The sequence below is a fragment of the Chiloscyllium punctatum genome, chromosome 36, assembly GCF_047496795.1.
Source record: "Chiloscyllium punctatum isolate Juve2018m chromosome 36, sChiPun1.3, whole genome shotgun sequence".
Lineage (NCBI taxonomy): Eukaryota > Metazoa > Chordata > Chondrichthyes > Orectolobiformes > Hemiscylliidae > Chiloscyllium > Chiloscyllium punctatum.
The window spans coordinates 37,683,023-37,755,111 of record NC_092774.1 but is presented as its reverse complement, the minus strand read 5'-3'; the positions used below and the strand labels follow the sequence as shown (position 1 = coordinate 37,755,111).

The 72,089-nt window shown below is 46.3% G+C and overlaps 1 protein-coding gene and 1 long non-coding RNA gene across 6 annotated transcripts; one reads left to right on the top strand and one right to left on the bottom strand.

Moving 5' to 3' along the window:
• The first annotated feature begins 31,737 nt into the window (after nucleotides 1-31,737).
• Nucleotides 31,738-43,998, top strand: LOC140460396 (uncharacterized). Of its 4 annotated transcripts, none has more exons than XM_072554926.1 (4): nucleotides 31,743-31,838; nucleotides 36,283-36,361; nucleotides 37,140-37,294; nucleotides 39,322-43,998. In XM_072554926.1, the coding sequence occupies exon 4, from the start codon at nucleotides 39,663-39,665 to the stop codon at nucleotides 40,557-40,559; it is 897 nt and encodes a 298-aa protein (XP_072411027.1). In that variant the 5' UTR covers nucleotides 31,743-31,838; nucleotides 36,283-36,361; nucleotides 37,140-37,294; nucleotides 39,322-39,662; the 3' UTR covers nucleotides 40,560-43,998. The 4 variants fall into 4 exon arrangements, with proteins under 4 accessions (XP_072411029.1, XP_072411027.1, XP_072411026.1 ...); XM_072554925.1 differs by having other exon boundaries at nucleotides 36,283-36,366; XM_072554927.1 differs by having other exon boundaries at nucleotides 31,750-31,838; nucleotides 36,233-36,366.
• A 269-nt stretch (nucleotides 43,999-44,267) lies between these two features.
• Nucleotides 44,268-62,871, bottom strand: LOC140460405 (uncharacterized). Of its 2 annotated transcripts, XR_011954069.1 has the most exons (4): nucleotides 62,779-62,871; nucleotides 57,248-57,779; nucleotides 50,191-51,146; nucleotides 44,268-47,568 (listed from the first exon to the last, which is right to left on the bottom strand). It is a non-coding gene; the product is annotated as an uncharacterized lncRNA (long non-coding RNA). The 2 variants fall into 2 exon arrangements; XR_011954070.1 differs by lacking the exons at nucleotides 57,248-57,779; nucleotides 62,779-62,871 and adding an exon at nucleotides 51,590-52,316.
• Between the last annotated feature and the right edge of the window lie 9,218 nt (nucleotides 62,872-72,089).

The window sequence follows — 72,089 nt, the reverse complement described above, 5'->3', positions numbered from 1 at the left end:
CTAATTCCATACCCGCACCATGCTCTGCATTAAACAGTTGTTCCTTAAGTCCCTTTTATTTCTTTCCCCTCTCACCGTAAATGTATGCCATTTAGTTCTAGACTCCCTAAATTCAGGGAAAAGACCTTGTCTGTTTATCCTATCAATGCCCCTCACGATTAAAAAACCTCAATAATGTCACCCCATAGCCTCAGATGTTCTAGGGATAACGGCAACATCCTTGTAAATCTTTTCTGAAGCCTTTCATGTTTCACAACCAACTTCTAAGAGGAAAGAGAGCAGAACTGCACATAATATTCCAAAAGTGGCCTAACCAATGTCCTGTACAGCAGCAACATCACCTCCCAACTTTTATACTCGATACTCTGGCCAATAAAGGAAAGCACACCAAATGCCTTCTTGACTATTCTGTCTCCCTGTGACTACTTTCACAGAACTATGAACGTGCGCTCCAAGGTCTCTTTGTTCAGGAACACTCCCTCAGACTTTACCATTAAATAGAGAAGTCCTCCTCTGGTTTGCTTTCCGAAGTGCAGCACCTCATATTTATCTAAATTAAACTCCATCTGCTACTCCTCAGCCCATTGGCCCATCTGATTAAGATCATGTTGTGCTCTAAGCTAAACATCTTCGCTGTCCATTATACCTCCATTTTTTGTGTCATCTGCAGACTTATTTACTATACCTCCTATATTGAAATCCACAGCATTTATATAAATGATAAAAAGTAGTGGACCCAGCACCCATCCTTGATCACAGGCCGCCAGTCTGAAAAGCAAATCTTCACAACCATCCTCTGTTTTCTACCTTTGAGCCGGTTCTATATCCAAATGTCTAGTTCTCCCTCTATTCCATGATATCTAACCTTGCTAACTAATCTTCCTTGGGGAACCTTGTCAAACTCCTTACTGAAGTCCATATGGTACCCTGGGACGTAGGCCATCAGGCCCAGGGGACTTGTCTGCCCTCAATTCTAATAGTGTGCTGTGTACCTTTTCCCTATCGACGTTGATTGTTTAAGTTTTACTGTTTCTGTAGCCTCTGACTTTTCCATTCCAAAAGTAATGGTACTATTGTCCTCCAACTTGAAAACTGAGCAAAAGGTATTGACTTAGCATCTCTGCCATTTCGGTGCTCCCCCTTTAAGTCACCGGTTTCATCTTCCAAGGGAGCAACATTAACCTTAGTGACTCTGTTCCCTTCAGTGTACCAACAGAAGCTTTTGCTACAATTTTTGATATTTTGTGCTGGGTTTCTTTCGTAATTTACTTTAATTCATTTGTGAGCATCCCTTTGTTCATGTTTGAAAGTTTTCCAATGTTTGAGCCTTCCAGAGGTCTGGATAACATCTCGAAAGAGACTTAAAAATTCAAAAATAGTCTTCGTTAAAACTTTTAAAAAACTTACCTTTCAGTTGTCTTGGGGCAAGGAACACGATTTCCCCGCCCAGTGTCTCCGATTGTTGGATGACACATGTAGCCACGCCCGCTACGCGCGTAATGACGTCACTGACTCGAACCCCGCCCCTTGTGAACTGGCGCATGCGCAGTCTCCGTCCTGTCGCAGGACAAAGACAGTGTTACTGAGTGTGGAAGAGGAATGGCACCGGCGGCTGAAGGAACAAGAACAGAAACAGCTGGAAAAGCTGAGCAGGTCCGGCAGCGCGTTTCTGGTCCGGTGATCCATCTTCAGAACAGGAACATGTATCAGAAACATCCCGGGGAGGTCGCCAGACCTGGCTCCTGCCCCCGGGGAGAGGAGACAGTGAGACAGGGTCTGATTGGAAACCGCGGGAGGAGGGAGACTGGGGAGTTTATAAACTCCTAGGGGGAGGCCTGAGGCCTCGGAATAAAACCGCGCAGTCCCAGTGCTTACTTCATTGGGAAGGGACCTCTCGGGTTGCCGTGCAACTGGCCGCCATCTTTGTCAGGGTAAGGTGCTGTCTTGGGGCGAGGAGCGCGGGCGGCCATCTTGGTGAAGGCACCATCAACCGTCATTTCCGGAGGCGAATTCCAACCTTTAGTGAGCGTCCCATTTGACTCCCCCCTCGATATTCAGGATCCAGTGCTTGCTATCTTGAAGCCATGTCCCTGTAAGGAGTCTCAGATCATAATTATTCTCTTCAATGTGTTCAGTCAATTCATTCACTTCTGTTACAATGCAGCTCACATTCAGTTTTTAGTTTCAGTTTCTGTGATCTTCTGAATCCAGTTTTGACTGCTGGTATATTTACTCTCCTTGTCCCTTTCTATCATTCTCTGATGTTCATTTCCACATCACGACATTGCTCACCAGCCTTGATTTGGATTGGCCAGGCTAAATTGCCCAGTGTCCAGGGATGTGCAGGATAGTTGGGTTAGCCATGGGAAATGCAGGGTTATAGGTTCGTAGTAATAGAAGCAGGAGTCAGCCATTTGGCCCGTCCTGCCTGCTCTGCCATTCATTAAGATTATGGCTGGTCTATCCATCATCTCAGCTCCTCCTCCCTGCAGTGTCCCAACTTTACTTAATTCCCCAATTATGCAGAAACCCATCTAATTGTGTCTTGAATATACTTAACGATGCTGCCTTCTCTGCTTCCTTGGGTAGAGACTTCCACAGTTTAACTACTCTCCAGGAAAAGCAGTTCCTCCTCGTCTTTGTCCTAAATCTACTTCCCCTAATCTTGGGGCCTAGTCTCATCTACCAGCAGAAATGACTGGATAGGGTCGGGTTTCATCCCCACAGTGCAATGACTTCCCACTTTCCACCAAATCCCAGATGTATTCACTCACTCACTCAGTTGCTGTCTCACAAATGAAAGATTTCATTGTAACTTCCGCTGCTCTGAGTAAGGGCAAAACATTTTTGAAAGCTGCTCTGAAAGTCCAGTCTTCACAACAACACCTCTGCTTTCACTGAAGATGACTAAAGTCATACAGCATAGAAACAGACCCTTTGGCCCAACTCATCCGTGCCAACTATATATCACAAACTAATCTAGTCCCATTTGCCAGCATTTGACTCATCCCTCTAAATCCTTCCTATTCAAGTTCCCGTCCAGTGGCTTTTAAACGTTGTCATTGTACCAGCCTCCCCACTTCCTCTGGCAGTTCGTTCCATACACGTTCCACCCACTCTCTGAAAATATGTTGCCCCTCAGGTCCCTTTCCCCACTCACCTTAAACTTCTGCCCCTTTAGTTCTGGACTCCCCGACCATGGAGAAAAGACCTTGGGTATTCACCCTATCCACGCCCCTTATAAACTTCTTTAAAGGTTACCACTTAGCCTCTGATGCTCCAAAGAAAATATCTCCCTGGCCTATTCAGCCTCTTCCCGAAGCTCAAACTCTCCAAATCTGGCAACAGCCTTCTAAATATTTTCTGACCCCACTCAAAGTTTCATAACATCTTTCCTACATCAGAGAGACCAGAATTGAATGCAGTATTCCAAAAGTGACCTAACCAATGTCCTGTACAGCTGCAAAATGATCTCCCAGTTCCTATACTGAATACTCTGACCAATAAAGGAAAGCATACCAAACACGTTGTTCACTATACTGTCTATGTAAGACTCCACCCTTCAAGGAACTATGAACCTGCACTCCAAGGTCTCTTTGTTCTGCGACACTCCCCTTAACTGTGTCAGTCCTGCCTGGATTGCTGGACCAAAATTCAACACCTCACATTTCTCTGAATTAAACCCCATCTGCCACTCCTTGACCCATCCGATCAATTTTAATTTATGCTAAACTCTCTTTCCTCTCTTATTCCCTAGAAGCTGAAAATCTCTGTCCCACATACTCTCCCTCCATTCTCTCATTGCTGAACCTAATCACTGCTGTACCTCATCCTGAAGGGTCTGTTTCATGCTGATTAATAGGCCCACACTCAGGGGGATCAAATGGAAACATACAGAATACTGAATGGCCTGGACAGAGTAGACTTTCAGAGGATGTTTCCATTGGTAGGAGAGACTAGGACCTGAGGGCACAGCCTTCGAGTAAAGGGAGGGCGTTTTAGAATGCAGATAAGGAGATACTTCTTCAGTGAAAGAGTGGTGAATCTATGTAATTCATTTCTACAGAAGGTTGTAGAGGCCAGGTCACTGAGGATATTTAAGACTGAGGTAGATAGGTTCCTGAGTATCATGGGGATGAAGAGTTCCAGGGAGAGCCCGGGAGAATGGGGTTGAGAAACCTATCAGCCATGATTGAATGGTATGAACAGACCTGATGGGCTGAATGGCCGAATTTCTGCTCCTATGTCTTATCGTCTCTTGCTGTCCTGGCCACAGTGAGAGAATTGGGAGCAGGAGTTGGCCACTTGGTCTTTTGCGCCTGCACAAGCATTGAACAGATCATAACTGAATATGGATCCAGTTACATCGAAGTGAATAGGCTGGAACGTTTTCACTGGAACATAGGAGGTTGAGAGGTGACCTTATTGAGGTTTATAAAATCACGAGGGGCATAGATGAGGACAATATCAGCTGTTGTTTCAAGATAAGGGAGCAATCATTTTAAGGTGAGAGGAGAAAATTTTTAAAAAGACACAAGGAGCACATATTTCTTTTAAGAGAGTGGAGTGTGTGTCAAATGAATGTCCAGAGGAAGTAGTGAATGCAGCTACAGTAACAACATTTAAAATAAATTTGAATAAGTGCACGAATAGAAAAGTTTCCGAAGGATATGGGCCAAACATTGGCAGGTGGGACTAGTTTAGTTTGTGAATATAGTCAGCATGGACTAGTTGGACTGAAGGGTCTGTTTCTGTGCTGTATGACTCTGTATCTGTTCTATACTGGTCTTAATACCATTTTCTTGCCTTCCCCCAAAACCATCCACTTCTTTGTTCATCAAAGTCAAATGAACTCAGCCTTGAATACATTTAATGACCGGCCTAACTGTAGAAAGACATCCACACTTCTGAACTCAATTCCTCTTGCTAATATATCACTTGCTTTGCTCATTGTTGCTGCACCTGTCTGACAACTGGCAGTAACTGGTTTCGAAGGACGCTGAGGCCCCTTTGTCCATTCACACATCTTTCCTGATGAAGAGTTCGTGCCCGAAACGTCGACTCTCCTCCTCAGTTGCTGCCTTACCTGCTGTGGTTTGCCAGCGCCACACTTTTCAACTCTGATCTCCAGCATCTCACTTTCGCCACATCTCAACATATCACTACATAAACAATGCACCTCTTTTCTGCTTTTTTTACATACATCAAAGGCTATACCTTCACATTGTGGCTCCGCGTTTACAAAGTGAGACACAGACCAGGATCAACTTTTCCAGAGTCTGTCCCCTCCATCGATTCACTCTTTCCTTTCAGTTGCTACAAATCAATAATTGAACCCCCGAATGAAAAGAAATTGGAAAACATGGTGACAAAAACACTATTATACTCACAAATTTTAGACAGAAGAAGGAATTTGTAGTCTGGGGTGAGGTTTAATCTTCATTCACTGACAAAAGATCATCATCAGCGGCTTCACAGCTCATGGTCCAACTTCCGCATTTCGACACCGGCCGACTCTGATTGGATCCTCCAAGGTTCTCCATTGGTCCATGGAAAGGAGCTCGTGCGCCTTTTCTGCGGACACCCAGGAGTATGCGCAGTACTTTGCTGACACCGTCAGACATGCGCAGTTCTTACTGACACCGCGGAGCATTCTCAGTATGCTCTGTCACGATGCTAGTGTTACTGACAAATTTTAGAGTTAAAAATCACAAAATTCCTGTTTGTAGTCCAACAGGCTTATTTGGAAGCAAGGGATTTTGGAGCGCTGCTCCTTCGTCAGGTGGTTGTGGAGAATATCATGGTAACACAGAATTTATGATCTTCTGTCTTATCCTCCACAACCGCCTGATGAAGGAGCAGCGCTCCGAAAGCTAAGTGTTCCTGAACAAGCCGGTTGGACTGTAACCTGGTGTTGTGTGATTTTTAACTTTGTACACCCCAGTCCAACACGGGCACCTCCAGATCATGACAAATTTTAAGTGTCCAAATGCGAACACGAGACAAAAACGCCAACGCCATTTTTTTTTTGCCGAAATGTTTTTTTCCCCTGTGCCTTCACGTTTCATTACTTTTGCAATTTGTCTGGCTTCTCAACGTTCCTGCCTTTACCTCAGGGTAGAGGTATTCCAAAACTAGAGGGTATAGGTTTAGGGTGAGGAGGAAAGATTTGAAGAGATTCAAAAGACTCGGCATAGAACTTTACGCCCTACAGGGCGAAAGTGACGACTGCAGATGCTGGAGATTAGGGTCGAGAGTGTGTGCTGGAAAGCAAAGCAGATCAGGCAGCGTGCGAGGAGCAGGAGAATCGACGTTTCCGGCAAAACCCTTCATCAGGAAATAGCTATGTGAAATTGCAGAGCTGTAGCATAATCGAGTGGGTCTGGATGGGATGCTGTTGGGAAGGTCGGTGTGAATGGCCTGTAGGGATGATATGATTCCACTGCCTTAGCCACGCGTATATTGAGAAATGATTGCCCCAAGTCTGCTGTGGGAGGAGTGGGTTCGTTCGTGGGACATTGATACCAGTTCTGGGGAAGGTAGAATTGTGCTGTCTCTCTCTTCACACTTGGCCCCCATCGTCCATTTTCTCCCCGCCCACTGCCCCCTGCACATTCCCTCTCCTCACATTGCACTCCCATTCTCTCCCCATAACCCTCTGAACCCCAGTCCTTCTCTATCCCCCAACCTCTGTCCCCCTCTTCATTTCACTCCCTTCTCCACCTCCACCAGCGCCCGTCCCCGTCCTTTCTGGTGCCTCAGCCCTCTTTGATCGTGTATCAAGCCCTTTTAAGGAGAGAGAGAGAGAATGGGTGGTGACGATTCTACCTGGGAAACAGGGTGTGCGAGAAATGACTGATTTTTAAAATTGATAATAGCTAAAATCGTATATTCAGAAACGTTGTTAACGTCTGGAAGAATGTTCATTTTAAAAAAAAAGCTGTAGAAATCTTTCTGAAACTTGCATTGATATATGCACAGTGAGGCTACAACCAAGGACAGGCTGTAAGAGTGAATGAGTAAATAAAAGACAAGTCCCACCTCGCCAATGAGGAGAAAGTGAGAACTGCAGTTGCTGGAGATCAGAGTCGAGAGTTTGGTGTTGAAAAAGCACAGCAGGTAAGGCAGCATCCAAGGAGCAGGAGAATCTACGTTTCAGACATAAGCCCTTCACCTTGCCCTCTCCAGTGTGTGTTGTGAAACTGCTTAACTGCTTAATCATTTCTAGTGGCCGAGCAGAGGCTGATAACAAGTTTGGAACACACGAGAATGACCACAGCTGAGACCTTGGATTCATGTCTCACGACAGAAGACCCAGCTACAGAATACACACACAAACTCTCTCTCTCTCTCTCTCTCCCTCTTCCTTTCTCTCTCTCTCTCTCTCTCACACACACACACACACACACACACACACTCACTCAAGTACTCACACAGTCGTGCGGACCCTCTCTGATAGACAGGCTCTCTCTCAGACGCACATGGATACACCCCTCACACTCACATCCATGCCACACGCCAGATGAAAAGCTGAATACTTCTCTGGAAAAACTGCCGAACAATGCAGGAGAGTGGCACAATGGGTGTGTTTTGGGACCGTAACCCAAAAGAGAAACCATTCTCTCCTATTCATTCAAAGTGTTCTTTTGCAGCTTTCCCGGATAACGGCGCTCTGTTTTGCACCTTGCCTTCTCAACCGCTCCCCCAAAAAGCTTCGACATAAATATTTCACAATGATATCCTGGCCCAATGTGCACAGTTGAGGTGACAAGCTCTGAGGGGTCTCCTGTTCTCTGCATTCTACGTTGAGGAGTGCAATGCTTGTCACTGGTCACTCCGGTGTCAGAGAAAACTTTAGAAAGAAAACGGTTTAATTTGCTTGACGTGAGTGACGTGGGCAGAAGAGTGGCGCAGCGGGAGAGTGCTGGCCCCATAACCCAGAGGTTGATGGGTCGAAACCATCCTCTGCTGTTGTTCAGTGCCTCCTTCAGCGACTTTCCTTTGTGATGGCACTCTGTTCAGCATCTTGCCTTTCAAACGACTTCCTGAGTGGTCTGGATCATACTGATACTGTCGAGAAACTCACACCGTTCAAATGGCGTCCTTTTGGAGGTCTGAGTGGTCTTCTCCTGTTCTTTGTCGGCTTCCTTTGAACTGAATCGCAAAACCACTTCTCTGAGATGCCAATGAGCTGATAATATTGAAACGCACACCTTGTGGTTTCGTGCCTTCCCTGCAGTAGTTCGCCAAGTCCGTTCCGACATGCATAACAAGACGATCCGCATGTCAGAAACCGCATCCCGGGGACAGAATTACAAGCAGATGTTCTGGAAACTCTTTGCTGCTTGCAATTCTTGGAGCAAAGTGGAATGTATTTCACACTGACCAAGTTTCAGCTGGCTCAGAGTCTCCAGTGTACATTGCTCTCTTTTCCGCCAGCTCAGAGAGAGAACAATAGGAGGGACAAAGGAGTAAATAACGAACCGTGTGGGAGGGTGAATAACTGTTAATGGAGACCGTTAGTGGCTAACAATAAGTAGTGTGTCGTAGCAGACTATGTGGTAACAAGGGCTCGTATGTGTGTGGTAGGGGTCAAGGACATGGGGGATTTCAGGCCCTAAAGTCATGGAACTCGATCTTGAAGACCGGAGGGCTGTAGGGTTTTGAAGTGGAATATGAGGCGGTGTTCTTCCGTCTGGAGCTGAGCTTTGCTGGAACACTGCTGCAAGCCTGAGACAGAGATGTTGGCCAGGGAACATGGTGGCGTGTTAAAGTGGCAGGAAAGCAGAAGCTCAGGGCCTTTTTTTGCGGGCAGAACCGAGATGTTCTGCGAAGCAGTCATCCAGTTTATACTTCGTGCTCCGTTGGGGAAACGATACTGTGAGCAGCGAATGCAGTAGACTAGGTTGCGGCAAATGTGCAGGTAAAGTGCTGCTTCACCTGGAAGGTATGTTCGAGCCTGGAAGGATATTCAGGAGGGAGCAGGTAAATTGTGCTTCTGAGTGAAATCACGGTTCGTAAAAACAGAATGTGGCAATTTAGACAGAGTTAATATTTGCTCGTCGGCGATATGTCTGCCGGTGCGTGATGGGAGCATAACCCAGAAGGGAAACCATCTTCCCTATTCACTCAATGTCGAGTTTAGCAGCTTTCCCGTATAACGGCGCACTGTTGTGCACCTCGCCTTCTCATCTGCTTCCCAAAAAACGTCGACGTAAATATTTCACATTGATACACAGGCCCAGTATGCAGAGTTGAGATGACACACTCGTGGAGGTCTGCGGGGTCTTCTCCTGTTCTTTGTACCCTATGTTGAGGAGGGCAATACTTGTCACTGGTCACTCTGGAGTCAGAGAAAAGTTGAGAAAGAAAACGGTTTAATTTTCTGCCAGTAGAGAGGGCCCGGCTCCTGGGGAAGGGCAAACGGCAGCAGAGAGACAGAATGAGAAGCAGCTGTTCATACAGTCATAGGGATGTACAGCATGGAAACAGACCCTTCGGTCCAACCCGTCCATGCCGACCAGATATCCCACCCCAATCTAGTCCCAGCTGCCAGCACCTGGCCCATATACCTCCAAACCCTTCCTATTCATATATCCATCCAAACGCCTCTTAAATGTTGCAATTGTACCAATCTCCGCCACTTTCTCTGACAGCTCATTCCATACACGCACCACCCCCTGCGTGAAAAAGTTGCCCCTTAGGTCTCTTTTATATCTTTCCCCTCTCACCCTAAACCCTAAAGCCTTCTAGTTCTTGACTCCCCGACCCCAGGGAAAAGACTTTGCCTATTTATCCTATCCATGCCCCTCATAATTTTGTAAACCTCCATAAAGTCACCCTTCAACCTCCGACATTCCAGAGAAAACAGCCCCAGCCTGTTCAATGTCAACTGGACTTTACTCTGAGCAAGACTCAGCTGGTTCAAGAGGTAGGACGGGGGCAGGGGCGCCAGCGCGCCGATCGTGTGGCTCGTTGGTCCAGGGGTATGATTCTCGCTTTGGGTCTTCGTTGACGCAGATGTGCGAGAAGTCCCGGGTTCAAATCCCGGACGGGCCCGAGTTTCGTGAATCGCGCGAAAGTGCTTGTTTTGTTTTCTCAAAAAGCACCTTCGTAAAACGAGGTTGGGCTCCCTGGAGGACCAATGGGACAGAAAGCAGGGAAGTGAAATGATTGGAGATAGCGTTGAATAAGTTGACGTGAGTGGTGCAGTGTTTGAGGGTGTCAGCGATGAGGGTCGATTGGAAATTTGGGACAGCTCTCTTCGGAGTACAAAAGGTTGAAATGTGGCCCGACTGAAGCTTTTCAAGTCATGCGAAGCCTAGACAGAGAAAGTAATGTCGTCAAAATGTTCCCACGCCTGAAAGGATCGGCAACGATTCGGCAGAGTTTAAAAGTCATGAGGAAAAGAACCAAAAGTGACATTAGGAAGAATGCTTTCCTACCGGGAGTGGTTGGGGTCAGTAAATCCCTAACTGACACTGACAAAGAGGCAGATTCATTAGACACAAACGGGAATTCGATGGTCATGTTTAAAGTAACAATGTGCAGAATTACATGGAGAAGGCAAGTGAATGATACGAATAGAGACTCACGTGTACTTCCTGTTTCGACCCAGCAGAGCGAAGGTGGGCCGCATGGCGTCTATTCAGAGTGAACTCACAAGAGAACTTGGGCAGTTAGAAAAAGTTTATAATTACACAGCCTCCATACGTCTGCGCAACACCATATAAGACGATAGCAGTGGAGATCTTTGACATCAGTCTCGAACGTGCATGCCACGCGCCAGACGAAAGGCTGAAGGGACCTGTGGAGCGACACGCTGTGCGTAGAAGCAGGGTGGCGCCGTGGGAGCGTGCTGGGCCCATAACCCAGAGGTTGATGGGTCGAAACCATCCTCGGCTATTGTTCGGTGCCTCCTTGAGCGACTTTCCTTCGGCATGGTGCTCTTTTCCACAATCCCAAGCGAACCATAATTCCTTAAATTGACCTCAGCGAAAATGCTCGATGAATTTTCTCAAAAGCGGCTTCGTTCAATAAGATCGGACTGCCTGAATTAGGGACGGTGCAGAGCTGCCATTGCAATGAACACGACGAAGGGAAACACGTGTTGAAAGTAAGAACAAGTATTGCAGATTTTTCGCCCGTGCAATCCGAGTCTGAATGAATCCTCCACCTGTATTACGCTCAATTCTGAGGGTGATACCTCAGGAAGCGGGAAGTGAAGTAATTGTTGAACCAGCAGATCTGAGGAAGGCTGCGTAACCTCTAAGTGAAATTGGAGTTGGATCAATCGAACGTAGGAAATATGACAACGGGTATATTCTGCCCAACAGGATACTCCATCACAGCAATGAAGATGTTTTGACATCATTCTCGAAGGTACATGACACAATGCAGATTCAAAACGGAGTATTTCTTTGAATCACTGAGTAATTTGTTTACAGTTATTCAGTTGAGGTTGCGCGTTGGGAGCCACTCCAGTTGATAGGTCGAAGCCATTTTCTCCTCTGTGATAGTCCCACCAGCACTCCAATTTGCTGTGCTTCCAGTCAGTAGATGCAGATTGCTATCCCATACTGATACACGGGCCACGATGACCCAGCTGTGGTGACAAGCTTGTGAAGGGCTGAGTGCTCTTCTCCTGTTCTCTGTCTGGCTGCTATGATCCGAATCATCAAACCTCTCTTCTCCGAGATAGGAATAAACTGGTGAAGGTGAAACACATCAGTTGCGTTGTGTTCCATACGCAGGAGGCCCTGCAGTAATTCCCCACGCTGTTTCACACAGCAGCATCCTCGCGGTGAATTACGCTTGGCAAAAAAATCGATTGAACCAAATCAGTGTCCGCCATTGGATTTTACTGACATCGTTTATAAAATGCAGGCTCACCGTTAATGTGGAGAGGGGCCGTCAGACTGTAGTTTCCGCTCCTTCTGTTGAATAAAGATAATTTTAACTGTGTCCAGTGAGAGGAAAGGATTTGATGTTGGTGGGAAATATTTCTATCTGTACTCGCTGTCACTCTCCTGATAGATTGAAACATAAAGTTGGGAGTCTCTGGATTATGTCGTAAAAATATCGGTATTATGTTATTCACACCGCGCTGTCACCAACTGAACGAAGCGGCTGCCCAGAGTGATGCGGCTGTGTTTAAATCCCGTGATGAACTGGGGGAGCTGAGCATTTCCCCACACAATGGGCACACCACCTCCCTGACACAGTGTTCACAAATCAAACTGACAGCAAAGCTTCACGTGTGTTCGAAAGTTTCCAGAAAGAAGATTTGGCTCAACAGATATCCGGAGTGAACGTGCTCCTTTCTTGATTTGAAATGTAAGAAGCTGACGTCAGTGAGCCTGACGTGATTCGAACACGCAACCTTCTGATCTCGAATTTGAATATTGGGAATTTGAATATTGAATTCGATATTGGGACTGGAGGGATGTATGGTCCCCAAGTGAAATATTCGGTGCTCTTCGTTCTGCTGGTGCTGAGCTTCGCTGGAACCATACAGTAAACCTGAGACAGAGATGTTGGCCAGGGAACAGAGTTGGGTGTGGAATTGGCAGGCAACTGGAAGCTCAGGTTCTTTTTGCGGGCAGAACGTTGATGTTCTGTGCAGCAGTCACCCAGTTTATGCTTCGTTTTCCCCATTGTAGATGAGACCACATTGTGAGCAGCAAATGCAGTAGATTGGGTTGTGGGAAGAGCAGTTAAAGTGCTGCTTCACCGAGAAGGTAAGTTTGGGCCCTTGGATCGTGAGGAGGGAGCAGGTAAATGGGCTGGTGACACACATTCGGCAGTTGCAAGGTAAAGTGCCGTTGGACTATTGGGTTAGGGTTGAGAGGAATGAAGGAATGAATGAAGTTGACCCAAGGTATAACTCCTGCCCATTTACTTATCCGCCAAATAGAGAAATTTGTTAAGTGTGTACAAGGAAATTTTCTAATTCACAATGAGGATGTACATACTGGCGAGGGTGCAAAAACTAAGGGCCACCAACCATAATTCTATTAACATTAGAATAGTGATTGAAAATAATATTTCAGATCTAAAGGTTGAAGTTCTAAATTGGAGGAAGACTCAAGTATGAGGCAAGATCTTTCAAAAGCTGACTGGGGGCAGTTGTTCGCAGGTTAAAGGACTGCTGGAAAATGGGAAGCCTTCACATATGAGATATCAAGAATCCACACAAAGTATATTCCTGTTCGAGTGAAAGGAAAGGCTGGTCGGTGTAGGGCATGCTGAATGACCAGAGAAATTGAGATTTTGGTTAAGATAAAGAAGGATGCATACGTCAGGTATCAACAGAGAGATCGAGTGAATCCTAAGAGTATAAAGGCAGTACGAGCATACTTAAGAGAGAAATCATGAGGGCAAAAAGGGGACATGAGATACCTTTGGCAAATAGAGTTAAGGATAAGCCAAAGGGTTTTTTCGTAAATACGTTAAGGACAAAAAGATAAAAAGGGAGAGAATAGGGCTCCTCAAAGATCAGCAAGGCGGCCTTTCATGTGGAGATCGTGGCGGGGTGGTGGGGCGGGAATACTGAACGGATATTATGCATCAGTGTTTACTGCGGAGAAGGGCATGGAAGATATAGAATCTGAGAAAGTAGATGGTGACATGTTGAAAACATGTCCATATGGCAGATGAGAAATTGCTAGATATCTTGAAATGCATAAAAGTGGATAAATCCCAAGGACCTGATCAGGAGTACCCTAGAACTCTGTGGAAAACTGGGGAAGTGATTGCTGGGCCTCTCACTGAGATATTTGTATCATCAATAGTCACAGGTGAGGTGCTGGAAGGCTAGAGGGTGACTAACGTGGTGCTACTATTTAAGAAAGGTGGTAAGGAAAAGCCAGGGAACTATAGACCAGTGAGCCAGACATCCGTGACGGGCATGTTTTTGGAGAGAATCCTGAGAGATAGGATTTACATGCATTTGGAAAGGCAAGAATTGATTAGGGATAGTCAGCATGGCTTTATGGTTGGGAAATCATGTCTTACGAACATGATTGAGTTTCTTGAAGAAATAAAAAGTGGATTGATGAGGGAAGAGCGATGGATGTGATCTATATGGACTTCAGGAATGCATTCATCAATGTTCCTCATGGGAGACTGGTGAGCAAGGTTTAATCTCATGGCATGCAGGGACAACTAGCCATTTGGATACAGAACTGGCTAGAAGAAAGAAGACAGAGGGTGGTGATGGAAGGTTGCTTTTCAGACTGAAGGCATGTGACCAATGGTGTATCACAAGGATCGATGCTGGGTCCGCTACTTTTTGTCAGTTTTATAAATGATTTTTATGTGAACGGAGGAGGTATCGTTAGTAAGTTTGTAGATCACACCAAAATTGGAGGTGTAGTGGACAGCAAAGAAGGTGAGCTCAGATTACAACGGGACGTTGATCAGATGGGCCAATGGGCTGAGAAGTGGCAGATGGAGGTTAATGTAGATAAATATGAGGTGCTGCATTTTGGAAAAACAAATCAGAGCAGGACTTTTACACTTAATGGTAGGTTCCTTGGAAGTGTTGCTGAGCAAAGAGACCTTGGAGTTCAGGTTGATAGTTCCTTAAAAGTAGAGACGCAGGCAGATTGGGAAGTAAAGAAAGCGTTTGGTGTGCGTTCCTTTGTTGGTCAGAGCATCGAGGATAGTTGTTAGGAGCTCATGTTGCCACTGTACAGAACATTGATCAGGCCACGTTTGGAATATTGCATGTAATTTTGGTCTGCTTCCTATCGGAAAGATGTTGTGAAACTAGAAAAGGTGCAGAAAAGATTTACAAGGATGTTGCCAGGATTGGAGGGTTGTGCTACAGGGCGAGGCTGATTAAGACTGTTTTCTCTGGAGCGTCGGAGGCTAAGGGGTGACCTTATAGAGGTTTATATAATCATGAGGGATATGGATAGAGCAAATAGACAAGTTAGTTTCCCTGGGATGGGGGAGTCCAGAGCTACAGGGCATAGTTTTAGGGAGGGGAGGGGAAAGATATAGAAGGGACTTAAGGGGCAACCTTTTCATGCAGAGGGTGATGCATGTACGGCATGAGCTGCTGGAGTAAGTGGTGGAGGCTGTATAATTACAGCATTTAAAATGCATCTGGATGTGTATATGAATAGGAAGATTTTATGGGGATTTGGGCCAAGTGCTGGCATATGGGACTAGATTAGGTTAGGATATCTGGGCTGCATGGACGAGTTGGACCGAAGGGTCTGTTTCCGTGCTGTACATCTGTGTCACCCTGTGAGACTCCATGGGATTATTTTGGAGAAAGTCAGGACTTCAGATGCTGGAGATCAGAGCTGAAAATGTGTTGCTGGTAAAGCGCAGCAGGTCAGGCAGCATCCAAGGAGCAGGAGAATCCACGTTTCGGGCATGTGCCCTTCTTCAGGAAATTTTGGCTATAAACTATAAGCATTCCCTTAGTTAAATATTGTGAAGTGTGAAGCCATTGTTTTAGTCCCCAAGATCGACCTGAGCTCCCCCCTCCCCCATCCAAGTAATTCTGTTGACAGCCTTCATGTCACAGGAAAATGGCAGGAAAGTGCATGTGGAGAATGTCAGATCAGCCACAATCCTATTGAATGGAGAAGCAGGCTCAAGGGGTTGAATGGCATTTTCCTGTTCCTATTTCATATGGTTCCCGAGCCCTTGCCTCTGAAACAGGGTCCTGGCTTCAGTACGTGCCATTACTGAGAGTGCTGATGTTCCCTTGTGGAATATCAACAACTTAGCAGCTGCTGAAACCTCTTGCTCCTTTGTTACCTCTAAACACAATATGCAAATGTGTTCAGGGGAGGTGATGGCTGACTTTCTTGTCACTAGACTATTCACCCAGGTAATGTTCTGGGGTCCTGGGTTCAAAATCTACCACGGCAGATTGTGGAATCAGAATTCAATATAAATCTGGAATTAAGAATCTAATGATGAAACGGTTGTTGTTTGCTGTAAAAACTTATCTGGTTTCCTGCTGTCCGAACCTGATCTACATGTGATTTCAGATCCACTGTCAGCTGGTTGAATCTTCACTCCCGTTTCAGTCAATTCTTAAAGCTCACCTTTTTTTAACTATGATGTTGCCAGAATGATTTATCGACGGCATAGGCTGGGACATTTTTCACTGGAGTGTAGAAGGTTGAGGATGGAGGTTATGGAGGTTTATGAAGTCACGAGGGACAAAGATAAGGTGAATAACCACTGTCTTTTCCTGAAGTATAGGGGAGTTCAAAGTTTGGGAGTATATTTTTAAGATGAGAGGGAGAAGATTTTAAAAGGACGGAGGGGGGCAACGTTTTTTACGTTGAAGGTGGTTCATGTGAAGAATGAACTGTCAGAGGAAGTGCTGGATGCAGGTCATGTTACAATATTTAAAATTATTTGGATAAGTACATATGAGCCAAACACAGGCAGGTGGGGTCTAATCTTCCCCAGATATTCAAAGGGACAGCCAGTCAGAGGGGGGCAGCGTCACGCCTATCGTTGTTGTGTGGCATGTGTGACAGCTGGAACAAGACGTCCCAACTCCTGTGCTCAATGCTCTGACCAATGAAAGCAAGCATGCCAAAAGCCTTCTTCACCACCCTGTCTACCCACGACCCCATTTTCTAGGAGCTAATAACCCGCAACCCTAGATCTCTCTCAGTTCTGGTTCACTTGGTGTTCTGACTTCTGACTTCTTCAACTCTGGGTTTATGCTGAACTTGATGGGATACTTTGTCCAACTCAGCACGTTGAAACAGTATCTCTCAGAGGGATTCATTTGAAAATTTTGAGGAGGTGAGCTCAACAAGATTGAACTATTCAAAGTTACTTGGACTCTATGTTAAACTTACATCAGGACCAGTAGTCAGAGACACGTACAGCATGGAAACAGACCCTTCGGTCCAACTTGTCCATGCAGAACTAATATCCTAAATTAATCTACTCCCATTTGACAACACCTGACCCATATACTCTGGCAGCTCATTTCATATATTTCCCACCCTCTGCATGAAGAAATTGTCCATGTAATATATTTTGCCTCTTACCCTAAACCTCTGCCCCCTAGTTCTGGACTCCCCCATCCCAGGGAAAAGACCTTGTCTATTACCCTGTCCATGCCTCTCATGATTTTGTAACCTCTATTAGATCACTCCTCTGCCTCTGATGGTCCAGTGAAAACAGTCCCAGCCTATTCAGCCTCTCCCTGTAGTTCAAACCCTCCAACCCCCAGCAACATTCCCGTAAATCGTTTCTCACAGAGAAGTCAACGTTTCAGTCCTGAAGAAGGGTTAATACACAAAACGCTGACTACTCCACATCCTGGTGCTGCCTGGCTTGCTGTATTCTCCCAACCTCTTGCTTTCCTTCTTTGGCATGCAGTATGTCGTGGCTCAGTGTGCACCACTGCAGCCTCATAGTGCCGGGGACCCAGGTTTGTTGCAGCCTTGGGTGGCTGTCTGTGAGGAGTTTGCACTTTCTCCCAATGTCTGAGTGAGTGGTCCTCTTTTCTTCCATAAACCAAAGATGTGCAGGTCATGTGGATGGGCCATGCTTAATTGCCCGTAGAGTTAGGTACATTAGTCAGAGGGAAATGGGTCTGGATGGGTTACTCTTCGGAGGGTCGGTGTGGACTTGTTGAGACAAATGGCCTGTTTTCACACTGAAGCTAATCTCATCTGTGCTACTTTTGTCACTAACGAATGACAGAGTAGACTCGACAGGCCGAATGGCCTAACTTCTGCTCCGATGGTCTTGCGGTCTTAGGTTTCTCTGGATCATTTCATTTGGCAATGTGTAGTTCCTGGCTCAATGAGCAGTAGTGTCCACTTAAAGCAAAGCTCATAGGATCGTAGAACTCCTACAATGTGGAAACAGGTCCTTCAGCCCAACACATCTGCACTGATCTTCCTAAGAGTAACCCAGTCAGTTCCATTTTCCTACCCTCCCTAAATTGCACACAGACCCCGAATGGTGGAATTATTCCTGGGTTCTTGGTGCCATGAGGCAGCAGTGCTAACCCTGAGCCACCATGGGGTTGTGGTTGTGGGGTGGAGGGGAGGCAATTGCAGTCCAGCAGAAAACAAAAACAGCCCACCTACTCTCCCACTGCACTCACTGTCAAAACTGGCAGGAGGTTCAGTCCTGGAGTGCGACCCAAGGCAGCGTCACCGGTGGGATCTGATTGCTGGGAGCGTTGGTGCCCCTGCTGGTGCTTCCACAAGTTGCAGGAAAATATGAACCTCTTCCCACACTCGGGCCAGCTGAAGGGCCTCTCCCCAGAGTGGACTCACTGGTGCTTCAGCAGGGCGGAGGAATTGTTGAAGGCCTTCCTGCACTCAGGGCAGCAGAACGGCCACCCCCCTCCGCCACCGCCCTCCGCCCCCACCCTCCCCGGGTGGATCAGCTGGTGCTTCAGCAGTGTGGAGGAGAGGGTAAAGCCCTTCCCACACTCGGGGCAGGAGAACTGCTTCTCCCTGATGTGAATGGACTCATGCCTCAGCAGCGCTGAGGAATTGCTGAAGGCCTTTCGGCACTTAGGGCAACTGAAAGACCTCTCCGCGATATAGACCCACTAATGGGCCATCAGGTCGGAAGAAAGAGCAAAGCCCTTCCTGCACTCGGGGCAGAAGAACGGCCTCTCCTCAGTGTGGACCCACTGGTGTCTCAGCAGGTGGGAACAACTGCTGAAGGCCATCTCGCACTTGGGGCCGGAGAACAGCCTTCCCCGATGTGGACCAACTGGTGCGTCAGCAGGGCAGAGGAATCACTGAAGGCCTTCCCACACTCAGGGCAGCAGAAGGGCCTCTTCCCCTCTGTGGACCCATTGGTGCTTCAGAACCCTTTCAAATTTCACAATATCCTTCTGATAGGAGGGAGACCAGAATTACACACAATATTCCAAAAGTGGTCTAACCAATGTCCTGTACAGCCACAACATAACTTCCCAACTCAGTCAGAGGATTATGAAAGCTTTAAAAACCCACAAAAACAAACAGGAAAGAATGGAGGGTAAAAACAAATTTTTGAGAGTCAGCTTGGAAGCATCAATGAGAAATCGGCGGACTCGTTTTATTGGGTACCCGTTCTCCTCAAAATACACTATATGCGTATTTCTCTTCTGTTCTTCGTAGTTTCTCTGTGCTGCAGAGTGTAGTGGCTTGTTGAAATAATGTCCTGATGCAGCCTCGTTTGTGGGTGTTGGGATGATTGCTTCTGTGGTTAAGTATTTGGTTTGTGTGTGTTGTTTAACTGTAGATGCTAGTTTGAATCTCCCCATTGACTGTTTGCTCGACTGTGACATCTAGGAATGGCACTTTGTTGTTGTTGTCCTCCTTTTCAAACCAGCCCCCCCCCCCCCCCCACCCCCCACCCCGCTCAGGCCCATAGTCTCACTACTTGGAACACCAATATACAGACTAGTCAAAGGCCTCTAGTGAAGACTAAAACACCAAGTCGAAGATTCACACCACTCCATTTACTCCATCCAAGAATTCCTGAACACCAAAGACACGAAGATAGAAGAGGATGGAATAATGTTGTCCTTTGACATAACAGCCCTGTTCAATCCATTAACATCAACGTGGCCAAAGAAAACTAAAGACACTACTCGAAGAACCAAAGATACAAACACAGCACCAACATTATCAGCAAAGATAGCACTGTCAACCTCGTGGAACTGTGCCTTACCACCCACTTCATATTCAGTAACAAGCCCGACAAACAAATCAACGAAACACCCATGAAACCACCAGTATCAGGATTCCTAGCAGAAGCAATAATGCAGAGACTCGAACAAACAGCCCTTTCGACGATCCAACCCAAACTTTGGGACTGCTACAGCGATGACACTTTTGTCATCAGAAAATGAAACAAATTAGAGGAAACCTACAACACCATCAACAATCTCCTTACTGGCATAAAATTCACAAAAGAGGAGAACAACAACAAAGTGCCATTTCGAGAGGTCACAGTGGAGCGAACTGTCAATGGTAAATTCAAAACAGCGTCCACAGTAAAACAACGCACGCGAACCAAGAACTTAACGACAGAAGCAATCACCATTACACATACAAACAAATCTGAATTAGGACAGTATCTCAACGAGCCACGACACACTGCAGCACCCAGGAACTACGAAGATCAATAAATAACTGTGCAGCGCATTTAAGAAGAACGGGCAACCTATAAACCCCCCGAAAATTGCTTCCCAGACAGCGGCGGTAAGAGCGCCGAAGCCTAACCACGAGACCACCTCAGATAAATTCAACCCCAGGCCATCAATGCGGACTTCACCAGTTTCCTCGTTTCCCCTCTCCCACCTTACCTCAGTTCCAACCTTCCAGCTCAGCTTTATCCTCATGACCTGTCCAACCTGCCAATCTCCCTTCCCACCTATCCGCTCCACCCTCCTCTCTGACCTGTCACCTCTATCCACACCCCCATTCACCTATTGTACTCCTTGCTACCGTCGGCCCAGCAACCCCTAATTTATCTCTCTACCCTGGAGGCGTCCTGCCTGTATTCCTGATGAAGTGCTTTTGCCCGAATCGTCGATTTTCCTGCTCCTCGGAAGCTGTCTGACCTGCTGTGCTTTTCCAGTACCACTCTGATCTCAACTCTGGTTTCCAGCATCTGCAGTCCTCACTTTTGCCTACCCAATAAACCCAGTGTGACGATTTCACATCAACAAACTGACACAAGCAGACACAACGTCTGCAGAAACCCTAGCCACATTACTTTACATTAAAGACATCTGTGAAATGATGTCCAGACAACTCAACCCTCTCAGCATCATGGTAGCCCACAAACCTCCCAACACACTTGAACAGCGGCTAATGAACCTGAAATACACGATACAAACAACCAGCAAACGAATGTTATTTACAAAATACCATACAAGGAAATATATACATGAACTCTGCCACACAGTTCTCTGTGGCAAGAAATGCTGGGATGAGATAAGGAAGATTTTTTTCAGCCAAAACGCAGACAGGCCGCCTACTTGCGGAACGTTTCAGAGAACATCTCTGGGACATCCGGACCAACCAACCTTACCATCCCGTAGCCCAACACTTCAACTCCTCCCACTCCACCAAGGACATGCAGGTCCTTGGACTCCTTCATCGCCAGACCATAGCAACACGACGGTTGGAGGAAGAGCGCCTCATCTTCCGCCTGGGAACCCTCCAACCACAAGGGATGAACTCAGATTTCTCCAGTTTCCTCATTGCCCCTCCCCCCACCTTTTCTCAGTCAAATCCCTCGAACTCAGCACCGCCTTCCTAACCTGAAATCTTCTTCCTAACCTCTTCGCCCCCACCCCACTCCGGCCTATCACCCTCACCTTGACCTCCTTCCACCTATCGCATTCCCAACGCCCCACCCCCAAGTCCCTCCTCCCTACCTTTTATCTTAGCCTGCTGGACACACTTTCCTCATTCCTGAAGAAGGGCTGATGCCCGAAACGTCGATTCTCCTCTTCCTTGGATGCTGCCTGACCTGCTGCGCTTTTCCAGCAACACATTTTCAGCTCTGATCTCCAGGATCTGCAATCCTCACTTTATCCTGAAAAAAATCCCAGCCTATCCACCTGGATGCAGGTATACTCAGGTCCAGTTATGAACTGTTGAATGCTGGTGCCGACTGGAACGGCCAAATGACCTATTCCTGCTCCCAATTCTCTCCCTCTGTGTCCAGGACAACTAGAGAACATACGACATAGGTGCTGAAATTAGGACATTCAGCCCATCAGATCTACTCCACCATTCAATCACGTCAATTAAGATTTTCAGCCCCATTTTGAAATTTGGATTTTGGAAAGACAGATCAGGGCAGGATCTGCAAAGTTAATGGGGCGTGTTGTTGAATAAAGATAACTTGGAGTGCTGCTTCATATTTTCTTGAAAGTGGAGTCGCAGGTAGACAGGCTAGCGAAGAATGTAGTATGTTATGCTTGCTTTTATAAGTCAGTGCATTTCCGTGCAGATGTTGGGAGGTCATGTTGCCCCTGTACTGGACATTGATTAGGCCACTTTTGCAATACTGCGTTCAGTTCTGGTTACCCTGCTACAGGAAAAGTGTTGTGAACCTTTGAAAGGGTTTGGCAAAGATTTACAAGGCTATTGCCAGAGTTGGAGGGTTTGAGCTACAGGGAGAGGATAAATAGGTCGGGGCTGTTTTCCCTGGAGCATTGGAGGCTGAGGGGTGACTTTATAGAAGTTCATAAGGAGCATGGATAGGGTGAATAGCCAAGAGCTTTTCTACATAGTAGGGGAGTCCAAAACTAGGGGGTATAGGTTTGAGGTGAGAGGGGAAATATTAAAAAGGAACCTTATGGACAACTGTCTCACACCGAGGGTGAATCGAGCATGGAATGAGCTGCGAGAGGAAGTGGTGGAGGCTGGTATAATTACAATACTTTAAAAGGCATCTGGTAGTAGGGTGAATTGAGAGGGGTACAGGCTAAGTGCTGACAAATAGGACTATGTTAATTCGGAATATCTGGTCAGCACAGACAATTTCAACTGAAGGAAAGCAGAAATGTCGTTGTGAAGACTGGACTTTCAGAGCAACTTTCAAAGATGTTTTGCCCTTACTGGGAGCAGAAGCTACAATGAAATCTTTCATTTGTGAGACAGCAGTTGAGTGAATGAGTTCATCTAGGATTTTGGTGGAAAATGGGAAGTTGTTGAAATGTGAGGAAGAAGTGTTTTAAGCAAAGCGTCCTGAGCCGAGTGATGGCTTAGGTGGGTTTTTGTTTTAAACTGCTCATTGCATTCAGCCTCTACCATTATATTTCCAATGCTGTACATCAGAAGGAACAGTGAATCAGTAACTGGTATCATTAGAAGCCTTACGGTTTTCAGTCCTGCAGGTATTGCATTATTTCATTAGCATTGTAAAGGTTACTGGCAGCAGCAGTAGGTGTGAGCTGTATTCACTAGAAATGATTATGCAGTTAGATAACACACACACAAGAGGACAGGGTGGGACTTGTCTTTCCATTTGTAGAAAGTGGGAGATTCTGGGTTTGTGATCTGGGGCAAACACAACTGCGGCTAATCATAGAAGCCCTCCTGTGTGGAAACCGGCCATTCATCCCATCAAATCCACACTGGCCCATCCAAAGAGCATGCCACCCAGCCACAGTTTATCTGGTCATTTCTGCTGGTGGGTGAGACGAGGTCACAAGATTATGGGGAGTGGTGGAGATAGAGGTGGAGAAATTGCTTTTCCCAGAGAGTGGTGAAGCCATGGAATTCCTTGCCCAAGGAAGCAAGAGAAGTAGCCATTTTCAAGACACAGTTCAACGGGTTTTTGCAAGGGAGGAATTTCGGGTAGTCGGGATAGTGCAGATAAGTGGAGCTGAGACGATGGATAGGTCATCCATGATCTTTATGAATAGTGGAGTAGGTGCAATGGGCCAAATGGCCTACTCCTGTTTCTATTCCTGTGAATGTATAAACCTGCATTTCTCACGGTCAATTCAAATCAAGGCAGGTGAGCAATGTAATGATGTGGAAAATGAACATTAGAGAATGATAGAAAGGGACAAGGAGAGTAAATGTCCCAACAATCAAAACTGGATTGAAAAGATCACAACAATCGAAACTGAAGACTGTATGTCTGAATGTGTGCTGCATTGAAACAAAAGTGGATGAATTGACTGTACACATTGAAGAGAATATGATCTAAGACTCCTGACAGAGGCATGGCTTCAGGATGCCAAGGATTGGATCCTGAATATTGAGGGGGTACATGGTATTCAAATTGAATGGGAAGGTCTGTAAAAGTAGAGGGTTGGCCCTGCTAATCGAAGCACAGATCAGAGTAGTATGGTGTCAGCTCAGATTTCAGATTCTGATTTCACTGTTCTCCTGTTGATCTCCCTGTTCCCACAGAGTGAAATGTCATCTGTTCTCAGCTCTGCTGGATTTCTGCTGAAGCCTTTGACCCCCCTTTTACAGCTTCCAGAATAATAAAACATTCCGTCAATCAAGGCCCAACCCACATCTCTTAGCCTTTCAACCATCCAGGCTGAGTGAGTCATCGTAGCAGGGAATAAAACAAGGACAATGAAACAAAATTAGACATAAACGAACATTTGGTGCTCATGCTTAAAGTTTGTTCATTAGATAGTAAACCTGAATTAGGGGTCTCCCAGGATTCTTCTTGTGCCCCACTTGAGAAATTTCCTCTCCCTTGCATCTTAGTATTGGTACCCAGCTATGATTTATAACGATATTTACATCAACAGAAATAAAGCATCTGTTAACAAATATACATAGAGATATACAAACAGACTTTTTAATCCAACACATCTATGCTTTCCTATATAAATCTAGTGACCTCTTTGCCAGCATTTGACCCATATCCCTCCAAACCTTTCTTATTCACACACTCATCCAGATGCCTTTTAAATGTTTTAATTGTACCAGACTCCACCACTTCCTTTGGACTATTTACTCTATCCATGCCTCTTATGACTTTACGAACCTCTTTAAGGTCACCCTGAGCCTCCGACACTCCAGAGAAACAGCCCCATCCTATTCAGCCTCTCTTTATACCATAAACCCTCCAACCCTGGTGACGTCCTTATCAATCTTTTCTGTGCCCTTTCAGATTTCACAACAGTTTTCCTATCCTAGAGCAGGGAGACCAGAATCGAATGCAACATTCCTAAAGTGGCTGAACAAATGTCCTGTACAGCTGCAACGTGACCTCCCAACTCCTATACACAATGCATTCAATGGGCCAAATAGCCTCTTCCTGCACTGCAGGGATTTAATTATTTGATTCTGTATCAGAGTCAATTTCAGTCAATATCTCTGGTTTACGGTGTGTCAGGGTGGGATCACTGGTACCAGAATTGCTTGCAACACTCCAAACCTGGCCTAACCAATGTCTTCTACAGTCGCAACATCACCTCCCAATTCTACATCCAGTGCACTGACCAAAAAAAACGCAAGCATACCAAACACCTTCTGCACTGTCCTGTCTACCTGTGACTCCACTTTCAAGGAACTATGAATTTACCATCGCGTCTTCCAGCTTGGAAATGGATGTTTGGCCCAACCAGTCCATGCCAACCATAATCCCAATCTAAACCAATCTCTTCTGCCTGCTCCTGGCCTATATCCCTCCAAACCTTTCCTATTCATGTACTTAAACAAATGTCTTTTAATTGTACCTGGATCCTCCACTTCCTCAGGAAGTTCATTCCACACATTAGTGGTTGAATGGCAAGGATGGGTTTGAGTTGAAATGGTTCATAAAATAAACAGTTTTTACCCAACACCCTGTAGCAGATATGGTAGCAACTTCAATCCTGGAGTCTCACAAATCAGTATTTCCATGGAGTGGAGGGAAAATAAAGTGCTGGATTCACAGAGAAGGTGGTTTTCTGTGAGTGTGAAGCTAAAATTAAATCACCTGCTTTGGTTGAACTCAAACTGCATTTACTTGGAGGAGAGCGAAGGGAGTTTGTAAGTGTCCTCCCCTCCCCACATACCTCAGCTGCAGGGCAGCGCAGGTGCAGTGTGGGCCCACTGTCGCCCCCCCCCTCCCCCCCCCCCATTGCCATTGTGGATGTCACAACATGTAAGTAGCCCTGTCAGTTTCATGGTGAAGCCCCCGCCCTCTGGACAACATCTGGGAGCAAAGCAATGTCTCCCCCTTTCCATTCTTTATCTGGGGGCGGGGGAGGTGGAGGGGGGCTAGAGAGAGTGACAGGGGGACACTATTCACTTGTGGTAACTGGAGTGAATCCAGGAAAGAAGCAGACTCTCCAAAGGTGCTCAGATGCTCTGTCTCAAAGGTATTTTCATTGTGTATTCCCTCAGTTTGGCACATATAGAGTTTGCACCCTGGAAAAGGATTGCTTCTTTCCTCATGTTCACAATTAAAAGGGTACTTTCTCATGGAACTGAGCAGTTTTTAAGGGATTGGCACATTGATATAAAATGTTGACGCATGTTGCTTCATATAGTGTGTATCTGATATTGTTGGCTGTTGTAAAAGCTTCGTGGCTATGATTTTTAACATTCTAATGCAGTAATGGATTTATGCCATGTATTATTGTCATCTTTTTTATATACTAGGCCAGCAGGAAGTCATTCAGCAACTTTAGCGGCTTTCTTTTCTCAAACAGCTTTGACATTTCATTATCACATCCTTGATTCAGCTCCATTTCCAGCACCTTTGTCGGCAGCTTTGTCCAGGTCATTGTCATCTAAATGACGTTTATCTCCATTCACACCTCAGGCTATCTGGCTGCATGAGGGCTTTCTGTGTCCTGCGTAATATATGATCAGCAGGCATCTAGCAATCTACAGGAATTGCCACCGATGGTATGTTCATTTAATAGTACTGACAGTGATCAATTAATTAGTGGTTTTTTTGCAGGAAGACATGCAGAAAGAAATCTGGAAACAATGATACATCAACTTCTGACAGCCACTTGATTCATTGGGACTTGAATGTCAGCAGCCATTTAATTCGAGAAGAAATGTTTGTTTTCGTCTGCTTGAGAGATTTTGGACAGTGCTGTGGCCGGAAGAATACTGAGACAGAGCTGAAAATGTGTTGCTGGAAAAGCGCAGCAGGTCAGACAGCATCCAAGGAGCAGGAGAATCGACGTTTCGGGCACGAGCCCTTTTCAGCAACACATTGTCAGCTCTGATCTCCCGCATCTGCAGTCCTCACTTTCTCCTCGAAGAATACTGAGACTCCCGAGTGAGGAAGATTCAGTGCGCTGACTGTGAAAAGTGCTTCAAACCATTTACTCAGTTTTGGGAATCAAAATCTCACCCCTCACGTTGGGGAGAGACTGTGTACCCACTCTGTTTTAAATTTCAAACCCAGAGTGAAACAAGGAATGCTCCCTCCAAAGGGGAAACCGTGGAAATGTGGGGACTGTGGGAAATAATTCCCTTTCCCATCAGCGCTTGACACCCACAGACATGTTCACACTGGGGAGACGCCGTTCTCCTGCTCAGTGTGCGGGAAGAGTTTCAGTTGGCTGTGCAGTTCACACCAGGGAGAGGCCATTCATCTGTCACCATTGTGGGAAAGGATTGACTCAGTCGTCCCGGCTGCAGACACACCAGCGGGTCTACACGGGGGAGATGCCGTTCTCCTGCTCAGTGTGCGGGAAGAGTTTCAGTTGGCTGTGCAGTTCATACCAGGGAGGGGCCATTCACCTGCCATTGTGGGAAAAGACTCACTCAGTCGTCCCGGCTGCAGACACACCAGCGGGTCCACACGGGGGAGAGGCCGTTCTCCTGCTCTCAGTGTGGGCAGTGATTCATCAATGCATCCATCTCCTGAAACACCAGCGAGTTCACGTGGGGGAGAGGCTGTTCACCTGCTCTGAGTGTGGGAAGGGATTTGTCGATTCTTACTCTCTGCAGACCCACCAGCGGGTCCACACTGGGTTCACCAGCCCCAAGTGTGGGAAGAGCTTCAGTCATGTGAGCAACGTGTGGAGGCACCAGCGGATCCACACCGGGGAGAGGCCATTCACATGCTCCGTGTGTGGGAAGGGGTTCACTCAGTCATCTACACTGCTGATCCATCAAAGGGTCCACACTGAGGAGAGGCCATCCATCTGCTCTCAGTGTGGAAAGGGCTTCACCCGCTCCTCCCACCTGCGAGTTCACGTGCCATCGCAGGGGGATTGAAGGAATGACGGCTGAGTGTCATTATTGACTGGACTATCAACCCAGTTCTGGGGACTCCCAGGTTCAAATCCTGCTGTGCCAGGTTGCAGAATTGGAATTCGGTCAGAAATCTGGAGTTTAGAATCTCATGATGAAACCATTTTCAGGGGGAAAAACTCTCATCTGATTCACTCATGCCCTTTTTAGGGAAGGAAACTGCCCTTGTGGGAAAGGATTCACTCAGTCATCCCAGCTGCACCCTTTACCCGGTCTGATCTACACGTGACTACAGACCCACAGCTGTGTGGTTGACTCTTAACTGCCCTCCCCCACCCCCACCCCACACACACACACACACACACACGGCAATTGAGTGGCAGTAATTTAGTTGGATTGAAATTGCTGAGTGAGGCAATACGTCCTTCGGCTTAAGACTGGATCAAGGATCCAATTATAAAGGGACAACTCGGTGTTGACCAACAGGAAATGAAGTGGAGTTGGGAGGAGTGTGTGAACTTTGAGCTGCTTTTTTTTCAAAAAAACGCTACTTTTCATACACTTTTTTGCTGGGCAGATCTGAAGCTGAAACAAAGTTGGGTGACAAAGTTGGGTTAAACAGAACTTAACCCCGGTCTCAGACTCTCATTGAAAGCTGTGAGATCCAACAGGTTTTTGTTTTAAAGCTGCTCATTTCTTTCAAACTCCTGCACTAAGTTTCCAATGTCATGTATCAGAATGAGCAGTGGATGAGTAGCTAGTATTGTTAGATATTGTAAATTTTTCCAGAGTGCAGGTACCGCATCGTTTCATTGACATTGTAAGGTTTACTGGCAGCACTGGGAGGTGTGGGATGTATTCACAAGAAACAAAGTTAAAAATCACACAACACCAGGTTATAGTCCAACATGTTTATTTGGAAGCACTAACTTTCGGAACACTGCTCCATCATCAGGTGGTGTAGAGCAGGATCATAAGAGAATTTATAGCAAAAGGTTGCAGTTTCATGCAACAGAAATGATATATTGAACAAACCTAGATTGTTGTGAAGTCTTTTCTCTTTTAGAATGGGTTGCAGGTTTTGGTTCATTAATATGTAAATCCCAGAACTTCCTTGAAAACACATTCTCGAGACAACTTAAGGTCTGTATATCAAACTTGAATTAGACTGGTTCTATTTCCAAAGTAGAAATTTATAAAATCTCACATGGATTGACTGCCTGTAGATTGTGTGCTTTTTGAGCAAAATATAATATATCTGCAAATGTAATTCTGCAAATACAAAGTCACCCCAAAGCCTGATATGTAAGTGTGCGTGCATGAGAGGGTGAGAGTGTGTGCATGCTTGATAAAGTGTGTATGTGTGATAGAGTATCAGCCTGTGAGAGGGTGTGAGTGTGGGGGGTATATGTGTGTGTCTGAGAGAGGGGTCTGTGTGAATGTGAGTGTATGTGCTTTGTGTGTGTGAGAGAGAGTGACAGTGAAGTGGGGTTACCGGTCATGTGACATGAACCCAAGGTCCTGGTTGAGGCCATCCTTATGGGTTCCAAACTTGGCTATCAGCCTCTGCTGGTCCACTAAAATTGGTTAAGCAGTTCCACAACACACACTAGAGAGGGCAGAGTGGGACTTATCTTTCGATTTGCAGGAGGTGGGAGGTTCTGGGTGCTGGAAACTAGGGAAAACACATGCTGGAGGACCTTCGGCTCAGAGAGATGGAGTTGGAAGCCAGGCTGCAGACATGTTGGGGGAATCATAGAGCCCCTACATAGAGCATGTGGAAACAGGCCCTTGGTGACACTTCAGTCCATTTGAGAGATTGAATTTGCTTCCACAGAGTTTCCACGGTGTAGGGGTCAGTGTGTCTTGGCAGCCTCAACGATCCAATGAAGGGCTCATCTACAGTGAGAATACCCAGTCCACATTTCGCCAAAGAGTTAAAGTTCTCTCCACAGTCAGAACCCTGGGGCACTCCCACGCAGGCTGCGTGTAATCGCGGGGCTTCTCGATGCATGTGAAGTTTGGAATAATTTCCTGCAGACAAACATTTCCCCTCCTGGATTCAAATGCTGCTGATATTCAGGCCCTGAGTAAATTCTTTGTGCATGCCTGAACAGCAAATCTCTTTCTCTGCTAATACCTTGAGAGATCAGATCACTGCTGTCAGTGCAGGGCAGAAAATAAGATGAGAGAATTCTGGTTTGTACGGAACATCCTTCTCTATGTTCTTCCCAAAATCTGTCTCCCAATTCCTCCACCTTTCGATAGATTCCAAACCGAATTCATCCTTCTGTCCTCCTGTTTTTGCCTTGCTCCCCTCTCTTGAAAGCGCTGACTCTCAGTTCAGTTTCTCAGCCACTTCTTCCATCCCCAGTATGTCGCCCATGTCTTTATTTAGTTTTTAAAAGAGAAAGGCAGTGGTTTGCTGATGCCAGGACATGAGGGTGACTGCGCTCACACAGTGTTCCAGACTCTCTGTAGTGTCATTTACAAAAATCTGCACTGCACATGTACAGAGAAGTGGATCCTGGGAGTGGGGGAGATGGTGGGAGTGGGTGGTATGCATTCACCACCTCCCCATTGAATCAAGACCCAATCATCCCCTCAGCGTCCCCTGTCCATTTACCCATCGCCACCAAGAGCCCCCCCGTCCATTCTCTCTCACTATCCCTAGCTTCCCGTCTCTTCTCTCTCTCACACACACATCCCACCCTCTGAACCCTCTTGTTTCTTACCCCACTCTCTGCAACCCCCTCTATTCTATCTCCATACCCTCTGCCCCCGTCCAGTCTCTCATCTACCCTCTCTCCCCCATTCATTCCCCTTCTCTTTCTCCCCACACTCTGCCTTCCTGTATCCAGTCCCTCTCCCCACACTCATTCTCTCTCTCTCCCCACTCTCTTCCCCCACCCTCTCCTGCCATTCATTTTTGCTCTTTCTCCCCCCACACTCTCCCCACACTCTGCAACCCCCAATTCCTCTCGCTTCACATTCTGCACCCCCCCCCCCCATTCTCTCTCTCTGCCAAACCCTCTACCCACCAACCTGTGCACATCCAGGCTTTCTCTATCCCCGATGGTCTGTCCCCGTGTCCATTTTCTTTTTGTCTTTCCCTCCAAGCCTCTTCCTCCTGTCCAATCTCTGACCCCACACCCCCAACCCCATCCTTTCTCCTGCCTCGAGACCTCTAAGCATAGAGAGAGAATGGATGGCAATGACTCTACCTGGGAGACAGGAGGGGTTGATTCGAGAAATAGCTGATCTTTGACATTGAGAATAGCTAAAACGAGATACTCTGAAAATCGGTAAAGTCTGAAAGCATATTCAATTGTTGAAAAAAAAAGCTGCAGCCATCTTTCTGAAATTTCCATAAAAATCTGTGTCGTTAGGCCACAGTTGAGGACAGGCTGGAAGGGTGCAAGGGCCGAATCCTAGTCTTATGAAATTGGTTTAAATTGTGTAGAAATAGAGCCATAGAGTTGCACAGCACGGGAACAAACCTTTCGGTCCACGCCGACCATATATCCTAAATTAATCTAGTGATCCATTTGCCACCATTTGGCCCATATACCCCTCAACTCTTCCTATTCATATACCCATCCAAATGCCTTTTAAATGTTGGAATTGTACCAGCCTTGACCACTGCCTCTGGTAGCTCATTCCATACCTATACCACGCTCTTCGGTCCCTTTTGAACCTTTCCCCTCTCACCTTATACCTATGCCCCTCTAGTTTTGGACTTCCTCTACTCTGGGGAAAAGACATACAAATGTTGAGCAGCCAGACAAAATGAAAAAGGAATGAAGTGTTGAGCCCCAGGGAAACAAAACAAATTGTGGCTCTAGCGTTTCTTTTTTCTGACTGGCATTTGGACACTGAAAATTTAGCAGTTACACCGGCAACTCCATTTGGCATACTGCGCATGCTTCTCGGTGTCAGCAAGCACTGCGCATGCTTCTCGGTGTCAGCAGAATACTGCGCATGCTCTTCTCTGTCAGCGGAACGACGCACGATATTGTTTTGATTGGCCAATGGAATGTGCTGGAGGACCGGAAGGAGCCTGCCCCATTGTCTGAATGCGGAAGTTGGATCATGAGTTTGTGTTGGTGCCGTTGCTGCTCCTCTCTCTCTGAATGAAGATTGAGCCTTACCCCAACTGCAACTTCTTTCCTCTATCCAACATCTGTGAGTACAACACATTTTTCTCACCCCCTTTTTCATTCTCGTGTTCAACTCGACTTTCAGCAAAGTTGGTTCAGGTCTGTGTCTTAATTAGCAAACACGTGGCAAATGCAGTAACACTGTGTGCAGTTGAAGCCTTTCCTGTGAAATAAAAGCAGAAAGGAGATGCATTGTTTAAATGGTGATATATTGGGATGTGGAGCAAGTGAGGACTGCAGATGCTGGGGATCAGAGTTGAAAAGAGTGGTCCTGGCAAAGCACAGCAGGTCAGGCACCATCCGAGGTGCAGGAGAGTCAACATTTTGGGCACAAGCACTTCATCAGGAATGATGTGTGGATGTACAAAGGTGCCTCAGCTGCCTTCTACTCGGGCTTTCTACTCCAGTCAATGCCAGTTGTCACAGAGGTGCAGCAAGCAATGACCAAGGCAAATGGTATGTTAGCAAGAGAAATTGAGTTCAGAAATGTCTCCCTGCAGTTAGGGGTCATTGAATATATTCAAAGCTGAGTTCATCTGACTTTTAAATGTCAAATATAGTTATGGGGGAAGGCAAGAATTTTTTTATTAAATATTTTATTGGAAACTTTTTCAAATCCTTTACAAAACATCTAGACACAGAAAAGAACTAAACCAAAGTCCAGAAAGATAGAGGCAATACAACAATGTCATATCACAATGCTATTAATAATGAACTACCTACTACCCTACCAGAACAACCATATCTGCTGAGCTTAAGCTAAACTATAATCAAATTAAATAAAAATTAAATTAAACTGAATGCACATTAACTTAAAGTAGATTATATCACATTACTTTATTCTATTTCACTCACCACACCTCCACTGAGGCTCCCAATCCTGGGAGCACCAGTCATTCTCCCAATATTCTTTTCCCCCAATCTCCCCCTCCCAGGACCCCACGGGTGCCCAGACTGATTCCCATGGCTGTACCACACCCCTAATTAATATTGCTGATAAGTCTGCATCAATATAATTGAGAAAGGGCCACCAAGTCTTGTAAAATTGTTCTGTTTTGTGGTGCACCATATTTGTGAGGTAGTCTTGGGGGAGATGCTCCATCACCAGCATATGCCACCCTATAAGACCTGGGGGCTTTTCCAATGGCCAATTCATTAAAATGTGCTTCCTCGCACAGTGGGTAAGAATGTTACAGTCTCTTCCCGTGTTCCCCCAGAGAGAGCAAATTTGGCAAGCCCAAAAGAACTTCAATCCTCAGGATGTTCTTACCATGCACTCCAGTATCTCTGGATCTTACAACAGTGTGGGAGAGTGCCTGTACTAATTTTACATTTGGGACACCCTGGTGACGCTCCTCTCTTAAACTTAGCTAGCCTCTCTGGCGCCAAATGAGCCCTGTGTAAAATCTTCAATTGCATGACCTCTGCTTTGTTACATATTGAAATTTTCCTTACATTTTTCCATATATCTTTCCATACTTCCAATGAAATATCCTCTCCTAGCTCCCGATTCCATGTCCTAAGGTCGATTCCAGAGTCCGTCCACATCCCTAAGGCACGTCCCTTCTGTAAATGATGCAAAATATTAACTGAAAGAGCACCCGTACACCAGAGCACTCTTTTCTCCACATGTGGCCTGTAAAGCTGAGCCAGGAGCGTGGTCTTCCTCTGTATATAATCCCTTACCTGAAAGTACCGGAAAACGTTCCTATTAGACAATCCATACTTCTGACTTAGCTGGCTAAATAACATCAAGATCTCCGCCTCAAATAAGTTTCCCAGACAGGAGATTCCCTTATTCTCCCATGACTTACAGCCCCAGATTCATTGCCCCAGATTGAAATCCTTGGGCTCCAGCCAATGGGGTAAATGGCGAGGTCTTCAGCCAATTGCCCTTGTCTTGCCTCATTATCTTCCAGGCTTTCACTGTATTTAAAATGATTGGACTCTTACACTGCTCGGTCACGGATTTCATCTTATCTATGAATAATAGATTAACTAGGGGACTGCAAAGCTTCAATGTCAAGCCAAATCGACCCTGAATCCCCCCGTGCCCAGTCACCCACATATGCTAACAAAGCACTTATTTGATATCTCCAAGTCTAGAAGGTCCACTACCACCACCGACCTCCCCCCCACCCCCTACCGTTTTATTCTCTCCAGTAATTGTACACAGTTAGCTTTATACAGCTGGTGGAAGGCAGGGGTAACAAAAGCTCCCAAATACAAAAAACCCTTTTGACGACCGTCTAAACAGGAACTGCATTCCATCCTTCAGAATAGGCACCTCCATTAATACCCCCCACTGGCACGGCTTCCGATTTTGTAAAGTTGATCCTGCAGCCCGAAAAACTCCAGATACATTAATTGTTTGAATCAATCGAGGAACGGACTCCTCCGGATTGGCCAAGGAGAAGTGGATGTCATCAGCTTAAAGGGTGATCTTATTCCCGCCCATTCACACCCCTGGCCCCACTATTTCAGGATCCCTCCTGATAGCCTCAGTAAATGGCTCAATTGCCAAGGTAAATAGCAATGGTGAAAGAGGACACCCCTGTCGACTACCTCTCCCAGTATTAAAGTTATCTGACTTAGTGCAGTTTGTGATGATGTTTGCCTTAGGATCATTATGCAACTCCACCACCCATCGACCAAAGGACCCCCCCAAACCAAAACGCTGTAGGATCCCAAATAGGTACGGCCATTCTATCTGGTCAAACGCCTTTTCTGCGTCTAGGGAGACACCGAACCCGGGATCAATCTTTGCTGGCATACCTGCACTATGGTCAGTACCCTCCTGATATTGTTGGAGGAGCTACAGCCCTTGACAAAACCCGTCTATTCATCTTTCATAATTTAGCGCAACACATTTTCCAACCTCAGGGCCAGTATCTTGGAAACAATTTTAAAATTTACATTCAACAGGGTCTGTGTGAAGCACATTCTTCAGGCTCTTTCCCCTCCTTTAAAATGAGGGAGATATTAGCCTCCCTAAGAGAGTGCAGAAGACAATCCTGTGTATATGAATAGCAATACATCCCCAGAGGCGGCTCCACGAACACATTTATGAATTCCTTATAGAATTCACTTGGGAATCTATCTGACCCCAGTGGGATGCTTTATTGCTTCCTGCACCTCCTGTATCGTAATAGGCCCATTCAACAGGGAAACCTATTCTGCCTTTATACTGGGGAGGTGCAGGTCCTCAAAAAAGGGCTGCATCCTCGCTGCACCGTGTTCGTCTCCCTCTCACCGATATTACTGTGCAAAGTATTCCATAAATCTAACATTGATCTTCTTCAACTCACTGTGCCAGCCTTCTCTCTAACAGACATAAAAGATTGGGAAGCATTTTTCTTTCTAGCCAGATATCGACTTGGCTTATCTCCAGATTCAAACAATCTTTGTTCAGAAAAGGAGACCCTTTTTTTGCCACCTGTGTGTGCAATGAGTCGAGAGCAGTCCGGAGAGCTGCAGTTTGACCAGGGAAGGCCTATTATAATATGCTTTCTCAGCTATCTGCAGCCGGGTCTCCAGCATCTGATTTTGCTCCTCCCTCTGTCTCCTTCCATTTGTTGAATACGAAATAATCAGGCCTCATAAATATGCCTTAGTGGCCTCCCACAGTATTGCTGGATTACTGGCCGTACCTGGGTTGATATCCCAGAAGGCCTTGAACTCTCTTCTGCTGGACTCAACGGATTTGCTACGCCTTAACAGGAATGGGTCCATGCACCAGTGCTGTGCATCCATTCCACCACCCTTGACTTTACCATCTAAATACACTGGCACATGGTCCGAGACACCTATATTGCCAATTTCACAAGCCAATGTTCTGTTCAAGCAATCCAATGGCATTAAAAAGTGTCAGTTCCCATGTGGCACTTGTGTGGGTTGGAAGAGAAAGTTATGTCTCTTCCATTAGGGTGGAGATGCCTCCACATTAGGGTGGAGATCCCAACTCCTCGCACATGTCCACCAACTGCTTAGGTTGTGTCGGTGTATCTGCCTGGCCCCTTGGCACCCTGTCTACCTCGGGATCTATTAGGCGATTAAAATCTTCTCCAATGACCATGCGGCGCACCCTAGACTTATTAATTTAGCAACAGCATCAATTAGAAATTTAAGATGGTGCACCGGGGAACGATATACATTCAGGACGCCATACTCTTCTCCATGTGTTAGAGCTGTAAGAATGATGGACCATCCATGTTCATCCTTAATTTGCTCAATTACCTGGACAGGGAGGTTCATTCTTACCAGTATAGCCACTCCTCTACACTTGGAGCTAAAGGAGGAGAAGAATACCCTATCATAACCCCCCCCCCCGCCCCCCCCGCCCCCACTGCAGTTTCAGATGTTCCTTATCATTTAAATGTGTCTCTTGCAGCAGGGTGATGTCCACCCTTTCCTTTCTAGGGCTTAACAGCATCTTTTTAATGGGGGAATGGCTCCCTTTTACATTCCAGGTGCACCACCTGAATGAATCAGTAGCCATGGTCATCCAGGGCAGCCCGTGGTTATCCAAGAGGAGGAAGCTTATCTGAGGTGTGGTGAGTGACAAAGACATTAACTGGATAAAGTCTAAAAACTACTCCTATTAAAAACTATTATAAATAAAAATCTAACAACCACATATAACTTAAGCCAACACTCAAATAACCCCAATTATGTAGAGAACTCCCCCCCCACCCCACCCTTGCCACCATACCGGCTCCTTCCCGCTGAGGCTGTGCCCCAAGCGCCAGGCAATTCACAGATTGAACAAAATATATTATTTACATTCTGAGAGTTAACAATGGTTGCCCATCTCCCCACACCCCTTCTCCATACATCTTAACCACAGATATCGCCACCCCAATCCAAAAACAAAAGGACAGCAGTGAAAAAAAGGCCTCAGACAATACCTAACCGACCGTTTTACTAAATAATTCCAGTTTTACATGAAGGCAGTACATATAAAGCCGATAACCACAACAAAAAGGGGCAAAAAGTAGCATTGTCTGTAATGATGTCCCGCCTTCACCCCGACCTGAGTCCTTTAATTCAGTGAATTCACAAAACCCTTCGCCTTTTCTGTTGAATCAAAATTATATACCGTCCCTCCATGAGAGAAATGCAACACGGCCAGGTACCTCAAGGAATATTGAATGTTCAGATCCCTTAATTTTCTCTTAACTTCATCAAATGCTCTTCTGTTCTTCATCCAGGCTCCTGAGAAGCCCTGAAAACACATTATTCTTGAGCCTTTGTGCATTAAGGCCTCTGGATCTCTTACCAGTCTTCTTGCTGTTTCAATCACGAACTGTTTTTCTTTATAATGCAGGAGTTGCACTCGGACCGTGCGGGGGCTTGGGTCCGGCCCTGACCGCATTTCGATCAAGTGGGCCCGCCCCACACTCAACAGACCCGACTCCGACTCCAGCCCCAGGAATCCAACGAGGTCTTCACCTTCCTTGCATTCCGGAAGACCCACGAGCTGTAAGAGTTTTCTTCTACTTTTGTTTTCCAGGTCGTCGTCCACTTGCTCCTGAAGGACCCGAACCTGGTCTTCCAGCGTTTGGATCCTTCCTCCTGAGACCTCCGCCACGGTCTCCGATGCCACGGTCCTCTCCTCCGCTGCCTATTCTCTTCGGTCCAACATTTGAATTTTCTGTTTATGCTTTTCCAGCATGGCAGCACCTCTGTCGGCCCCTTTCCTTCATTTGCTTTCATTCTGATCCTAACGCTGTCAAACCACAATTATAGCAGCTCCAGATGTTCAGTAAATTTCTATTAGCAATTTTTTTTCTCTTACAGATGGTTAATGAGGTGGGGGGGAGGGGGTGGCAGACCACTCAAACCACCGCCATCTTGGATTTCCAAGAAAATGGTTTTAAGACCAGTACAGAACACCTACAGGGTCATACAGCACAGAAATAGACCCTTCAGTCCAACTAGTCTATGCTGACTATGTTTTCAAACCCAACTCGTCCCATTTGCCAGTGATTGGCCCATATCCCTCTGAACTTTTCCTATTCATGTGCTTATCCAAATGTCTATTAAACATTGTAACTGTACCTGCATCCACCATTTCCTCTGGACACCCATTCCACGCACAAACCACTCTCTGTGTGAAAAAAATGGAGCTCTTCATGTCTTTTTTTTTAAATCTTTCTCCTCTCACCTTCAAAATTTGCTCCCTTATCTTGAAAGCCCCACCCTAGTAAAAGGAGACCTGCCGTTCACCTCATCTGTACCCCTCATGATTTTATAATCCTCTATAACCTCACCTCTCAATCTCCTCTGCTCCACTGAAAGAAATCCCAGTCTATCCACCTGGCTGTAGGTATATTCATATCCAGTTAAGATCTGTTCAATGCTGGTGCAGGCTCAAAAGACCAAATGGCCAACTCCTGCTCCCAATTCTCTCACTCTGTGTCCAGAACAGCATTGGCAGATTGGGAAAGGGGAGATGTAGATATCTTGTTTGTTTTTATTTTTAAAATGCATTTGATTCCCACAAATAAATGCAACAGGTACAAGTACAGCACATGCAGTGTTCCTCATTGCAGCTTCAAGGTTTTGTGTCCTCTTCTTCCGCATTGGCTCCAGCACATTCGGCTTCCTCCCCCTCCCCCCCCCACCCCCCCCACCCCATCCCCGCCCTGAGCCGTTGATCCTTCCATTGTTTATAAAATCAAGAGAGGCATGGATAGGGTAAATAAACAAGGTCACTTCTCTGGAAATCCAGAACTAATGAATAATAGGTTTGAAGGGGAGGGGGGTGGGGGAGATTTAAAAGGGACCTAAGGGGCAATTCATGCAGAAGATGGTGCATGTAAGGAAAGAGCTGCCAGAGGAAGTAGTGGATGCTGGCATAATCCTAACATATTTAAAGGCATCTGGATGTGTATATGAATAGGAAGGGTTTTGAAGGATATGGGCCAAACGCTGGCAAATGAGACTAGATTCGGTGAGGATATCTGGTCAGCATAGACTAGTTGGACCAAAGGGCCTTTGTCTGTGCTGTATATCTAGATGACTCTGGTTTGCCACTTCAGTCTGTTCAGTTTCTCTCTCGTATCATTGCCTTGATGTCTCATTCCAAAACTCCCCCACCCCCGTGGGGGCACGTTAACCATTTTGCGTTTGGTTGTTTGTCAAGAAGCTGAATTGCAGTTCATCCTGAATGTACACACTATATTTTTGCTTCCCAAAATCAGACATACTCACTCTCAACAGTATCCCAATGTCGTGGAAGATATTAAGTTTCAGGTGGAGGTATCCAAAATTCAGAGAGATGTCAGTTGTGACTGTTTTGCTCTTCTGTCCCTGTCAGATCCTGAATCAGCACTTTCAGGAGAATTAGAATGGAGTGAGAACAGAGAGAGAGAGAGAGAGAGAGTGGGATGGTGCTTTCAGTTTTGTGGAATAACAAAAGAAAAGAATGTTCTGCGAAAGTAGAATTGCTAGTTCTGAATTTCTACCCTGGACTGACAGTGATGACTTTTGTAATCTCTTTTCAGAGTATTTGATCTGAAGATGAAGTTTCAAAATCAACACATGAAGGGCTTATGCCTGAACCATTGACTCTCCTACTCCTCAGATGCTGCCTGACCCATAGTTTTTGACTCTGATTCTCCAGCATTTGTGAGCCACTCAATCCATCGGGACTGCAACAATTTTCAACTATGATCCAATTGGTTCCTGTTTCAGTACGTTTTCAGCATCAGTGGGACTGGAAGAGAGACCCTACTGTTGCAGCAACGCACTGAGTGTGGAGCCTGAATCAGTTATCTGGCTGGATAGAGGAATTCAAGGCAGGGAGGGGACATACACGCGTTTGTATGCAACTGTAGCTTCGGCCATGGAGAAACCATGGAAGTGTGGCGACTGCGGGAAAGGCTTCCGTGTCCCGTCTGCCCTGGAGACACATCGGCGCAGTCACACCAGGGAGAAGCCATTCTCCTGTCCTGAGTGCGGGAAGGCGTTCAGTGATTCCTCTGCCCTTCTGAGGCACCGACGGGTGCACACAGGGGAGAGGCCCTTCAGCTGCCCTGAGTGCAGGAAGAGCTTCAGCGATTCCTCCGCCCGGCTGAGGCACTTGCGGGTTCACACAGGGGAGAGGCCCTTCAGCTGCCTCAAGTGCGGGAAGGCCTTCAGCGATTCCTCTGCCCTGATGAGGCACCAGCGGGTGCACACAGGAGAGAGGCCCTTCCACTGCCCCGATTGTGGGAAGGTGTTCACTCGCTCCTCCCACCTCGCGATTCACCGGCGGGTCCACACCGGTGAGAAGCCCTTCCCCTGCCCCAAATGTGGGAAGGCCTTCAGCGATTCCTCTGACCTGCTGGCCCACCGGCGGGTCCACACTGGCGACAGGCCATTCACCTGCTCTGTCTGCAGGAAGTGCTTTACACGCTCTTCCGACCTGCTGAAGCACCGGCGGGTCCACACTGGGGAAAGGCCCTTCAGCTGCTCTGAGTGCGGGAAGGGCTTTACCCAGGCCTCCCACCTGCTGACACACCGGTGGGTCCACACTGGGGAGAGGCCGTTCACCTGCCTCGAGTGCGGGAAGGGCTTTGCTGTCTCCTCCACTCTACTGACGCACCAGCGGGTCCACACTGGGGAGAGGCCGTTTGCCTGCCCTGTATGTGGGCAGAAGTTCACAATGTCCTGCAGCTTGAACAAGCACCAGCGGAGGCACCAGTGCTCCCAACAATCCGATTCTGCCGGTAACACTGCTGAGGGTCATCCCCAGGACTGAACCTCCTGCCCTTTCTGACAGTGGGTGCAGTGGGAGAGCTGATAGGCTTTTTTTGTTTTCTACTGGGGGGTGCGGGGTTGGGAGTGGTGGTGGCTCATTGGTTAGCACTGCTGCCTCATAACACCAGGGACGCAGATTTCATCCTCAGGGTGACTGTCTGTGTGGAGTTTGCACGTATTCCTCCCCTGCCCCACCCGCCCCGGCCACCAGTGTCTGTGTGCGTTTCCTCCGCGTGCTGCAGTGTCTTCCCAAAGTCCAAACATGCGCATATTTGGGCGAATTGGCCAAGCTAAATAGTCCCATAGTGTTCAGGAGTGTGTAGGTGTGGTGCATTAGTAAGGGGTAAGTGCAGAGTGATAGGATAGGAGAATGTGTCTGGGTGAGTTACTCTTCAAAGGGTCGCTCTGAGCTTGTTGGGCAGAAGGGCCCGTTTCCACACTGCAGGGATTCTATGATTCTGTGAACATTGCTTCCAGTGGGCGCTGCTGCTCATTGAGCCCAGGACCCGCACAATCCTAAGACCACAAGACCATTGGAGCAGAAGTTAGGCTATTTTGACCCATCGAATCTGCTCCACCATTTGTTAGAGACAAAATAAAAAACTGCAGATGCTGGAATCTAAAATAGACAAACAGGAGGCTGGGCACAACAGGAGTCAGCATTTCAGATATTATCCCTCAGGACTGAAGAAGGGTTCTACCCGAAACGTTGACATCTCCATCAGAAATGATTTATCAGGATGTTGTTAGAACTAGAGGGCATAGGTTTAGAGTGAGAGGGGAAAGATTTAAAAGGGACCTAAAGGGAAAACTTTTCATGCAGAGTGTGGTGCGTGTATGGAATAAGCTGCCAGAGGAAGTGGAGGAGGCTGGTTAGAATTACAGAATTTAAAAGACATTTGGTTGGGGACATGAATAGAAAGGGTTAGAGGGTTTTGGGCCAAGTGCTGGCAAATGGGACTAGATTAATTTAGAATATCTGGTCAGCATGGATGAGTTGGACTGAAGGATCTGTTTCCGCGCTGTACCTCTCTATGACTACCGGTCCTGATGTAAGTTTAGAATTGAGTAACTTTGAATAATTCAATCTTGTTAAATTCACCTCCGGGAAGATTTCAAATGAACCCCTCCAAGCGATATGATTTAACTACTCCGAGTTGGATAAAATATCCCATCAATTTCAACATGAATGCACAGTTGAAGAAGTCAGAAGTCACACAACCCCAGGTTACAGTCCAACAGGTTTATTTGAAATCCCAAGCTTTGGGAGCATTGCTCCTTCATCAGTGCTGCTCCTTCATCACTTCACCTGATGAAGGAACAGTGCTTCGAAAGCTCATGAGTTCAAATCAATCTATTGGGATTGTCACCTGGTGTTGTGTGACTCCTGACCGGTCCACCCCCAGCACCTCCACTTCAGAGTTGACAAATGAGATCAGATTTTATTCAGCATGATTTAGTGAGATATTCATCTGGATGTCCTTATGACTGAAACATCGATCCTCCTGCTCCTCGGGTGCTGCCTGACCTGCTGTGCTTTTCCAGCATCACACTCTCAACTCTGATCTCCAGCATTTTCAGTCCTCACTTTTTCCTGGTTCATGTGGAAACTCAACACTGTCAGAGTGACAGGAACACCAGTCATCGAGTACGATAGCACAGAGACAGGCCCTTCAGCCCAAACCGGTCCATGCTGACCAAAATGTTTGTCAACACTAACCTCATTTTCTTGCACTTGGCCCATATCCTTCTAAAGGTTTCCTATCCATGTATTTGTTGAAACGCCTTTTCAATGTTGTTAATGTACCTGCTTCAACCACTTCCACTGGCAGCTGTTTCCCCAGGCGAACTACACTCTGTAAATATTTTGTCCAACATCTTTTCTTCCGTCTTTCTCCTCTCACCATAAAAACGCATCCTTGCTCTTGAAATCCTCCCCCTAGGGAAGACACAGCTACCATTAAGCCAACTCTACCCCTCATGGTTTGAAAATATTGCCTCTCAACCTCCTCTGCTCCAGTGGAAAAACATCCCAACCTAAATTCTGATTAGATAATAATGGCAGTGATGATTTTGGCTGTGTGTGTCAAGGATCTCTCATTTTGAAGGCAATGCTGTGCCTCATAAGTTCACCTGATCTTTAAATAAATGGGGTGCCATTCGTTTTAAATGCCCATGTTTTCTGTGCAAAGTTGGTCCTGGTCAGGAAATAGGCAGTGGTGTCTTATATTCCCGTAGACTTCTTGTGACCGAGTTCATAAGCTCTGTTTTGAGATGTATGAGTAAGTCTTCAGAACAAAAAATTAATGCAGCCTTTATTCATGTCTCATTATTAAAAACACTTTCTCCATTTACAGATGTGATTGAGAAGCTTCTCCCAATGAATCCTTGACTGATAACAGCATTTGTCAGGCTTTTGAAAGTCACTGCAGCTCTGTCACAGCACAGGGGAGGGTTCTTTCAGACAGAACGCATCATGCAGAAAATTCTCCCACATTAGTCGAGCAAAGTTGACATCTTTTTAAGACATTGTGAAACTTGAAAGGGTTCAGAAAATGTTTGGAAGGATGTTGCCAGGGCTGCAAGGTTTGAGCTACAGGGAGAGGCTGAATACGCTGGTACTATTTTCCCTGAACCTTCAGAGTCAGCCAGAAGCATCTGTTGAATCAGGAAACATCTCTTCCTGCAGCAGCTTCAGACAGACTGCTTGCTAAAACCCAAACCAGGGGAAAAGAATGGGACAACTGCCCTTTCATTGTAGAAGTGTTTTAGAAAATAAAATGTCAAACCCTTTTCCCTGATTGTTGCCTTAGCCAGTATCTGTTAACCATGAGTGAAATCCTTAATCCTAGACGAATGGGAAGCTCTGCCTTTTACAACCCCTCCTGAAAATAAACCAACAACGTAATCTTCTTAAAAGGAGCAGCATCATCACAACAGAAAGCACCTGAACTGAAACATTTGTATCAAAGGGCTGTACAGTTAGCAGGACAAGAAAACAGGTGTTCAATTTCACCAATCAATTTAAATCAGCCCCATTGGCTACCAAAAACTTATTAAATTTAAATCCTAAAGTTTTGACAACAGGACCAATCCTATCATAAAGAATTGGTGCTCTCAGTCAGCTGTGTATTAGAGAAGGCATCATTTAGAAAAATAGAGAAGGGCATTCCTGACACAGGAATCGGAGGAGGCATCCCCCACAGAAGATGGCACAGAATATTCCGGAAGACACATAACCTGGTTGTAATCTGAGAGATTAAATTCTATTTTGTGTTATCTGAGTGGGACATGTATTGATTGGAACAGCATAGCAGAAGAATCTTGATTTATTCCAGAATACTCAGTAGTTAAGAAGAATTTATTCAGTTTGTTAATAGTTTCGATTATTTGTTCATCGTGAGAGTTGGTTAAATAAATTGCTGATTGATGATTTTAAAGTGTCAGGGATTTACTTTTAACACTACAGCAGGTTACACCACTTATCACACTGACTTTACAGATTAAAGGGCAATGTGCCACTCTTTGGAAGTTTCGGTTTGAGATCTTGGAGAGTGGGGGGGTGGGTTCAGCCTTCGCTTTATAACAGTATTGAAGACATTCTCTTGAATGCAATGGAGTCAATATTAATCCCAGCCTCATGGTATGGTTGTGGGTGAATCACCTTAATTTGGCTCCTGACTCAGAAACCGCACAGAGAATCAACTGCTGAAACAATGATTTGCACTTTATTGCACGTAACAACCACAAATAAAACCTCTCAAGTTCATTCAGCTTCACCTCCCCAAACCTGGCTATCACCCAGTTGATGGTTGAATTTAACTGGGTTTCCACCGACAGTGCCCATCTCTGGAAGTGTCCAGGGGTTTGATGCAGTATTATTCTTCTAAGTACTGCTGCTGCTGTATCATTCTGGAGTTGAATTTTGGTGGTAGTTCCTCAATTTCAAATCTGTGGTGTGACTTTTTTTTAAGACTCTAACATCACCTCACATTGCTGGAGACCTCAGGTCTGTAGTTTACCTTCTTATCCTTGAGGGTTAGCTGTCTGTTTGAAACAGCCTGCCCTGCATTTAACCCCTCTATGTCAGGGCTTTCCTTCTACAGGCAGAATTAATTATCATTTTGTCACACCAGTATTAAATAACATTATCTTACCTGTCCCAAGAAACAATTTATTGTGTTGCCTCCTCCTTCCCAGGGATGGTTAACAAGCCATTTATACTATTGAATCTGCTCTGCCATTCAATCATGGCTGATATGTTTCTTAACCCCATTCTCCCTGTAATCTTAGAGCCCCTTGACACTCAAGAATGAGTGAATGGTGGAGCAGACTCAATGGCCTGAATGGCCTAATTTCACTTCCTGTGGTGTCACACTTTCGTTTCTTGCTCCAGAAAGTGTTATTGTTGACTCGTGAAGTTGGGGAAGTTCTGGAGTTTACAGGTGCATACCACGCTCCTCTCTGCCTCCTCCTCAGCCTTCAAGAAAAGGGAAGACCTTTTAGAACAGAGATAAGAAGGGCTTCAGACAGAGAGTGGTGTATCTATGGAATTCACTGCCCCAGAAGGCTCTGGAGGCTAGATAATTGAATATATTTAAGATGGGATAACAAGGTTCTTGAGTATCAAGAGGATCAAAGGTTATGGGGAGATTGGGGTTGAGAAACTTATCAGCCATGGTTGAGCAGGCTCAATGGGCTGAATGGCATAATTTCTGCTCCTATAGTCTTATGATATGCTGATGTGTGGAGGGGTGAGGATGGGGGAAAAGAGATAAAGAGCGGAACACAATTAAGGTGAAGCTGGATACAGATACATAGGAAATACACGAATTGTACGATAAATTTCAGACCACTTTAAAGCACTAGCATACAGAGGGATCTGACCATATAGATCTCCAAAAGTGGCAACACAGGCGGGTAACGTGATCAAGAAGGCACACAGCACGTTTGCCTTGAATGTAAGAGTTGGCGAGTTATGTTAGAGCTATTTATTCCGGTCACATTCAGAATATTGCGTGCAGTTCTGGTTGCCACACTACTGGAAGGATATGGATACTGGCTATGGAGAAGGTTCACTAGGGCATTGCATGGTCTGGAGGTCTCAATATGAGAAGAGATGGGATAAACCTGGAGTATTTTCACTGTAAAGATGGAGGCGGAGGGATGACCTCAACAAAATGATGAGACACACAGATTGGCTGGACGGGGGCGGCATGGTGGCTCAATCATTAGCAGTGATGCCTCACAGCACCAGGGAAACTGGTTCGATTTCAGTCTCAGGTGACTGTCTGTGTGGTGTTTGCACATTCTCCCTGTGTCGATATGGCTTTCCTCCGGTTTCCTCTCACAATCCAAATGTGCAGGTTAGGATGCAGTGGCTATGCTAAATTACCCACTGCCCAGAGATTAGCAGGTTAAGTTGGATTGTCTATGCTTAAATTGCGCCACAGTGTTCAGGAATGTGAAAGTTAGGTACGTTATTCAGGGGTAATTGTCGACTATTAGGGATAGGGAAATGGGTCTGTGTGGATTATTCTTTGGATGTTTGGTGTTGGGCCAGATAGTCGGTAAGATACTCAGAGGCTTCCCCCCAGGGTGGAAAAGTCAACTACAAGAGGGCACAGGTTCAAGGTGAGAGGGGGACAGTCTGGGGGAGAATTGAAAGGGAAGATTTTTCACACAGTTGGATGGTGGATGCCTGGAATGCACTGCCAGTGGATGGAGTGGAAAGAGGCACTTTAGCAACACTTAAGGTGTATCTGGATAGACACATGAATGGGAGGTGAATACAGGGACTGAAACCAGGCATCAGCAATAAATAGAAGGTCTAAGTTAGGATTAAGAATTGGCACAGGCTTGGGCGGGGGTGGGGTAGGGGGTAAAGTGAACTTTCAAAAAGCAGGGGATACCTGTTTGCTGATGAAGGGATGGGTGGACGCTCAGGTGGAGCATAAACACTGACAGAGGCCAATTGGATCGACTGTGCTGGAGACTCAATGGGACAGAGACAAATGTATCTATTTCAGATCTACCTGCACTTCAGCCGCTTCTGTGGACTGTTTCCGTAGGGAAGGTGCAATCCCAGGCTCAGAGAGCGTCAGCCCCCACTAGAAGTAAAGTGGGTGAGAGTGCGGCCAGTCAGCATAAAGGAACCCCTTACTCCTCCCACTTCACCCACTAAACCGGGTTCAAGATGTGACTCTCAGCAATGGTAACAGCAGAATCCAACCTGAATCCCTGTGCCATCTCACTTGTGAAGTTGCTGGTGTCTCCCCAAGTTGCATGACTGGGTGAAGCCCTTCCCACACACTGGACAGGTGAACGGCCGCTCCTTGGTGTGGATGCGCTGGTGTTTGTGCAGGGTGGAGGAATTGCACAAGTCGTTGCTCCACACGGGACAGGTGAATGGCTTCTCCCCAGTGTGGATCCGCTGGTGCGGCAGCAGGTGGTGTGACTGGTGAAGCCCTGCCCACACATGGGGCAGATGAACGGGTTATTGCTGGTATGGACACACTGGTGGGCCAGGAGGGAGTGTAACTGAGTGAAGCCTTTCCTGCACTGAGTGCAGGTGAACAGCCGCTGCCTTGTGTGCAAACGCCGATGAATCTCCAGCGCAGATGGCGAAGGGAAACCATTCCCACACTCTCCACATTTCCACGGTTTCTCCATGGTGCAGGTGCCCTCATCTGTCTCAGACCTTAACAATCAGTTGAAAAGTCGCTCACGCTCACAGCCTGTGTGTGGTGTTACTGGTGAACCCTCTGATAATTGGAACACTCTCATTCAGACTGTAAAGCATGTTACAGTCACTACTCTGGTGTATGGGTATGTGAGACTCTGAGTTTCCTGTCACACTGACGTTTAAAACCTAACAAAGCAGACAGACCTTCTCCCCTTTGTTTTCAAGGCCATGAATATCCACGTCCTTGTGAATCAAGTGACTGTCAGACTTTGATGTGAGGTTTGGTCTGAGATTTCTGCCGCCAAATTCTTCTCTTGTAATATTCCTGTGAAGTGATTGCAAAGGTCATCACAGTCAGTCCATGATAGAAAATCTGAACGTAACTCTAGTTACTGTGGAACATTCTTTCCTCTCAATCCCAAAGATCTTTGTGTAGATCTATATGTAACTGTAAACCAACACGGTTATGGGACAGACTGCATACCTCCACGAAGAGTTCATATGGACTCAAGTTGCTAAATGGACCTCTGTAGTGCAGTATTGACACTCTTACTGAAGATCTACAATATGCTGCAGTACGATATTACAAGCCCAGAAACAACTGCAAATCAGACAAGGTCTTTTCAGAAGTTGGACCATGAACTTCTGAAGCTGCTGCTGCTCTTCCTCTCTCTCTGGATGAAGATTGATCTTCACCCAGACTGCAACTTCCTTCCTCTGTCCAAATATTTGTGAACACAGCCCTTTTTTTGAATATGGCATGTTTCCTGATCATCACAATTAAAGGCGGTCTTCCCCCTGATATGGAAAGGGACGGTCAGTCAGGGGAGGGCAGGGTCCCATCTTGTGTTGTTGTGTGGAATCTGTGATAGCTGCAACAATTCATCCCAACTCCTGTACTCAGTGCTCTGACTGATGAAAGCAAGCATTTGGTATTTTATACTGAATGCCATGACTGATGAAGGCCAGTGTGCCAAAAAATTTGTACCTGTGACTCCATTTTCAGAGAACTGTGAACCTGTACTCCAAGATCCCTCTGTTCCACTACACTCCTTAAGGTCCTGCCATTCACCATGAAATTCTTACCTTGATTTGCCTATACAAAATGTAAGACCTCACACTTATCTATATTAAACTCCATTTGCCATTAACCTTAAACCTATGCCCTCTAATTTGGGACTCCCCCATCCCAAGAGAAAAGACCTTGCCTATTTACCCTACCCATGCCCCTCATGATTTTATAAATGTCTATAATGTCACTCCTCAGCCTCCAAAGCTCCAGGGAAAATAACCCCAGTCTATTCAGCCTCTTCCTGTAGCTCAACCCTCCAACCCTGGCAGCATCCTTGTCAATGTTTTCTGAACTCTTTCAAGTTTCACAACACCCTTCCTGTAGCAGAAAGCACAGAATTGCATGCAGTATTGCAACAATGATGAAACCAATGTCCTCTCTGAAGAGGATTTTAAAACAATATTTATAACTACAAGCAAATCAAGATAGTTGGGCATGACTTTCCCATAGCAGTTTGTTTTGGCTGTCCTTCATTAACCTATGCTTTATAATATATATGAAAATATTTTGAGGGATGGGATTGTTGCTAGCACGTCCAACATTTGCTCACCATCCCTCGTGGCCTTTGGACCGAGCAATTGGCTGCATGCTAGAAGGCAGTTGAGAGTTAACCACATTGTAGTAGGTCTGGAGTCACATGATGTGAGCGTGTGCACACGTGTGTAGGGTTGTGAATGGTGGATTTCTCTCCCTAAAAGAACACTTTGACGACAATCAGTAATGACTGGACAAAAGCAACAGTTATGGCTGCATCTTTGAGGAGAAGGCAGTGTTACTGTTTTGAGTCCGGTGGCTCTTCAAAGTTAGGCTGGATTCAAAACATTAACTGTTTTCTATCCACAGATGCTGCCAGACCTGCTGTGTTTCCCCAGCAATTGTGCCTTTTGTTGCTGATCTCCAACATCTGCAATTCATTGTCTTAGCCAATAATGGTTTCCTAGTTGCCAGGACTGAGACAAACTCTCACTTCCAGATCTTTTTATTCATTGAAAATAAAGTCCACTAGCATCCATGATGGGATTTTAATTTTTGTTCTCAGAAGACAGATCTCTGGGCTACTTAACCGGTATCACTAGATCACAATCTTCCCTTCACTGACAGTGACAATCTTCTCCTGAATATTTTTCTTTCTTCATTCATGGAACGTGACACTTTGTCTCCCAAAAAAACCAAGTGCCAATTCAGAGGGCTGTTAAGAGTCAACCACATGACTTTGGATCCAGAGTGACACATTCACCAAACTGGGAAAGGACTGAAGATTTCCTTCCTTAAAAAAATGTTATTAGTGAACAAGATTGGTGATCTTATCAATTTTCTTAAGTACCAAAGCAGCGATAAGCTTTATATTCCAGATACATAAATTGATTTCAAATTGCATCGGGGCCATAGCAGCATCAATTTGAAACTCCAGATGTTAAATCCAGTAACAATACCCAAATGCCACCAACTCCCTACAATCTCGAGGCTTCCCAACACTGACTGGTCTCTAATTGCCAGTTGTATCCTTTTCCTCATTACTAATTACTATTCAATTCAGCCCATTGAGTTGACTCTGCCATTTATTCAGATCACGATTATTCTGGTAAATATTTACTCCACTTTCCTGCCATTGTCCCATAATCCTCAATTCACTTACTGATTAGTGTGAAATTAAATTTGACCATAAAATAATGCAAAATCAAGATGTGAGATAACAAATGGGGGAAGGGCAGAAGGTAAGAAATGCAGCATCATAGAAGGTGCTCCTCCAGGGAGTGTATTTTACCAACTACAACTGCTAAATATAAACAAACACTCTGACATGATCCTCCGGTTTTAATGTAAACCATAGCCCCATACAGTAGGTACCATTTAAATAAGTTAATAGATACAAGCCTTGAGCAAATCCAGCCTCCAGCCGGACCCCCCGCTTCTTGGAGCTCGGACCTTCCTCCAGCTCCGGGGGGTTGTTGAGCTCCTGGGCTCCGGCCGCCGCCGAAGAAGCCGCGGGCGCCGGCTCTCTCTCCTCCACCGCCGACATTTTTAATTTGTTTTCTCGTTCACCCGGTAACCGTCACCTCCCCCTTCCCGGGCCCCGGAAATTATACAAAAATAAACAATAAACCCCACCGGGGACTGTCTCCTTTTCTTCACAACTTTTGTTTGAAAAGTTCCGTCTTTAATTTGAAATGTGTTTTAAAGGTATTTTCTGAGGTAAACGATGCCTGTCTGCCCCCCTCCCTCCGTCAGAAACCGCCCGCTGAGTCGATGAGAAAACCGCAGCCTCGCGCCGCCATCTTTGTTTTTTTCTTCTTTCCGTCTCCTCCTTCAGTGACGCGCGTCATCCACGCCCCCTCCAATCAGAGCGCACCTTACTCCACCTGACCAATGGCGGCCGGCTTTGCAGTCAAAAAGGAAACCACAACCCGGAATGTCGCTCTCCGATTCGTCCGCACCGACCGCAGCCTTTGGGATTGGTGGAGAGGTTCGCAGGCCCTTCACTGTCCCCGCCCCTTTACTACAATGGGCTCGAGGGGTTCAGGAGGAAGGTGTTCTCACTCATTCATTCAACAGGAGATGGGCTCAATTTACTGTAATGGGCTGTGGGGGTACAGTGGTCATGTCTCATGTTGAGGAGGAAGTTGTTTCCTCTCATTCAACAGAAGAGGACCTATTTACTACAGAGGGTTTTTTTGTGATGCAGCTGTAGTGTCCCATAGAGCCCTGAGGCTCAGGTTTAAATCCCACTGCTCCAGTATGTGCAATAACATACTCAATGTTTTTCAGTCATAAGTCTCACAACTATAGTCCAACACGTCTATTTCAAATCGCACGCGTTTGGAGCGTAGCCTCTTCATCAGGTGAAGACATGGAAAACAAAACGGGCAGGAAAGAGAATTCAGACAAATGATCAGCCATGGATGGTGATGAAAGACAGAGCATCTCAACAGTCAATTACCTATTCCCATTCCTATTTCTGATCTTCTTCATACATGACAAGTTGTATATTTTCCAAACATTAATTTTATTTCCATGGTTTAAAATGAATATTTAAGAATGGTCAGTTTATTCTTTCTCACTTGGGCACATTATGACCCACAACTATTTAGATACCACTGTTAATATCATAGCCCCTCTCATGAGATATCAGAGGAACAATTCATAAACAAAATTTGACACTGAGTCACTCGAGTAGACACTTGAACAGAGAAAGCACCCGACAGATATTGGGAATCTAAAGGTTATTGAAGTGAAATGTTAAGAGCAGGTGAACACCCCCAATAAGGGAACTCACCTGACTGACCTAATTATAATCACCACAGTATCCAGTGCTACTCTTCACCAAACACTGATTACTTTCCTTTTCAGTTTAATGATCCAAATATCTTTTGAATGCCATAATTGAATCTGACTCCAACACACTCTCTCACAGGCCATTCCAAAGGTCGAAGATTTTCAATCATTAATGAAATATGTTCTGGATCTCTCCCAAAACACCAATTCATATGGATCTTGCTTCAAATCATTTGCAGTAAGTTCTTCACATGGACAAATTTGCAGCTTAGAGCATTTGTTTAAATTTTATATCATATTGAGGTGGCACAGTGCTTGGCATTGCTACCTCACAGCACTAGGGACCCAGGTTCAATTTCAGCCTCAGGTGAGTGTCTGTGTGGAGTTTGCATGTTCTCCCTGACTGCATGGGTTTCCTTCCACAGTCCAAAGATGTGCAGGTTAGGTGGATTGACCATGCAAAATTGCTCTGTGATGTGTAGGTTATGTGGATTAGTCATACTAAATGCAGGAGAACAGGATGATCCTGGGTGGGATGGTCTTTGGTGTGTCAGTGCAGGCTCAATGGGACAAATGGCCTCTTTCTGCACTGTAGGGATTTTATGTATCTCTGTCTGATTTCTTGCACATGCTACTTTCGGAAAGGGATATTTTACTGTCATGTGCAGTACTGCAGTCTCGATATTTTCATACATACCTCTAAATTAGGTTTGAATGAAATCCCCCCATTTCACTATTTTAGCAACCATTCCCCCCACCCCACCCCACCCCTTCCATTCCTTATTCATTTTTCCATTACCTGTGTTATGATCCCCTCCTCTTTATATATATTATTGTAGACAGGCTAAATCTAGTTACCATGTCTCTAAAATATGAGATGAAATATGATTGCATACTTTGAGTCCATTACTACAGCTTGTTAAGGTCTCTTGCCAAAGAGAACTCTCAATCCTGCATCCTTCGGTAGGATTATATGAGGATATCTGGTCAGCATGGATGAGTTGGATTAAATGGTTTGTTTCCGTCCTGTGCATCTCTATGACTATGACTATCGAATAAGGGCCAGGAGCAGGCAGGTGGGACTAGTTTAGTTGGGGATCATGTACTGAACGGTCTGTTTCCAGGCTGTATGACTACACAGCTTCAAATGAATGGGGATCAATCCCAAAGAGATATTAAAGGTCTCAAGCACCGCCTTAGGCACATGTGTGGACACCTTCCAGATAACTGAGAGCAGTGGGGCACTGTGAAGTTCAGCACATCAGTTAGCCAGCAAGTTCTCTTTGGGAGACTTGTCTCGAGAAAGGAAGCGGTTTCCTGTCCCATCAACTGGACTGTGGATCAGTTTGGAGTAGGTCCTATATCTCTGACAACATCGGTGGACAGAGTCGAGAGTGTGGTGCTGAAAAAGCACAGCAGGTCAGGCAGCATCCAAGGAGCAGGAGAATTGACGTTTCGGGCATAAACCCTTCATCAGCAATGAGGCTTGTGGGCCGGGAGCGCTGAGAGATAAATGGAACGGGGGGGGGTGGTGTTGGGGAGAAGGTAGCTGAGAATGTGATAAGCAGATGAAGATGATTGGTCGGAGAGGAGGGTGGGGCGGATAGATGGGAAAGGTGATGGACAGGTCAGGAGGGCGAGTGGAGGCTTGGGGCTGTGATAAGGTGGTGGGGGGGGGGGAAAAGGAGGAGGAGGAGGAGGAGGATACACGAGGAAACTTTTGAATTCCACATTGATCCCATGTGGTTGCAGGGTCCCAAGGTGGAATAAGAGGTGTTCTTCCTCCAGGCGTCAGGTGGTAAGGGTTTGGGATGGAGACAGCCCAGGACCTCAATGATCTTGATGGAATGGGAGGGGGAGTTGAAGTGTTCAGCTTAGCGGAAACTTCCGATCACACGTGAATCTTTGCTGTCAGTTTAATTTGGGAACACTGTCAGGGAGATGGTGTGCCCATTGTTTGTGGGCAGCACGGTAGCACAGTGGTTAGCACTGCTGCCTCACAGCGCCAGAGACCCAGGTTCAATTCCCTGTTCAATTCCAGGTTCAACTGACTGTATGGAGTTTGCACGTTCTCCTCGTGTCTGCGTGGGTTTCCTCCGGGTGCTCCGGTTTCCTCCCACAGTCCAAAGATGTGCAGGTCAGGTGAATTGGCCATGCTAAATTGCCCGTAGTGTTAGGTAAGGGGTAGATGTAGGGGTATGGGTGGGTTGCGCTTCGGCGGGGCGGTGTGGACTTGTTGGGCCGAAGGGCCAGTTTCCACACTGTAAGTAATCTAATCTAAAGGGCAGTGGGGTTTGTGGGTGTCCCAGAGTGGTTCTCGGAAACAATCCACAAGTTGGCGTCCTGTCTCTCCGACGTAGAGAAGACCACATTGGATGGAATGGATACAGTGGATGACACTGGTGGAGTTACAAGTAAATTTCTGTCAGATGTGGAAGGATCCTTTGGACCCTTGGATGGAGGTGAGAGGAGTGGTATGGACACATGTTTTACACTTCCTGTGGTGGCGGGGAAGGGGCCGGGACTGGGGTGTGGGCTGGTTGTGGGCGCATGGACCTGACAAGGGAGTTGCAGAGGAAATGGCCTCTCTGGAATGCTGGTAGGGGTGGGGAGAGAAAAATATACCTGGTGGTGGGGTCCGTTTGTAGGGAGCGGAGGCTGATGTGATGTATCCGGAGGTTGGTGGGGTGGAAGGTGAGGACGGTTTGGGGGTGGGTTCTGTCCTTGTTCCGTTGGGAGGGGTGGGGTTCAAGGGCGGTGTTGCAGGATGTGGAGGAGATGTGCTGGAGGGCATTGTCGACCAAGTGGGAAGAGAAATTGCGAACTTGGAAGGAGGAGGCCCTCTGGGATTTTCTACGGTGGAATTGGTCATCCTGGGAACAGATGTGGTGGAGGAATTGGGAATAAGGGATTGCGTTTTTACAGGAGGTGGGGTGGGAGGAGGCGTAATCTAGCTAGCTGCGGGAGTCGGTGGGCTTGTAGTAGATGTCCACGGTTAGTCGGTAGCCAAAGATGGAGAGGTCCTGGAAAGGGAGATGGTCCAGGTGAATTTGAGGTTGGGGGGAAAGGTGTTGATAAAGATGACGAACTGTTCAAACTCCTGTGAGAGCATGAAGTGGCACCAATATGGTCATCGATGTACTGGAGGAACAGGTGTAGCTGAGGAAAATGGACTGTTCCACGTACTCGACAAAGAGGCAGGCATAGCTGGGTCCCAGGCGGGTGCCCATGGCTACCCCTTTAGTTTGGTACATTGGTTTGGATGCCATCTGAGGTTTGTGCGGATCACTTCAGAGGGAACGTGCAGTCCCGGGCTCAGTGAGCAGCACTGCAAGCAAAGCTCACAGAATCCCTACAGGGAAACAGGCCCTTCAACCCAATAAGTCCACACTGACCCTCTGAAGAGTAACCCACCCAGACCCATTCCCCTACCCCATTAGTCTACATTACCCCCTAAACAATACACCACACCTACACATCCCTGAACACTCTGGGACAATTGAGCTTGGTTAATTAACTTGCTCATGTTTGGATTGTGGGAGCACCCAGAGGAAACCCTTGCAGACATGGGGGGAGAATGTGCAAACTCCACAAAGACAGTCACCCTGAGGGTGGAATCGAACCCCGGTCCCTGGCGATGTGACACAGTGGCACTAATCACTGAGCTACTGTGCCACCCGTGAGTCAACCTGGGGTTGGGGGAAGATGGGAGGGGTGTGGGGGTGCTGTCTCGCAGAAAACAAAGACAGCTCGCTGACGCTCCCACTGCACCCACTGTCAGAACGGGCAGAAGGTTGAGTCCTGGGGGTGACCCACATCAGTGTCGCTGGCGGAATCTGCTGGTGCCCCCTCTGGTGTCTCTGCAAGTTACTGGATGATGTGAACCTCCGCCTGCACTTGGGGCGGGCAAACGGCCTCTCCCCGGTGTGGACCCGATGGTGCCTCAGCAGGTTGGAGGCCTGAGTAAAGCCCTTCCCACACTCAGGGCAGGGGAACGGCCTCTCCCCCGTGTGGACCCGCTGGTGCCTCAGCAGGGCAGAGGAATTACCAAAGGCCTTCCCACACTCAGAATAGCTGAAGGGCCTCTCCCCAGTGTGGACCCGCTGGTGCCTCAGCAGGTTGGAGGCCTGGGTAAAGTCCTTCCTGCACTCAGGACAGCTGAACGGTCTCTCCCCCGTGTGGACCCGCTGGTGGTCCAGCAAGTCAGAGGAGCGTTTAAAGCCCTTCCCACACTCAGGGCAGGGGAACGGCCTCTCCTCGGTGTGGACATGCTGGTGCCTCAGCAGGGCAGGGGAATTACTGAAGGCCTTCCCACACTCAGACAGCTGAAGGGCCTCTCCCCGTGTGGACCCACCGGTGGGTCAGCAGGTGAGAGGAGCGGGTAAAGTTCTTTCCACACTCAGGGCAGGAGAACGGCCTCTCCCCGATGTGGACCCGCCAGTGGGCCAGCAGGTTGGAGGATTTGCTGAAGGCCTTCCCGCACTCAGGGCAGGGGAAGAATCTCACCCCAGTGTGGACCTTCTGGTGGGCCACGAGAGTCGAGGCCTGGGCAAAGCTCTTCTCACACTCGGGGCAGGAGAATGGACTCTCCGCAGTATGGATCCACTGGTGGGCCAGCAGGTTGGAGGAGCTGGTAAAGCCCTTCCCACACTTGGGGCAGGGGAATGGCAGCCGGTGACGAGCGGTGTCCCGCAGGGTTCAGTATTGGGGCCACAGCTGTTCGCATTATATATCAATGATCTGGATGAAGGGACTGGGGGCATTCTAGCGAAGTTTGCAGATGATACGAAGTTAGGTGGACAGGCAGGTAGTACTGAGGAAGTGGGGAGGCTACAGAAGGATCTAGACAGTTTGGGAGAGTGGTCCAGGAAATGGCTGATGGAATTCAACATGAACAAATGTGAGGTCTTGCACTTTGGCAAAAAGAATAAAAGCACAGACTACTTTCTAAACGGTGAGAAAATTCGTAAAGCCAAAGTACAAGAGATCTGGGAGTGCTAGTCGAGGATTCTCTAAAGGTCAACATGCAGGTTGAGTCTGTGATTAAGAAAGCGAATGCAACTTATCTCAAGAGGGTTGGAATATAAAAGCACCGTTATGCTACTGAGACTTTATAAAGCTCTGGTTAGGCCCTATTTGGAGTACTGTGTCCAGTTTTGGTCCCCACACCTCAGGAAGGACATACTGGCACTGGAACGTGTCCAGCGGAGATTCACACGGATGATCCCTGGAATGGTTGGTCTAACATATGAGGAACGGCTGAGGATCCTGGGATTGTATTCATTGGAGTTTAGAAGATTAAGGGGGAACTTACTAGGGATGTACAAGATAATACATGGCTTGGAAAGGGTGGACGCTAGGAAATTGTTTCCGTTAGGTGAGGAGACTAGGACCCGTGGACACAGCCTTAAAATTAGAGGGGGTCAATTCAGAACAGAAATGCGGAGACATTTCTTCAGCCAGAGAGTGGTGGGCCTGTGGAATTCATTGCCGCAGAGTGCAGTGGAGGCCGGGACGCTAAATGTCTTCAAGACAGAGATTGATAGATTCTTGTTGTCTCGAGGAATTAAGGGCTACGGGGAGAATGCGGGTAAGTGGAGTTGAAATGCCCAGCCATGATTGAATGGCGGAGTGGATTCAATGGGCCGAATGGCCTTACTTCGACTCCTATGTCTTATGGTCTTATGGTCTCTCCCCAGTGTGACTGCACCGATGAGTCTCCAGGGCAGACGGGAAACTGAAGCATTTCCCACAGTCACCACACTTCCACAGTTTCTCCATGGGGCAGGATTCCTCGGGTTTCTCCATGGCTGAAGTTTCAGCCGCACACAAACGTGTGTACAGCCCCTCCCCGGTGTGAATTCCTCTTTCCAGGCCGTATAACTGTTTCAGGCTTCACACTCAGTGCACTGCAACAGTAGGGTCTCTCCACCAGTCCCACTGATGCTGAAAACGTTATGAAACAGGAACCAAAAAGCATTGCTCCATCTCACAGAATCATAGTTGAAAATCTGTGCTGTCCCGATGGATTGAATGACTGTCAGACATTGATGTGAAAATGATGACTGCAGACGCTGGAGATCAGAGTCGAAAAGTGTAGTGTTGGAAAAACACAGCAGGTCAGGCAGCATCCAAGGAGCAGGAGGGTCAAGCATAAGCTGTTGATTTTGGAACTTCCATCTTCAGATAGTCTGTAAAAAGAGATTACAAAAGTCATGATTGTCAATCCGGGGGGAGGTGGGGTCGGAATGAGACAACAAGGTATTGACACCGACACCAGAAAGAAACTGAACATAGAGACGTGGCAAATGTTAGTGGCAAGCCAGAGTCAGAGAGAGACACAGCACAGAAACATACCCTTTGGTCCAACTCATCCATGTCGACCAGATATCCAAAATTAATCTAGTTCCATTTGCCAGCATTTGGCCAATAACCCTCTAAACCCCTCCTATTCATATACCTATCCAGGTGCCTGTTAAATGTCAAAATTGTACCAGCACCCACCACTTCCTCTGGCAAATTTGTACACGCACCACCTTCTGCATGAAAACATGTCCTTTAGGTCTGTTTCTAACAAATTGCTCTCCATCTAAACCCGTAGCACGATGGCAATCCCAGTTTATGTTTGAAAAGTTAAAATCCCTAACAATAACCATCCTATTACTCTTACAGGTAACTCAAATCTCCATCCAAATTTGTTTCTCAATTTTCCACTGACCATGAGGGTGTCTACAACACAATCCCAATAAGGTGATCATCCCTTCCTTATTTCTCAGTTCCAACCAAATAACCTTCCTGGATGTATTCCTAGGAATATCCTCCTTAAGTCCAACAGGAATACTATCCCTTATCAAAAACACCACTCCCCCTCCTCTCTTGCCTCCCTTTCTATCCTTCCTGTAGCATTTGTATCCTGAAACATTAAGCTGCCAGTCCTGCCCATCCCTGAGCTACGTTTCTGTAATTGCTATGATATCATATCCCATCTTCCTAATTATGCCCTGAGTTCATCTGCCTTCCCTGTTAGGCCTCTTGCAATGAAGTAAATGCAGTTCAATTTGTCAGTCCTACCTTGCTCTCTGCTTTGTCTCTTCCTGACCTGACTGTTTGACTCACTCCCTTTCCAAACTGTACCAGTCTCAGATTGATCTCTTTCCTCACTATTTCCCTGGGTACCTCCCCACGCACCCACCTTGCTAGTTTAATTCCTCCCGAGCAGCTCTTGCAAATTTCCCTGCCAGTATATTAGCTCTCTTCCAACATTCAGGTGCAATCTATCCTTCTTGTACAGGTCACATCTACTCCAGAAGAGATTCCAATGATCCAAATATGTGAACCCTTCTCCCATTCACCAGCTCCTCAGCCATGCATTCATCTGCTCTATCCTCTCTATTCCAACCCTCACTGGCAATAATCCAGATTTTCCTAGATTCGAGGACCTTTCAACACTTTCCCTTTAGAACCGCATTCTTTTCCCTTCCTATGTCATTGGTTCCAATGTGTACAATGACCTCCAACCGGTCCCTCTCCCTTTTGAGAACATTCTGCACCCTCTCGGAGACATCCTTGATCCTGGCACCAGGGAGGCGACACACCATTCTGATTTTTCGCTGCTAACCACAGAAGCATCAGTTTGTACCTCTGACTAGAGAGCCCCTTATCACAACTGATCACTTGGAACCCGACGTACCCCTCATTGCATGAGAGCATGTCTCGAGACCAGAAACTTGGCTGTTCGTGCTACATTCCCTGAGAGACCATCACCCCCTACATTTTCCAAAACAGCAGACTTGTTTGAAATGGGGACAGCCACAGAAGACTCCTGCACTACCTGCCTACCCCTCCTACCTTTCCTGGAGTTAACCCATCTCCCTGACTGTAGCTGCGGTTTTTTTCCCTTCCTGTCATTGCCAAACCATCATAGCCCCAGATCTTGTAAATTCCTCATTACCTCGAACTGTCGCTGCAACTTATCCAAGCGATCCAATAGGATTTGCAAGCAAACACATTTACTGCAGACATAATCACCAGTAACATGGATACTCTCTCTAATCTCCCACATCTGACAGGAAGAGCATATCACTCTCATAAAGGCCACCTCTGCTCCTTCACAACCTACAGACCCAGAAAATAGCACCGTCTTTTTGCTCTAAAAAAGTGCTCTGGGTTAACACAATACTTGTGGTTTATATTTTTAAAATTTAATCAAGAGACAGATGTCAGTAAAACATATAATCAAGAAAGAATCCACTCCATTCACGACTGCAGACTTACAGCTAAGTTACACATTAAAGACTATACACTTCTCTGTTCCTGTTCTGTGAGCTCCCCCACACAGGTTCCTCCATGGTCAGCTGTGAAGTTTGTTGTTCATTAACCTTTCCCAGATGCACTGCAATGTCCAGTAACTGTGCAGATTCACTGCAGTGTAAATTTATTTTTCTCTCTACCTCATTTTGGACTCCTAACCATGCCCCTTATAAACCTCTATAAGGTCATCTCTCAGCCTCCGACGCTCCAGGGAAAACAGCCGCAGTCTTTTCAGCCTCACCCTATAACTCAAACCCTCCAACTCTGGAAACAGCCTTGTAAATCATTTCCAAACTCTTTTAAAGTTTCACAACATCTTTCTAACATAGGAGACCAGAACTGAATGCAGTATTCCAAAAGTGGCCTAACTAATGTCATGTACAGCCATAACATGACTCCGAACTCCTGTGTTCAATGCTCTGATCAATAAAGGCAAGCGCCACCAAACGCTTTGTTCACTACCGTGTCTACCTGTGACTCCACTTTCACAGAACTACAAATCTGCACTCCATGGTCTCTTGATGCAGGAATACTCTCCACAGCCTTACCATTAAGTGTGTAAATCCTGCCTTGATGTGCCTTCCCAAAATGCAACACCTCACATTTATCTAAATGAAACTTAATCTGCCACTCCTCGGCCCATCAGCCCATCCGTTCAATTCTAATTTAGATTGAACTTTCTTTCCTCTCTTATTTCCTAAACGCTGAAAATTTCCATCCCCACATTCTCCCTCCATTCTCACTTTGCTGAACCTAATCCATGCTGTACCTCATCCTGAAGGGTCTGGTTTACGCTGATTTACAGCCCACGCTCGGGGGTTCGAATTGAAACATACAGAATACTGATTGGCCTGGACAGGGTGGATGTTGGGGAGATGTTTCCATTGGTAGGAGAGACTAGGTCCCAAGGGCACAGCCTTAGAGTAAAGGGAAGACCTTTTAGAACGCAGATAAAGGGGAAACCTTTGTAGCCAGAGAGTGCGAAACCTATGGAATTCATTGCCACAGAGACTGTGTTTGGCAAGTCAGAGTATATTCAAGACAGAGATAAATAGGTTCTTGTGTATCAAGGCTATTGAGGGTTGCGGGGAGAAAGCAAGAGAATGGGGTTGAGAAACTTGTCAGCCATGATTGAATGGTGGAGCAGACCTGATGGGCTGAATGGCCTAATTTCTGCTCCTAGGTCTTATGGTCTCTTGCTGTCCTGGACATAGTGAGAGAGAACTGGGAGCAGGAGTAGGCCATTTGGTCTTTCAAGCCTGCACCAACATTGAACAGATCTGCACCAACATTGAACTGGATATGGATATACCTACATCTCGGTGGATAGGCTGGGACCTTTTTCACTGGAGCATAGGAGGTTGAGAGGTGATCTTATCAAGCTTTATAAAGTCATGAGGGGTATAGATGAGGTGAATGATGGGTCTCCTTTTCTTAGAGTGGGGGTTTCAAGGTTAGGGAGCAAATTTTGAAGGTGAGTGGAGAAAGATTTTAAAAAGACACGAGGGACACCTTTGTTTTCCCATAGAGAATGGTCCGTATGTGGAATGAATGTCCAGAGGAAGCGGGGATGCAGGTACAGTTACAACGTTTAAAAGACATTTGGATAAGGACATGAATGGGAAAGGTTTGGAGGTGTTATGGACTAGGCCAGACGACTCAAAACATTCTTAAGCAGGCAGCGCAGACCATAACTTTGCTATTTGTTTCACTAAGTGCACAGTGAAAATTACCCAAAGTTAGCTAGGTTGACTACCAGGATTTAAAACAGATAAATGTATTCACAAGAATACAGAATGAAACACAAAGAACAGAATATAGAATACCCACAGAACTCAGTCTGTCTAAACTAGTCTTGATTATGCTGTTCCTTTCTGCACACAGTCCACTGCTGAACTCACTCAAACAAGGCCTCAGCTTTCACAACAGATCACTTGGCTTTCATTATCCAGGTCACTTCGAAAACATAAAAGCTTGGGCCTGAGGTCTCATCTGTTGACATGTAAACAAAAAAGGCGACCAATACCCTTTTCATTTCTGTACTAAACCATCCACTTTGGAGTCCGGGGCCGTTTTACCACCACTCTGAAAATAACCAAGGACACGGTATACTTGAGAAGAAGGACCAGCTTTTAGAAAAAGGACCAGTTTTATGACAGAGGGATATGGGCCAAACACTGGCAGATGGGATTAGTTTAGTTTGTGAACATAGCATGGACTAGTTGGACTGAAGGGTCTATTTCTGTGCTGTATGATGCTGTAATGGTCTCAAAACCATTTTCTTGCCTTCCCCTATAACCACCCACTTCTTTGTTGTTCAAAAGTCAGATGACCTCAGACTTGAATATATTCAATGACCACCTCCTCCCTCCACCCCCCCACCCCACCCCACCCCACCCATTGCAGGAAGTCAACCCCATTTTTGAACTCAATTCCTATTGCCTTGCTGACTGCTTGCTGCACCTGTCTGACAACTGGTGCAGAAGGACGCTGAGGTCCCTTTGTACATCCACACGTCATTCCTGATGAAGGGCTCGTGCCCAAACCATCGACTCTCCTGCTCCTCGGATGCTGCCTGACCTGCACTTGACTCTGATCTCCAGCATCTGCAGTCCTCACTTTCTCCACATACCAATATATTATCATTTAAACCATGCACCTCCTTTCTGCCTTTTTTTAAAGCAATAGGCTTTAACTTTACATTGTGGTACTGCATTTGCTGTGCGTTTGCCAATTGAGATACAGACGTGGACCAACTTTTCCAAAGTCTGTCCCCTCCCTGGATTCACTCCCTTTCCCTTTAGTTCGAGCAAGTCAGCAACTGAATCCCAGAACGAAAAAGAAATGAAAATGTGGGTGAGAAAGAAAAGAGTGCCGTACCCACAGATGTTGGACAGAGTTGCAGTCTGGGGTGAAGCTCAATCTTCATTCAAAGAGAGAGGAACAACAGCAGCTTCAGAAACTCACGGCTCAACTTCCGCGTTCAGACAGAGGCGGCTCTGAATGGCAGGAGGACCAGGCTCCTTCCGGTCCTCCGGGTCTCACCATTGGTCCTTCAGAAAGAAGTCAAGCACCGTTTCCGCGGACAGCGACGAGCATGCTCAGTGCTTTTGCTGACACCGCAGTACATGCGCAGTACGATCTGTGGGGGTGCTGGCGTTACTGACAGATTTTAAGCGTCCAAATGTCAATAGGAGAAAAAAAGCTGCAGCCACAATTTTATTTTTCCCTGTGGCTCGACATTTTATTCCTTTTGAATTTCGTCCGGCTTTGTATGTCTTTTCCCCAGGGTAGAGGAAGTCCAAAACTAGCGGCATAGGTTAAGGGTGAGAGGGGAAAGATTTAAAACGGTCCTAAGGGGTAACTTTCATGTAGAGTGTGGTGTGTGTATGGAATGAGCTGCCCAGAGGAAGTGGTGGAGGCTGGTACAATTACAACATTTGAAAGGCATCAGGGTCAGGATGGGTATCTGAATAGGAAGGTGTGAGAGAGATATGGGCGAAATGCTGTCAAATGGGTCACTGGATCAATTTAGGAGATCTGGAGGGCATGGGCAAGTTGGACTGAAGGATCTGTTTCTGTGTTGTATGACTCTATGCGTCTATTTCAATGCAAGTTTCAGAAACATGACTGCAGCTTTTTAAAAAATAAACTAATATGCTTTTAGATGTTAACATTTTTTCTGAATATATCATTTTAGCTGTTCTTAATTTTAAAGATCAGCCATTTTTTGCGCACCCCTGTCTTCCAGGTAGAGTCATCACTATCGATTCTCTCTCTTTCCTGAGAAAGAGATACAGCAATCAAGGAGGGCACGAGAAAGTATGGTAGAAGGGAGGGAGAATGGACAGGGGAGTGGGGGTGGAGAAAGAGAGCGAGAAAATGACAGCGGACAGAGGGTGGGGTGCAGAAAATGAGGGGAAGAGAGAGAAGGCGGCTGAGCACAGAGAATTGGTAAGTGCAGAGTGTGAGGAGAGAGAGTGGACAGGGACCAAAGGTTTGGGGGACTGACAGCGCAAATCTAACCTTCCTCAGGACTGGTGTCAGTGTCTCATGGATTGGAACCCACTCCACCCACAGCAGACCTGAGGCAATTGTTTCTCAATAGATGCTTGGCTAATGCAGGAGAATCATATAATCCCGACAGGCCATTTGGCCCATAAAATTCAGATTGACCTTCCAAACAGTATCCCATCCAGACCTACCCGTTTTTCCTGCAGTTCCCCATGGTTAACCGACCCTCAGTTGCACATGTGTGGACACTTAAGCACGGCCGATCTACCTTGAACTGCACCCAGAGTTAACTCATGCAGACAGAAGGGTGAGAACATGTTAAAGTCCACACAGACAGCTGCTCAAGAGTGGGACCGAACCCAGGTCCCTGACATTGTGAGTCAGTCGTACAAACCACTGAGCCACCGTGCTGCCCAGAGCTTTGATGTTCTGCTTTGTCCTAGTAGTTTCTAACTTTTCATGTGCCCTTAGCAGAGGCTCTCTCCTCCTGACATTGTTGGACCACACCCACTGCAACCTCCCTTTCCAACTTCTCCAGCCCTGAGCACATCGGTTCCTGAATCCTGGCACCAAACAGACACCAATGCCATCTGTGCTCCTGTTGACAATTGCAGAGAACGGAGACCATCCCTGTCACTGTTCTGTCCCTTACCACCACCTCCCCCTCCCCAGTGTTGTTTTTACTCCCACTGCCCAACCAGTCAGCTCCTACCACCTGCAGCCCTCGCTCAGATCCCCTTTACCTGCCAGACCTGCACTTACACCCTCCTGACCCTGTCCACTGATGCAAACAAAAGGCTCTCTCCAGAAGGGAATGACCGTCTCCCAGAATAAAGTGCCTGGTTAACTTTCCCACTTTACACTCAACATGTCTGCAGCCTGGCTTCCAGCCCCATCTCTCTGAACGAATGTCCTCCAGGATGTGTTTGCCCTGGATCACAGCATCCAGAGCCTCCCACCTTCTGCAAATTGAAAGACAAGCCCCACCCTGCCCTCTCCAATGTGTGTTGTATAACTGATAGCCAAGTATGGAACCCATGAGGATGGCCTCAACACGGACCTTGGTTTTATGTCACACTACAAGTGACCCCACTCACACTGGCTTGTACCCCATCACTCACACATGTTACCAAGCATGGTCGAATGCAAACACATGCTCTTATGTACAAACACACACGCTCTCATGCATGCACACACATCGGTTTATGGGTGAAATTGCAATTGCAGAATTTTATTTGCAGATACGTTATATTTTGCTCAAAAAGCACACAATCTTCAGGCAGTCAATCCATGTGACATGTTATAAATCCCTACTTTGTAAACAGAACCAATCTGACTCAAGATTGGGTTGCAGACAGACTCTAACATGAGTGAATCAGATGGTTTTCTTTCCCCAGAAATGATTTCATCATTAGATTCTGAACTCCAGATTTCTGACTGAATTTCAATTCCGCCATCTGCTGTGGTGGGATTCAAATCCAGAAGTCCAGAGGAGTTCCCAGAACTGGGTTGATAGTCCAGTCGATAATGGCACTCGGCCCTTGTTCCTTCAATCACCCTGTGATGGCACATGAACTCACTGGTGCCTCCGCAGGTGGGAGGAGGGGGTGATGCCCTTCCCGCACTGAGAGCAGGTGAGCATGCTGTGCCTGATGTGGACCCGCTAGTGCGTCTGCAGGCTGGAAGAATTAATGAATCCCTTCCTGTGCCTGGAGCAGGTGATTAGCCATTCCCTGTTGTGGACTCGCTGGTGAACTTCTAAAATCTCAAAACATATAATCAAGAAAGGACCCACTCTATTCACTACTGCAGACTTACGGCAAGGTTACACGTTAAAAGCTCTGCACTAATCTGTTCCTGTGCTGTGAGCTCTCCGACACATGTTCTTCCACGATCAGCTGTGAATTTTGCTGTTTGTTAATTTTTCCAAGATGTTCAGAGATATATGATTTCAAACAGCAAAGGCAGTAACTATGCAGATTCACTGCTGTATCCGTTAGTAGTATACGTTTCTTTCTCTCTCTCTCTCTCTCTCTCTCTCTCTCCCTTACAGACCATGTGCTTGCTGCCTTTGGCTGTCTTTCTCCATTTTAAAATTGCTGTTGTCTTGATTTTTTTACTCTAAAGTTCCAAAACAATGCATCAGCATATAAAACATTAATTGCTGCTCCTGGAATTCAAGGAAATCGCCTCCAACACTGAAAATACCTCAAAAACGGAGCAGCTCTTACAGCCACAAATTTTCCAGTCCTCCATCTTGCATTAGTTCTTGGTGAACCTTCCCATCTCCCAGGTTACAGTTATTCAAATAATTTGCTTTTCTATTTTTGCTAGAAAAGTGGATAACATCACGTTTATCCACACTAACTGCATCTGACATACATTTGCCCACTCACTCAGACTGTCCAAATAACATTGTATCCTCCTCACAGCTCACCCTTCCACCCAGCTTCGTGTCATCTACAATTTGTGACATATTCCATTTAGTTCCCTCATCTAAATCATTGAGACATACTGTGAATACCTGGGGTCCTAGTCCCAATTCCTGCAGTTATAAAACATCGATCTGACTGACCATACAAAATAGCAGATGTTAGCTTGACGTTCACAACTGACGAAGACCTGATAAGCAATTATGAACCACTGAATTACTAAATCACAGAAGCAGGCCATTCAGCCCATTGTGTCCATGCAGCTCTCTAAATGAGCTTTCTGATGTTGTGCCATTTTCCTGATGTTTCCTTGGAAACTGGTACAATGCTTGTCATCAAATAATTTTCCAATGCTCTTAACTGAATCTGCTTCAACCACTGTTCCATGCAATGTCTTCCAGATCTATTTACTCACTGTGTGAAATTTCTTTCTCACATCACATTTTCTTCCTTGTAATGGATTTGAAATCTGCATTCTTATTCTCAATGCTTTTACCATGGTGAACAGTTTTTCACTGTCTTTTCTGGGTATGATTTTTCTCATAATTTTCAAAACTTCTTTTGAATCTGACTTCAGAGAGCAGTCCATGAGGCCAAGCCTCATCAACAACACAGAAACAACTGAGCATCTAAAGGCCCCTCAGTCATCACTGTGAGCCCCATAGCAACCATTGTTACCTGGGCGGCCATGCATTCCAAACCTGGTCTCTCAACATCACTAGTATTGTCCCACAGTTTGAGAAACTGTGATTCTCGCTACGACTATAAAAATGAAACTTTTTTAAAAGCGGTTGTTGCTGAGAAGTTTAATCCTTTCTGTCCAGTAGGAAGTCAATGATGTGTTTGAATTTGAATGACTCAGTGAATCCCTTCCCACATGTGCAGCAAGTGGATCACCACTCCCTGTGTGCCTGTGGGGATTAAATTCCAGGTCAAACTGGGAATTGGATCTCTTCCGACCACCTGAACATACGTCTGGTCACACTCCAGGGGGACTGTGGCTTGTGTGGCACAGGTCAGATCATTGGCTGGCTTAGTCCTGCTCCTCGGATGCTGCTGGCCTGCTGCGCTTTTCCAGCACCACTCTAATCTACATTCTGGTTTCCAGCATCTGCAATCCTTGTTTTTACACAGTACATAAGGAGGCCATTCACACTTTCATGTCTATAATAGTTCCTGAAGCACCCACCTATTCTCCACCCCTATCCCCATTATCTTGCAACTGTCCAGCATCCTCGGTAGTGTCGTGGTTAGTATCCCCATCTGTGACTCAGGAGACTGGGGGTGCAATTCCCCGATGGGGAGGATTTGATATTTTTATGGATGTCATGTCGCACAGAGGTATTGACCCTAATCCTGAATCGGGTTCAATTCCTGCCTGCTCCAGAGTTCAAAAGTTCACAAATATAGGAGCAGAATTAGGCCATTCAGCCTATCAAGTCTGCTGTGCCGTTCGATCCAGACTGCTCATCACCCCCATTTTCCTGCCTGATCCCTTGAAAGGGTTCAGAAAAGACTTACACTGATGTTTCCAGAGTTGGAGCATTTGGGAGAGGCTTAATAGGCAGGGGCTGTTTTCCCTGGAGGTTCGGATGGTGAGGGGTGACCTTATGGAGGTTTATAAAACAATGAAGGGCATGGATAGGATAAACAGACAAGGTCTTTTCGATGGGGTGGGGGAATCCAGAACTAGTCGGCATAGATTTAGGGAGAGAGGGGAAAGACGTAAAAGGGACCTAAGGTCCAACTTTTTCATGTAGAGGGTGTGCTTGTATGAAATGAGCTGCCAGAGGAAGTGGTGGTGGCTGGTACAATTACAGCATTTCACGGGCATTTGGATGGGTAGATGAATAGGAAGGGTTTAGATGGATATGAGTCAAGTGCTGGCAAATGGGATGAGATTAGGTTAGGATATCTTTTGACATGGTCAAGTTAGACTGAAGAGTCTGCTTCTGTGCTGCACATCTCTATGACTCCATAACAAATGTTCAACGAACTGGTCTGCAATTTCCCACATATGGCCTCCGTCCCATTCTGAATACAGGTGTTACATTAGCATTTTTCCAATCCAATGGAACCATAAGATCATACGACACAGGAGCAGAAATTAGGCCATTCAGTCCATCGAGTCTGCTCCACCATTCAATCATGGCTGAGATGTTTCTCAACTCCATTCTCCAGCTTTCTTCCCATAACCTTTGATCCCCTTGACAATCAGGAACATATATATGTCTCAGTCTTAAATAAACGCAGTGAATCTTTCCCATGTTAAGAGATTTTTGGAATATTGTAACTAATGAGTTCACTATCTCCGCTGCCACTTCCTTCAGGACCCAGGGTGTAGGCCATCAGCATCAGTGGACTTGTCTGTCCTCAATCCAAATAGTTTGCTGTGTATCTTTACCCTCTCAATGTTGATTGTTTAAGTTCTACCCTTTCTATAGCCTCTGACTTGCCAATTCTAATAGGAATAGTTCTGTTGTCTGCCAACATAAAAACTGAGATCATCTCTGCCACTTCAGTGTTCCCCCATGAACTCACAGTTTTCATCTTCCAAGGTACCACACTGAGCTCAGCGACTCTGTTCCCATTCGCATATCAACAGAAGCTTTTGCTGTCCTTTTTGATATTTCGTGCGAGGTCTCTTTTGTAGGTTAACATACCTATTTTTATTTATATTTTTTACTGTCCCTTTGTTTATGTTTGAAACTTTCCTAATGTTTGACCCTTCCAGAGGTCCAGAATAACATTTCACAACAGGCTGAAAAGTTAAAAAAACATGACGTTGAAACTTTTTGAAATAGCACCTTTCTGGAGGCTGGGGGCCGGCAAAACGATCGCCCCGCCCCTATCGTCACCGATTGTTTGGTGGCCTTCCAAACCACGCCCCCTCAACCCAGGTGACGTCACAATCCTGGGCCCCGCCCCTTGTGAGCTGGCGCATGTGCAGTGCAGGTCCTGCAGCGGGACTGAGGCGGTGTTTCTGAGTGTGGGGGCAGAATGGTGCCGGTGGCTGAAGTAATAAGAACCGCTGGAAAAACTGAGCAGGTCCGGCAGCTCGTGCCGAGAGAAATCATTTCGGGTCCCGGTGATCCTCCTTCAGAACAGGACCAGGTTTCAGAAACATCCCGGGGAGGTCGCCAGGCCCGAGCGGCAAGACCTGGCTCCTGCCCCCGGGGAGAGGAGACAGTGAGACAGGGTAGGATTGGAAACCGCGGGAGGAGGGAGACTGGGGAGTTTATAAACTCCTAGGGGGAGGACTGAGGCCTCCAATAGAAGCCCCACAGTCCCCAGTGTTTACTTCACCGGCGAGGGCGCTCTCGGGTTGCCCGGGCAACCGGCCGCCATCTTTGTGAGGGTCAGGCGCATGTTGTCTTGGGGCGGGGAGCGCGGGCGGCCATCTTGGTGAGGGCACCATCAACTGTCATTTCTGGGAGAGAATTCCAACCTCGTGGTAACCTCGGCCTTTGCCGAGTTTAATTCCCCAGACTGTCCAGCGATGTGCAGGTTAGGGGGGGTTCAGCCATGCTAAATTACTGATAATGCCCAAGGATGTTCTTGTTAGTGTATGTTGACCATGCTCATTTACCCCCAGTGTCCAGAGATGTGCAGGTTAGAGTGGATTGGCCGAGGTAAGTTTATCCATAGTGTTCGGGGTTCTGCAGGTTAGGGTGAAGGTCTGGACCCCCTCAATCGGCTCTCTCGATCAGAGATCGGTCAAAAGAATCACCAGGAGTGCGGTCTATTTAAAGCAAGTTTATCAGCTTAATGACATAAGGCAGCCTTGCACAGATTTGTCCAGCATCACAGGTTAAAAGCTTCTGTGTTCCGTGGCAAAATTACACAATTACATTTGAAAATTACGCATTATTTATTTTTGCGACAGCACAGCCTGAATTACAAGAAAAGACCAATAAAATGTAATAAGGTGACATGATTGACAGCAGAATAGTCCAATGATATTTCATGGGAAACCGATTGTTTTACGTGCAAAATCATCCCACGCTTGCTTGTTCAAGATTAGTTCGAATACCAAATTACTTATGATTCATATTATGCAAACTCCATTGTTTTCTTTTATTTCTAAATCCAACCAACTCAGCAAAGCAGCAATTCAAGTTCAATGTCAAATCATAACCTGAAGCCATTTTCTTATATCTATTTTAAAATATTATTTACAATTGAAATGCCATTTTGTGGTTAATACAAACCTACATACACCTGTTGCTCCTAACAACAGCCTAAATTCAAATTTTAAATCCTGATCTCAATAAAGCAGCAGTTGTCTCATTACCCAAATGGTTGAGACCACAAACGATATAAGTACGGTTTTGATGGCTAATAATTCCTGAAAATCCTCCTACAGAAAAAAGTCACTGAGTGCTGCATATCCCAAAGAGTGATATTACTGTTTTGTAGAGCTTTTGGATTCTTCCATTCTATGCAAAACTCAGGGGAAACTGTGTTCCTACAGTTACAGCACGAGGAGTACTTTATTCAAAATAATAACCAGGTTTAGTGTAGGTAAGGGACAGACCTTGCCAGTAAGAGGCATGCCTGTCTTTCTGACTTCCTTGAGGCTGTTCAATAGAAAGGTCTTTTGGTAAGAGATGCAGTTATTGTCCCAGAACAGTTCCACCCATCCCATAATTGGGAAAACATTGGTGCCAGTAGGGGTCAAAGAGTCTTTTGCTGAAGTCAGCACATAACAGACCACTTCATCTCTGCCAAATATTCTATTGTGGCTTTGAAGAAACAAATTGTAATCGAAAGCTAACATTTCCCTATCTTCTCTTTTGTGGTGTGACCTATTTGGATGGGGCAAGGCTTACCAGGGTAACTCATAGCACAACTGGTATCAAACTGGCGCACAACACCTTTACAGGGTAAAGACCATTTAGACTTGTTCTGTAAATGAACTGTTCAATCTCTGACCACTGCAATAGTCATTCTTGGTAATGTTCAGTCCCTCAGCAGACGAGGACATCTTCCTGGCATAGTTGGTGCACAGTCTCTGGTTGCTCAGGATCGCACAGGTAAACTGTTCCTTCTTGTGCACCATTGCTGGCAATGGCAAGTCCACACAGCAGGGCAAGTTCGATCTTTATCATCCACATGCACCCCCCCCCCAATACCCTCGCTTGCAAGGGGCTCGTCTGATGTGTTTGCAATGATGGAGATGAACCCAGGGGGAGATGAGAATTTATAATTTGAATTGTTAGGAGCAACAGGTGTATGTAGTTTTTTATTAACCACAAAATGGCTTTTCAATTTAAAATGGCTTCAGGTTATGAATAGATACTGTGAACTTGAATTGCTGCTTTGCTGAGTTGGTTAGCTTTGGGGAAAAGAAAACGATGGGGTTTAATAATATGAATCATATGAATTTGGTATTCAAACTAACCTTGAGCTAACAAGCACAGGATGATTTTGAGAGTAAAACAATCTATTTCCTAGGAAATATTGGACTAACCTGCTGTCAATCATGTCACCTTATTACATTTGATTTGTCTTTTAAGGCTGTGCTCTCTTAAAAAACATGTAAATGATGTGTAATTTTTGAACGTAATTCTGCAATTTCGCCACGGAGCTCAGAAGCTTTAACTTCTGTGTTGCTGGACAGAATTGCGTCAGAGTGCCTTGCTTTATTAAACTGATAACTTTGCTTTGTACAGTCCGCATTCCGTTCGTTCTTTGACCGATCTCGAGACGGAGGGGTCCCGCCTGGGATCCAGATCTTCAAGG

Excerpts from the sequence above, each read along its gene's own strand:
- LOC140460396 (XM_072554928.1), top strand. The coding sequence starts at position 39,663 with ATGGAGAAACCATGGAAGTGTGGCGACTGCGGGAAAGGCTTCCGTGTC.